The 69,286-nt window shown below is 33.6% G+C and overlaps 5 protein-coding genes and 1 pseudogene across 8 annotated transcripts in view; 3 read left to right on the plus strand and 3 right to left on the minus strand.

The window, feature by feature from the left end:
- Positions 1-3,410: 3,410 nt before the first annotated feature.
- On the plus strand, positions 3,411-4,900 carry LOC146883964 (uncharacterized). The gene is made up of 3 exons (XM_085666145.1): positions 3,411-3,627; positions 3,709-3,966; positions 4,048-4,900. Exons 1-3 carry the CDS (start codon positions 3,566-3,568, stop codon positions 4,793-4,795), a joined length of 1,068 nt encoding a protein of 355 aa, XP_085522271.1. The 5' UTR covers positions 3,411-3,565; the 3' UTR covers positions 4,796-4,900.
- A 1,574-nt stretch (positions 4,901-6,474) lies between these two features.
- LOC114163025 (uncharacterized) lies at positions 6,475-7,969 on the plus strand. Its single transcript, XM_028047069.2, has one exon. It carries the CDS (start codon positions 6,848-6,850, stop codon positions 7,601-7,603), a length of 756 nt encoding a protein of 251 aa, XP_027902870.1. The 5' UTR covers positions 6,475-6,847; the 3' UTR covers positions 7,604-7,969.
- Positions 7,970-11,509: 3,540 nt separating this feature from the next.
- On the minus strand, positions 11,510-13,134 carry LOC114163270 (Eukaryotic aspartyl protease family protein). Its single transcript, XM_028047485.2, has one exon. It carries the CDS (start codon positions 13,067-13,069, stop codon positions 11,759-11,761), a length of 1,311 nt encoding a protein of 436 aa, XP_027903286.1. The 5' UTR covers positions 13,070-13,134; the 3' UTR covers positions 11,510-11,758.
- Positions 13,135-28,762: 15,628 nt separating this feature from the next.
- Positions 28,763-36,993, plus strand: LOC114195851 (ubiquitin carboxyl-terminal hydrolase 16-like). Its single transcript, XM_028086267.2, has 11 exons — positions 28,763-29,400; positions 30,082-31,492; positions 31,574-31,662; positions 31,905-31,990; positions 32,105-32,267; positions 32,361-32,481; positions 32,796-32,953; positions 33,928-34,012; positions 34,098-34,310; positions 35,962-36,023; positions 36,172-36,993. Exons 1-11 carry the CDS (start codon positions 29,114-29,116, stop codon positions 36,890-36,892), a joined length of 3,396 nt encoding a protein of 1,131 aa, XP_027942068.1. The 5' UTR covers positions 28,763-29,113; the 3' UTR covers positions 36,893-36,993.
- Positions 36,994-57,603: 20,610 nt separating this feature from the next.
- Positions 57,604-58,847, minus strand: LOC114162296 (AT-hook motif nuclear-localized protein 17 pseudogene; annotated as a pseudogene). Its single transcript, XR_014984390.1, has one exon. The product of XR_014984390.1 is annotated as an AT-hook motif nuclear-localized protein 17 pseudogene (transcript).
- Positions 58,848-63,013: 4,166 nt separating this feature from the next.
- LOC114162233 (uncharacterized) overlaps positions 63,014-69,286 on the minus strand; it is a 6,770-nt gene continuing 497 nt past the window's right edge. For all 3 annotated transcript variants that reach the window (XM_028046051.2, XM_028046052.2, XM_028046053.2), the window contains exons 2-8: positions 69,231-69,286; positions 68,667-68,767; positions 68,406-68,448; positions 68,249-68,305; positions 68,052-68,106; positions 63,472-63,593; positions 63,014-63,390 (exon numbers count right to left, since the gene is read on the minus strand). The exon at positions 69,231-69,286 is cut by the window's right edge. In XM_028046051.2, the coding sequence (XP_027901852.1) occupies positions 63,262-63,390; positions 63,472-63,593; positions 68,052-68,106; positions 68,249-68,305; positions 68,406-68,448; positions 68,667-68,767; positions 69,231-69,286 (563 nt within the window). In that variant the 3' untranslated portion in view covers positions 63,014-63,261. The remainder of the gene's footprint in view (positions 63,391-63,471; positions 63,594-68,051; positions 68,107-68,248; positions 68,306-68,405; positions 68,449-68,666; positions 68,768-69,230) is intronic.

The following is a 69,286-nucleotide window of genomic DNA, read 5'->3' on the forward strand; positions in this document are numbered from 1 at the left end:
TTTTATTGTACTGTACTACGACTTTATAAATTAGATACTTCATTAATAAGTATCGGTAAAGTATCGGACACGATATGTGTTAGACACGGATACGTGACCCAAGTTTAAGTATCGGTGCATCATAGCTCTTCCGATTTCAAATATTAAACACGAAAAACAAGAATAGACTACCCTTCTTATTGTTACATCGATAAATATGTATTTCTCCTTTTTTGAAGTTCAGTAGTTTTGGTTTCAAAAAAAGTGTACCTATTTCTTTCTCTCTTCTCCTTTATATAAGATTTCTACCTACCTTATTTGTAGGAAGACGTGTTAGTGTAACAAAATATCAGCAAACGATTCCTATTTTTTCGTTGGATAATAAATCCCATCTTTTTAGGAACGAACTAACCATCTCGGCCCAAATCTTGCTTGACCCAAATCTTGCTCGGTCCAAATCCTGTTCGGCCCAATTCCTGCTTGACCCAAATTATGCTCGGCCAAAATCTTGCTCTGCCCAATTATTGTTTGGTCCAAATCCTACTCAGATTTCTTGTTCGTCACCTCAGCTCATGACTAAAACTCGTCGTTTTACGATAAATATTGATCGGATCAGACTTAAAATGATGTTAAAATCGGTTGTCTCCCAGACAGTACACTTACTTTAATCAATTCAAATTTAAGCAAATTCGAATACAAAAGCCAATAGGAACCGAGGTAAAAATGAATTATAATTAATTTTTCTCGTGAATAATTTAGGAATATGTTTCGTTGTGGACTGATTTTGTAATTATAAAACTCATTAACCTTTTTTTATTAAAATAAAAGAAAGCATGAAAGGGTAGAAGTAATTAAATTAAGGTTTAATTACTCGTAAGGTACCCAGTTTGGGTCAAGGGTGTCAATTTGGTACCCGACGAAAAAAAGGTTTCAATTTAGTACCCAAGTTATTTTAAGTGCATCAATCAAGTACATTTTCATTGACGCCGTTAGAGTCATTAACGTTGACGAGTGAACAGGGTCTGTTGACACAAATATTTGACACGTGGTATGGCTTTTATTTCTGACGTGGTATTTTCAAAAAAAGTAATAAATGAATTTACGTTTGAATTAAAAAAAGAAAAGCATTAATAAATGAATTTACGTTTTGAAAGACGAAAATGTGAGTGAGAAGTGAGAAGCAGTGGAGGAAGAAGCGATCAGGGTTTTTGCAAAATCGAAGGGCGAATTGATCGGAGAAGGTGAAATCTTCGGAGAAGCTGAAATCTTTCGGAGCAGGCGATCAAAGGTACGCTTTTTTGAGACCCCTGTTCTTCGTTCTCATGAGGGCATGGATTTAGGGTTTTTTATGCGATTGTGTTTGCTTTGAAATTGGTGTGTTGGTATGCTTTAGTATGTTGTTTTTATACGCTTTTGTCGGTTGAATGTGCTTTTTCAGTAATGCGGTTGGGTGTGTATTTGTTTATTCCATTTTGTGGTCCACCGTTTGTGTGAAAGTGACGGTGTTTGTCGGTGTTTCAGTAATGTGGTCCCCCATTTTAAATTTTATGTCGGTGTGTATGTGGTATTGAATGTAAATTTGGTATTATTGTTTGGGCAATTTTATAGATTACAAATGGACGATCACTTTGAAGTTGTCTTCCACCATGGGGGAAAGTTTATAAATGATGGGTCACTAAAATACGTGGGTGAGAGCAATACCCTGACATGTGACCCGGATAGGTGGAGTTACTTCGAAATAATGTCCATTCTGAAGGAAATGGGGTATGTGAACGTCAAAGAGATGTGGTATTCAGTGGGCGGAGGTTCGGTGTTGGATGGAAGGTTAGAGTTGCTAAGTGATGATAAAGGGGCATGCCATATGGTTAATATTGCCATACTCAATGGCCAAGTGCATCTTTTTGTTGTACACATGGTATCTGAACCTCAGATAGTTCATATGTTGGAGTATGATGGTAATGAGGTTGCAGCTGATGAAGGAGTTGTTGTGGAAGATGCTGTTGAGGTAGGAGAAGACTGTGGAATTGGAGGTGCTGCAGTGGTAGGAGATTGTGGAGTTGGAGTTGTTGCAGAGGTAGGAGAAGTTGTTGGAGTTGTACCTTCTGCAGAGGTAGATGGTGGTGTTGGGATTGGATCTGCTCCAGTAGAAGTTGGGTTGGATGGTGGTGCAGAGGTTGATGTTGAAGGTGAGGATAATTCTGCTGTAGAAGTTGGGTTGGATGGTGGTGCAGAGGTTGAGGTAGAAGGTGAGGATAATTCTGCTGTAGAAGTTGGGTTGGATGGTGGTGCAGAGGTTGAGGTAGAAGGTGAGGATAATTCTGCTGGAGAAGTTGGGTTGGATGGTGGTGCAGAGGTGTCTGAGGAGGAATCATCTGAGGGTAGTAGTGAGAGCGATGAAGATTTTGAAGTTCATAGTTGGAATGAATCTGAGGAGGAATTATCTGCTGCTGAGGGAGATGATGGTCTGTTTGATGTACCTGTTGGAGGAGATGATGCATCTGAAGATGAACTTTTTGAAGTTAGAATTAAAGAAGGTAATGTTGGTGGAGTGAGAGGGTCATCATCCCAAAAGCCCACCCCTAAACATGCGGACCAAAGAGGATTCTCTGATACAGAATGGGAATCTGAAACATTAGATAGTGATACAAGTGATGAAGATAGAGATAGATATGGGAGTTTTAGTATATTTTGTCAACCAAAAAATATGGAGGATTATAACTGGGAGGTTGGGACTTACTTCACTGAAAAGGAACACTTCACTGATGCAATTAGAACTTATGGGGTGCACAGTGGGAGGAAGCTGAAAATATTTAGAAATGACAAAAGAAGAATTTGTGTTAAGTGTTTAGGTGCGAAGGGTAAGTGCAAGTGGTATGCCTACTGTGCTTTCAAGGCTGCCCAAAGCACTTGGCAATTGAGGAAAATAATAAACAAGCACACTTGTAGTCGTGAATTCAATGTGAGGCTAATGACTTCTAAATGGTTGAGTGGACGGTTGGAGAAGACATTAAGAGAGAATCCAGGTGTTAAATTAACTGCCTTGAAAAATAAGATTGGAAGGAAATGGAATATAGGTGTTTCTAGGTCTATGACCTTCAGGGCAAGGACAATGGCATACACAAACATAGATGGCTGTTTTTTGAAGGGCAAATATGGTGGTGAGTTGTTGACAGCTGTAGGAAGAGATGGAAATGACCAGATGCTCCCTTTGGCATACGCAGTAGTTGAGGTTGAAAATAAGGAGACATGGAATTGGTTTTTGGATTTATTGATTGGAGACCTTGGTGGGCCTGAACTTTGCTGCACTTATACATTTATTTCAGATCAACAAAAAGTAAGTTTCTTAACCTTTTTTAGTCACTTTTCAGATTCTCATTCAACTGCTATTCTTTTAATAATGCATTACTTCACATTACTTTGACAGGGACTGCTCCCAGCATTGCAAGAATTGTTACCTGGTGTGGACCAAAGGTTTTGCGTGAGGCACATCTACTCTAATTTCAGGAAGAAATTTCCTGGGAAAAATCTGAAGTTGTTGTTATGGAAAGCAGCCTACTGCACACATCCTCAAGCATGGGAGGCAGTCATGAGGGAAATTAAAGAAGTTAATCTGGACGCATTCAAACACTTGTTAGCCATCCCCCCAAGGTATGTTCAAATAATTCCTGCACTGTATTGTATATAGTGTGAACTGCATGTGATAGGTTTTTTTTTTTTTTTGCAACCTAGGTTTTGGTCTAGGTCCAGATTTACAGCCACACCTGCATGTGATACACTGGTGAATAATATGTCTGAGGGGTTCAACAGTACAATTGTGGACGCAAGGAGCAAACCAATTATAAGTATGATGGAAGAAATTTGGATTTATCTCATGAAGAGATGGGCAAGCAATAGAAAGAGGATTAGTACATTTGAAGGTACAATCTGCCCACGAATTAAGAAGAGGATGGAAGAGGAGGCAAAAAAGACTAAATATTGGCTCCCAAGGTAATACTCATTCATTATTCTGATAAAGTTACAATTCATTTTCAAATGTCAATTCACTTTATCTTTTTGCATTCATAACAGCTGGTCAGGACAAAGATTATTTGAGGTCAGTCATAGGTCAATGATTGGAGAACAATTTGTGGTTGACATTGACAAACATGAATGCAGCTGTAGAAAGTGGACCATAACAGCAATCCCATGCTGCCATGCGCTGACTGCTATTAGATTTTTAAATCTGAATGCTGAAGACTTCCTTCCACATTGGTTTCTTGCATCTACGTATGAAGAGACTTATTTGTCACTCATATACCCTGTCAACGGGCCTCATCTGTGGGAGATCACTGCTGCAAATGATGTTTTGCCTCCAACAAAGAGGGTCCTTCCAGGAAGACCGAAAAAGAAAAGAAGATTGGAGGCTTGGGAATTGAGGAAAGATGACACTCAATTGAGACAAGGTGGTACCCGTAAAAAATGTGGGTTGTGTAGACAAATTGGCCACAAAAGAACAAGCTGCCCACATGCTCCTCCTGCACCAGCAGAAACTGGTCCATCTGGAACACAACAAAACACACCTGCAGACCCTACTCAACCAAGCCAGAGCACTCCACAAACTGACCATACTCAACCAAGTCAGCCTATTCCACCAACTCAGTGTACTCAACCAAGTCAGACTACAGAAGTCTCACAGCCACAGAATCATACTCTTCCAACACAAGCAAGTCAAACTCTACCAACACAAGCAAGTCAGACTACTGCAGTCCATCAGATGCAGTCTACTACAATAGCAGCCTACAGAGAAAAATTGTCCTTCAGGAGGGGCCCAATTTAAATTTTATTTGCTGTTGTGTTTTGGAACATGAAATTGGAAGAAACTTTTGTAATGTGGTGCTGTATTTTGGTTTCTATTTTGAAAAGCATTATGTATGTTGAACACAGTGGCTATGTATTTTGGTTTCTATTTTGGTTTCAATGAATGTGATATTGGGTTATTATGCACACAGTGGCTTATTACTAGATGGCAATGTTTTTGGCTTATTATGCACAGGTTGTGGCTTACTATTACAAGGCTATATATGATTGTTGGATGAATATGATGCTCCAGTTTGTGTGCTTTCACTCAATAATCAAATATAGTTCAAATAAAGTGACAGGATAATTTACTTCAAAGCTAATTTCATTCCATAATCATAATTCATTACAATAACATGACGTAAATACAAACATTCCAACCCATGAAACTACATCCACACCTACTATACTCCATCCAGGTTACAAAAAAATCAAAAAAATTGGCTTAATTTACAAACCAAAATTACGTTAACCAGCCCCAGAAAACATATCACCCATGTTAAAAACTTAATCCTTTTTTCGAACACCATAACTGATTTTTCAAGAGCATATATTTTTCTCCTTTGTCTTCCTATGGTTGCATCTCTTTCATCCCCATTGTCTTCGTTGAACCACTTGAAAAAATTGCATCCTTTAGATTCTTCATTGGCACCACTTCGCTGGTCACATGAAATCAAACCCAAAAAAATGCTTACCACCACTTCGCTGGTCACATTATGGAAAGCAAAAATTTAAACAATAATTCATACCTTGTAGTTAGGGCACCCAAGAAATTGTTTTCCAAAATTCTTAACTGTTTTAGCAACTCTCAACGTTGCAACCTCCCCACAGTAGCACATTTGGGTTCCACCCGCACTCCTATATGAAACAGTAGGGGAGGAGACACTATTTTTTTGTGATGCCCACGAACACGCACAACCCTCACTGCGAGACATTGAACAATTGATTGGAAGAAGAAGACACACAACACGAACCCACCTTTTTGTGATGCCCACGAACACACACAACCGAATGGAGAGGAAGAAGAAGATGAGAATTGACGAATTGATTGGAAGAAGAAGACACAAATCGAGAAGCCACCTTTTCAACTCTGAACCTGCAACCGAATGGAGAGGAAGAAGAAGATGATATGGTACATTTAAGAGTTAGGGCAAATTTAGACTTCACCTTTCATTAAACCACCACTGCACACTGTACAATTATTTTTTTTACACGTCTTCACCTCTCAATGACACGTATCCGTTATCCATTGTCACGTCACCAAGATTTTAACGCCGTTCCTGACAATCTAACGGGATGTACCTGATTGATGCACTTAAAATAACTTGGGTACTAAATTGAAACCTTTTTTCGCTGGGTACCAAATTGACACCCTTGACCCAAACTGGGTACCTTACGAGTAATTAAACCTTAAATTAAACAAAATAAAGAATACACACTATCTTGAACTAATTTTGAAGTGAAGTTGATTATATCAAACGAACTTAAACCTAAAACAACGTGGCAGGACCAAATCCATCGTGACGATGCACGTAACATAAGGGTACGCATGAAAAGCAGAATTTTTGGAACAGATAAACCTAAATAACGAACGGTGTAACTGGATCGTCGTAGTGGCAACCGTTTTGTTCCATGATATCCCCTCCCATATAATCCCTCCTAACATCTGCAATCAAATACCCACCCCACCAAAATCTAACTGTCATTCCTTTTCCCTCTCCCTGTCTTCCTTCTTCCTTTCATCGATATGTTTCTGCTACATAGATAGCACAATTGTTCTATCGTGATCCCAAAAACATCATCGATCTGGTTCAAATCAAGAAATGGAAGTGCAGCGGATGAGGGAATTATTGGCACTTTGGTCAAGCTTGAAAACTAACCGAATTGCCCTAGTCGGTGGAAACCACACTGCTGCCAGATTCTGCACTCGCTAATCACCTTTTTTCCCTCTCCCCCTCTCTTTCTCTCCCCCTTCTTTTTTCTTCATTTCCCTAAACACATAACGTTCTATACCTTCTCTTACCTAACCCCCATGAATTCCACACGTTACACATTGCCACTTCTGGCATTCTTCATACTCGCTTCCTTCGTATTCATAATGAGATCACCCTTGCTGGAAAAAATCTCCTGTGCCAAAACCGACGAGGTTCTGTCGCTCATACTCCACCAATTAACCCATCAGGGGCTCGTCAAGGAAGCACAACACAAAGCGGTTAACGAAGCGGCTCCGGTTGCGCCGAGAAAGATGTGTGGTTACGCGAGCGAGGCGAAGAAAGCGGCGCTGCAGAAACTGGAGGACGTGCTTCTTGAGCCGCCAAGAGCGGCTTCTATGAAGTCGAGGAAGTACTTGAAGCGCACGCGGTTCTTGCCGGATTTGATGGGCGATCCGTTGGTGAGCTACCCTCGGCGCGTTTTCATCGACGTTGAGTTGTCGGGGAAAGAGGGAGGAAGTGGGAGGAGGTGGTTCATGGAGAACTACCCGAGGAGGAACATGCCGTTCGAGGCGTACGATGTGAAGACGGTGGCGGAGGAGCTGCAGCAGAATGAGGAGATAGGGATGTCGGAGTGGCTGAGGAAGAATGTGAAAGAGGAAGAGTTTGTGGTGATGAAAGCTGAGGCTGAAGTTGTGGAGGACATGGTGAAGAGCAATTCCATTGGGTTAGTGGATGAGCTTTTCTTGGAATGCAAACCCAAGGTTGGGAGAAGCAGAAGAGCCTATTGGGAGTGTTTGGCTTTGTACGGACAGTTGAGGGATGAGGGTGTGGCAGTGCATCAATGGTGGGGTTAGGGCACAAACACAAAACGGTGCGTACAATGTGTTTGTGTGTGAATCGAGAGAAACAATTTAAATTTCTGATTAATATTTTATTTATGCGTATTAATTAGGGTGTTGTTTGAGAAAGTATGAAAATTTGGAAGGGTCGTTTGAAGTAAAGAGCATCGGATTCCGCAGTGGACGAATTTAGGTTTAAGTAACGGAGGATTTGCATATGTATGAGTAAATATGCACAAAAAGGTTTACTGGGCGACATCCTTCTTTCATGTTTCTTAGTTTTGTCACTGTTAAAAGATCAATTCAATTCATGTATAGCTGTAACTTTAAAAGGTCTATTATTAATTAATATACCATTCTTTATTATTTATATTAATTTTATTCTGGAATTGTTTCTTGTTTTTACATGGTGTTGTACAAAATATTAAAAGAAAAACTGCTACATGTGATTTTGTTGTTGGTTGAACCATGTGAAATTAGAAGTGTGCTTATCGTTGCCACATTTAATTATATATATATATATATATATATATATATATATATATATATAATGGCTAGGCGCATCCGAGTCCTACCCGATCTATGGGCCCAAGTGAATCGGCCTAATTAAAGATATCAAACGACCCATTTTCTGTACATTTCAGTAGTTAAACCATGACAGCATGACCCTGGGAAGCTCGGGAGAGTACCACCACGATAGGCAATCGCGGAACCAACTCGGACAGTGGGCATATTCTTTGGTACACGAAGACAAGACGGTATAAGGGGGGACGAAAGAAGGGAGAGGGATATACTCTTTTCTTGAGTAGCTCTTGCTATATTATTCTCGGTGTCATATCGGAATCCGTGCAGCAATATATATATATATATATATATATATATATATATATATATATATATATATATATATATATATATATATATATATATATATATATATATATATATATATATATATATATATATATATATATATATATATATATCAAATTGTTAACATAAGCTGAAGAATACAATTACGGGTTGCTAGTTTTCGGCCCTTTTTATATGGTTTTATTCTAACCATTCAGTGGCTGAATTAATCATTTAGGCACTTTTTTCTGTATTCAAACTTATGGTACTTCTTCTAACAATTTTTTAATATATTTTATTGGCTGATTTAAAAAAAAAATGACTATTGTAAAATCAATTTAAAAATTCCTCATTAGAGTTTTTATTATATAGTGTAATTCTTTTCTGTTATTCTACATTTATTGACAAGTGCTTACCAAATAAATTAGTGTTGAGAAGATAAAAAAAATAACAAATATGAGGATTTGAAGTTTTTCATGCTAGTTTTTTTTTTTTTTTCCTATAAATTTGTATAGAATATATTGATTTCTTTTTCTTTATGTTCTCGTGACTTATTTCTTTCTACTTTGAGGCACATATAATTTTTGTCTATCTATCTCTCTCTCCTGAAAACCTAATCCAAAGGGTTTCATAATATTAAGTAATGTAATGAGTTGTTAGTTCATAAAGACAAATATTTTTTTTTATTTAATTTAATGAAAGCTTAATAAATTGGTGACTCACTTGACAATTGTATTCTCACCAATTAATTTATCATGATCAACCAAATTAATTGACTTTCCCCAACAAATTTTTCTGAAGTTGAAATCTTTGTCATTATATTTAACTCTTTTTTATCGGTACGAATTTAGTTAATAATAATCTTTGTCCAAGTTACTTTCTCTCATTATTTTCATTAGTGAGCAAAAGGCTTTATATTACATAATGGATTGGTAGTCCATAAAAATATATGTATTTTTTAATTCAATGTAAGACCAATTGGTGACCAACGACAATTAGGGCATGAATTACGAAGATATAGAACTTTAGAGAATAAAAAAACTATTTATACTATAAACTTTCATTGCACTTTTATAAAGAGTATTTTCTGCCTCTTTAATTACGACGCTGATAATCTAAAATTATACTACTTTTAATTTATATATAAAAGAAGTTGGAAATTTTTATTTCTCAATAATAATAGCACTAGTGAATCGATATTCATCTCATACATTACCCCAAACAAAACAAGTGGTTATTCTCTGGTTTTTTGGTAAATATAATAGTGTATTTATTTGGCCTCTTGCCTGTGTCCAAAATACATACAAAAAACAAGGTGAACCAAATTCACGGACACTCACAATTCCCGTGCCGTGCCATATTATCACGGGTTCCCATTTATCACGGGTTGGAGGTTTTTTTTCCCTTCTAGGCAAACCACTCTCCATTATTACAGAAGTAGGCAGGTTTTTTAAAAATTACGGAAATGGGCAAAACGTTCTGGGGATGCACGTTTTCGTATGAAGAAATCGTGTAGCCCCCAAACGTTTTCATGGTCAAGCAGGTCAAAGGACGAAATCGTGTGGAGGGTGAACGTTTTTGGTTCAGTAATCGATTACCGTATGCTGTAATCGATTACTGCATGCTATAATCGTGCAGGGGGTAACGTCTTTGAAGGAGTAATCGATTACCATATGGTGTAATCGATTACTGCATGCGTTTTTGAAGCGTGAAGTTGAAAACGTCATGGGGGTGCACGTTTTTTTAAATTGAAAGTGGGGTTAAATATGTTTTTGGTCCCTCAAGTTTCAGCGAAATTTGGAATTAGTCCCTCATCAAAACTTTTGACCAATTTAGTCCTTCATCTTTCAAAATGCGTGAATTTAGTCCTTTTAACCAAATTTTGTTAAGTTTATCTGACGTTTCGAGCGCATTTCATGATAGTATTTAAGTTAACATTGAAGCAAAAATGTGTCAAACAGTATAAATAATTTAAATACTATCATGAAATGCGCTTGAAATGTCAAATAAACTTAACAAAATTTGGTTAAAAGGACTAAATTCACGCATTTTGGAAAATGAAGGACTAAATTGTTCAAAAGTTTTGATGAGGGACTAAACCCAAATTTTCCTTAAACTTGAGGGACCAAAAACATATTTAACCCTTGAAAGTGTATGGGGGGTATACGTTTTCTGAATAGAAAACGTGTGGGGGGTGCACATTTTCTATTAGAAAACGTGTGGGGAGTGCACGTTTTCTTCAAAAGAGATTTTTTTTCTTTTCGCACCCCCAACCCACTCCTTTCCCACTCCAACTCACTCCTTTCGATTCTGCAGACTAAAACGCTTATATATTCTAGCACACTACCATTTCGCCAATAATTTGTACATTTTTTATTTCAATTAATTTACTTTTCAATGTTTTTTTTTCTTTCTACAATATCAAAACTAAGACAATTTTTTATGAAGATTAATATTTCTTATGCCTTCATTAACTATAATTTGAAATACTTTATTCTTTGATGGACCAAAAAACTGTATAAAATCATTACAAATTATTATGCTTGTCTCTGTATCCAATTCTAATTTAATCACCTTTTTTTTAAAAAAAAAATTTGGACTGTAATCGATTACAATACCTTTGTAATCGATTACATTTCACTCGAACATAATGCATTAATCATGTAATCGATTACACTTCGTCTATAATCGATTACATTACACCCAGAAAATTGCAACGCATACAGTAATCGATTACAGCATACGGTAATCGATTGCTGAACGAAAAATGTAACCCCCTGCACGATTACATCATGCAGTAATCGATTACAACATGTTGTAATCGATTACTAAACCAAAAACGTTCACCCCCCACACGATTTCGCCCTTTGACCCGCTTGACCACGAAAACGTTTGGGGGCTACACGATTTCTTCATACGAAAACGTGCACCCCCATAACGTTTTGACCATTTCCGTAATTTTTAAAAAATCTGCCTACTTCCGTAATAATACATAGTGATTTGTCTAGAAGGGAAAAAAAACCCGGGTTGGAAGTAAATGGTCCCATATTACCAAAGTAAACAACATCCTTAATCACTAATCGATCTCGCATTATTAACTTCTTCAAACATCATTATTACAATCATCAATTGTCCCTTGTTAGGACAATGATCAATGTAAGACAATATATAGTACCCTATTTCACATTGAATAACTTCCAAAGCCACACAAGGCAAACTTATTCACCTTTTTCTAAGGAAAGATCCAAAACTAGCTGCCCAAACAAGAAAACCACTAGTACAATAAAACAGACAAAAAAAAAAAATGGAGCCAGCTAATTAGTTACAAACCTCACGGGCTATGCCAACCTTATTATTCACGGTATCAAACAAAATCCTAAGATTCTGTTGCTGAAAGTTCGCAATCACGTTCAACACCGAGTTCACGTTATCCGGCGCCGCCGCCATCGCAAGACAGGCCAGCGACCCGGCACTGCTGTGAATCAAGCTGTTTTCCAATGGCAGCTTCAGGTCCAATCCCTCGAAGTGAAGGGTAACTGGCGGTGCCAGATTTTCGTACGTCTTCACAAAACACGTGTCGAAAGCTCCAATGCTCGAGAACGTGCCTCCCACCTGCTTCCTGAACTCCTCCCTCACCGCGTTGTACACGGGCTCCACGAACCGGGTGATCACCGTGCCAGAATCAATTATGGTTCCGGATCCGGTATACGGGTTAAACTCGAGATACTCGCTGGGGAAAGACACCAGCACGCGCCCCACGCTGATTCCGGTGAAGTTCACGTAGTAAAGAGAGGGCCGGTGGGGGTTGCGCAGAAGCGGGGTGGTCCGGATGCTCTTGGGCTGGCCCACGGGCCCGAGTTTGAGCGACCCGGAGAAGTAGTACGATTTAAAGCTGGGAAGGCAGTAAGAGAATACACCGGAGTAGTTTGTCCCGGACTGGGAGAGAAGCGACAGTGGGCCGCGACCCAGACCCAAAAGCCCTTGGGCTGGAACTGAGGCCCCGGAGATGGCGTTGACGCAGCCGAAGGAGTAGTTAGGGATAACATCAGCGGCCAGTCTGAGAGAGTCTTGGACGAGCGTGGCGGAGAAAGAGGAGCCGGCGTAGGTTTGGTTGAAGGAGCAGGTGCCGGTTCCTGTGGCGGGGCAGGAGAGCCCGCGGACCTGACCGCACTGGGGTACGGAGCAGTCCAATGGGCCGTAGCTGGTGGAGGCTTTGGGGGAGAAGGTGGTGTCGGAGCAGCCGGTGCAGCCGGAGCATGGGACGAAGGCCTCGTCGGTGCTGGTGTCCAAAACCATGAACAAAAGTTGACCGGGGGTTCCGAGTTTTGCCCTGACGACGTAGTTACCGATGTTGAAGGCTTGGCCGGAAGCGATTGGGGCGGCGGAGACGGTCTTCTGGCCCAATAAGGTGGAGAGGTACCTGACCCGGAGCGGGTCTTTTGAGGCCATGTCGACGATCCTGGTGTCCCACGAGTCTACCTTGGGTGGCTTGAACGGTGAGCATTTGCTGTAGACCGGAATGACGTTGAGGTCCGACTCATCTGGTTGAGCCCCACATGGGTCAGTGGCATTGCCACTCATCACCCATACTACACACAAAAATACCCCAATGCCCAACTTAGCATCCATTGTTGCTAACTTTCTGGTAGCTATTACAGTGGTTGGTGTGCATGCATGGCGGGGAGTGACACCATTTATATAGACGCAGGAGCAAGTGGTGCTTGTAAATTTACGTAAACAACCTTCCCATTACATATTTAATAATTGGGGTCTTTTATTTTGTTCTTCTTTTTTTCTTACACTATTCTTAACTTTTGATGTTATCTTTCCATGTCCAAGAATGTTCAATCATAAATTAATTATCTTTATATTCTTTTTTTCTTTTCCATCATATCAATTATTTTATTTCCTTCTTTCACACTGTTCGTATATGGCCCAGGAAAGAACTTAAAGTGTCTTTTATCCTCACCCCTTTATTTTATATGTGAATTTCTCAAAAGCTATAGTATGAAAACGTTAAGAAATAAAACAGTGTATGTGTGAAACGAATATTAGATGCAGAAGTAGACTAAAAAAAGGAGTTGGATCATTGGTGTGGAGAAAGGTGTGGTTCAGGTATTTGGAATTCAGTGCATTGGTACTCTAAAGTGTTGCAGAACACTGTTTTTAGTATTGGTATGTAGCAGCAATAAACATGGTTGAAATTATTGGAGCTTTTAATTTGCTTTCATTACCGTTGTAATTGAATGATTAATGAGTGATTAAGCTAACTTTTTTTGGAAGCAGGAGTGGAAGGATAAGAAAGAAAGTGGTGGTGATCTGAATAAGTGTCGGGATTAGAAATTGACAGTGGATATTTTGTCCGTGCATGGATATTGCAGGAGATGCGGTCGGTCACGGGCACTCGAAGACTTTTTTGCTCAAATCTCATGCATTCATGGGCCCTCATTTCACTTCTGCATTAACTCAAATCTACTTCAAAATAACATCATTAAACACTAATAAACAACTAATCCTAGCTTATAGAATATAAACAAGTTGCTCAACTCAACACTTTATCTAATTCCTCTTCTGGCTTCTTCCCTCACTCACCTAGCTTTCTTTCTATAGTTCAACTCAACAAGGCCACTGTTGGGTATTGGGCTCCCTTCCTATGTGGAGAAAAGGCCCAAAATTTGAGAAGCCCATGTCTCACTTAAACCTAGTGGAGAGGAGGCTATAAAATAAAGAGAGAGGCAGAACAATAGAGTAAGAACACACTGAAAGCCCTAACACATAGAGGGAGAGGTAGAGGGAAAATTCTGTTCACGTTTTTCATAGAGCTGTCGCAGTAAATTCGGCGCTGCGGATTCGTTCACCGTTGGATCGGGCTGAAATTTTTACAGCAGGTTCGGAACTCATTGCTCTTCATTCTGACCGGTCGGATCTTTGATACGAGGTCTGAGTTGGGAGATATTAATTTCGCACTGCAGCAGTGATTTGTAGAGGTTTTCCTCTCTTGTTCTTCTCTATTTGAAAGCTTTGTTGCTTTGTTATTTGGTTGGGTGTTGGCACTAATTTGTGCTATTGATTAAGACTCTTTTGTACTCTTGTTGATCATAGTGAAGCTATTTCTTTGGTCTGGACGACTCGTGGTTTTTACCCTTGATTTGAGGGGTTTTCCACGTTAAAAATCTTGGTGCCTTTATTTGTGCTTTTGGTGGTTTATTATTGCTGCTCTTTGATTATTGCTCCTCATAGATTCTTGCAAGTTAGGGGAAATTATATCCGCTGCATTCTCTGGTATATTGTTTGTTATTGTTTTCCCCATCAGAGTGGCATCAGAGCTCTTGGTTGGGCTATATTTACTTGCTTGAATGATGGAGGCAAATGCAAAGATGGTTGCTTTGAATGGTACAAATTATCATTTGTGGAAGGGCAAGATGAAAGATTTATTATTTGTCAAGAAATTGCATCTTCCGGTCTTTGCTACACAGAAGCCAGATTCTATGTCTGAAGAAGAATGGGACTTTGAGCACCAACAGGTATGTGGTTTTATTCGGCAATATGTTGAAGATAATGTTTATAATCATATTGCTAATGAGACACATGCCAGAGCTTTGTGGGAGAAGATTGAGTCTTTGTATGCTTCTAAGTCGGGCAATAATAAATTGTATTTGTTAAATTGCTTGATGAATTTGAGGTACAGGGAGAATTCTTCTATTTCTGATCACTTAAATGAGTTTCAAGGGCTCCTAGATCAATTGTCAGGAATGGGCATAAAGTTTGATGACGAAGTTATGGGATTATGGTTGCTTAATACTCTACCAGAGTCTTGGGAGGTATTTCGGGTTTCAATTACGAACTCTGCCTCGAATGGTGTTGTTTCTTTTCAGATGGCAAAGAGCGGTGCTCTTAATGAAGAGATGAGAAGGAAGGCACATGGTTCTTCATCTCAGTCTGAGATGCTTGTTACAGAAGCTAGGGGGAGAAGTCAGAAAAAGGAACATAAAGGTGGTAGAGAGAAGAGTAGGAGCAAGTCCAAGTCAAGATACAAGAATTTAGAGTGCCATTTTTGTCATAAAACTGGACACATTCAGAAATACTGTTTTAAGTGGAAAAAGGAGAACAAAGACAAGAAGGGCAAACAGAGAGAGAATGATCATGATGATGATGATCGTGTCACTACTGCTACAGATGGTGATCTTGTTCTTCTTCGTGACTTTGAGTCCGTTAATCTTGTATCTGATGAGAGCATGTGGATTATTGATAGTGGTGCTACACTGCATGTTACACCTAGGAAGGAGTTCTTCACATCTTACACTTCTGGTGATTTTGGAGTGTTGAAGATGGGTAATGATGGTGAGTCTAAAGTGATTGGTGTTGGTGATGTTTGCCTGCAAACCAACATGGGAGTGCAGTTGTTGCTTAAAGGAGTCAAACATGCTCCGGATGTCCGTTTTAATTTAATCTCTGTGCAGTTGCTTGATGATTGTGGTTATGACAATCACTTTGGTTCTAGTAAATGGAAGCTCACTAAAGGTAACTTGGTTATGGCCAGAGGGGAGAGACAATCTAAATTGTATTGGACTAAAGCTTTGGTTGCTAAAGACAGTGTGAATGCTATGTATATGGAGGCATCTTTGTGGCACCGGAGGCTTGGTCATATAAGTGAGAAAGGGCTTAACTGCTTAGCTAAAAAGGATGTGCTTATGGGATTGAGAAATGCAGAATTGGAGAAATGTTCTCATTGCATGGCTGGTAAACAAACCAGAGTATCTTTTAAGAAGCATCCACCCTCAAGGAAGTCAGAATTACTTGAATTGGTGCATTCTGACGTTTGTGGCCCATTAAAGGTAAAGTCATTTAGTGGTGCACTTTACTTTGTTACTTTTATTGATGATTGTTCCAGGAAGCTATGGGTCTATGCTCTTCAGCGGAAAGGTCAAGTACTTGAAAAGTTCAAGGAATTTCATGCTATGGTTGAGAGGCAATCAGGTAAGAAGCTGAAATGCATCCGTAGTGATAATGGTGGTGAGTACCGTGGACCTTTTGATGTTTATTGCAGGCAGCATGGTATTAGACACGAGAAGACTCCTCCTAAAACTCCTCAGTTGAATGGTCTAGCGGAGAGGATGAACAGGACCTTGGCTGAAAGGGTTACATGTATGCTTTCAGAAGCAAAGTTGCCTAAGCACTTTTGGGGAGAGGCATTGCTTGCAGCTGTGCATGTTATTAATCTCAGTCCCGCAGTTGCTTTGAATACTGAGGTGCCAGACAAAATTTGGTTTGGTAAGAATGTTAGCTATGATCATTTGCGTGTCTTTGGTTGCAGGGCATTTGTTCATGTTCCTAAGGATGAAAGATCCAAGTTAGATAAAAAGACAAGGCAATGTATCTTTATTGGCTATGGTGAGGATGAATTTGGCTACAGGTTTTATGATCCTGTTGAGAAGAAGCTTGTTAGAAGTCGTGATGTACAATTCATGGAAGACCAGACCATTGAAGACATTGATAAGGTGGAGAAGACCACACCCGAGAAAGATAGTAATCTCACTGATGGTAATCCGATGAGGTTGCCCGCTCACAATTTGGAGAATGTTGAAACGGAAGCTCAAGACAATGAGCAACATGGTGATGTTGATGATCAACAGTTTGGAAGTGGAGTAGAGGTTCCAATTGATGATGCTCAAGAGGAACATGATGATGATGACGATCTTGGTGATATACCTGAATCACCTCAAGTCCAACTCAGGAGGTCTAATAGACAAAAACAACCTTCTACAAGGTATTCCTGTGATGAGTACATAACCTTGACTGACGGTGGAGAACCTGAGTGTTTTGAAGAGGCTTTGGATAGTGAAGAGAAGAAACAGTGGCTGGATGCAATGCAAGATGAGATGAAATCTTTGCATGATAATCACACTTACGACTTGGTGAAATTGCCTAAGGGCAAAAGGGCATTGGAAACTAGGTGGATTTTCAGGGTGAAACAAGATTCAAATTCTACACTTCCAAGGTACAAGGCCAGATTAGTGGTGAAAGGTTTCAGACAGAAAAAGGGTGTTGATTTCAATGAGATTTTCTCACCTGTGGTGAAAATGTCATCCATCAGAACTGTGCTAAGTTTAGCTGCTACTCTTGATTTGGAGGTTGAGCAGATGGATGTGAAGACAGCTTTCCTTCATGGTAATTTGGAGGAAGAGATATACATGAAGCAACCTGATGGTTTTCTTGTTAAAGGCAAGGAAGAATATGTGTGTAGACTAAGGAAGAGTCTATACGGTTTGAAGCAGGCTCCAAGGCAGTGGTATAAGAAGTTTGAGTCTTTTATGTGTGAGCAGGGTTACATGAAGACTACTTCTGATCATTGTGTCTTTGTTAAAAGTTTTTCTAATGATGACTTTATTATCCTGTTATTATATGTTGATGACATGCTTATTGTTGGAAAAGATATTTCCAAAATTGACAGGTTAAAGAAGACACTTGGCGAGTCTTTTGCCATGAAAGACTTGGGAGCTGCTAAAAGGATTCTTGGCATACATATCTCACGTGATAGGAGAGAAAAGAAGATTTATCTATCACAAGAGCAATACATTAGGAAGGTGTTGCAGAGATTCCAGATGGAAAATGCTAAAGCTGTGAGTACTCCTCTTGCTACTCATTTTAAACTGAGTGTTAAACAGAGTCCTTCAAATGAAGTTGAGAAGACCAATATGAGTAGAGTTCCTTATGCATCTGCGGTGGGCAGTTTGATGTATGCGATGGTGTGTACAAGACCAGATATTGCACATGCTGTTGGTACAGTTAGTCGATTTTTGTCAAACCCAGGTAGAGAGCATTGGAATGCTGTGAAATGGATTTTGAGGTATCTTCATGGTACAGTTGATATGAAGCTTTGTTTTGGAGGTGATCAACCTACTTTGATGGGTTACTCAGACTCAGATATGGCTGGGGATATTGATTCCAGAAAGTCCACTTCTGGCTATTTGATAAAGTTTGCAGGAGGAGCTGTGGCTTGGCAATCAAGACTACAAAGGTGTGTAGCGTTGTCTACTACAGAGGCAGAGTTCATTGCTATTACTGAAGCATGCAAGGAGGTGTTATGGTTGAAGAAATTCTTGCAGGAGCTTGGTTTTAGGCAAGATAACTATTCATTGTTTGTTGATAGCCAAAGTGCTATCCATCTTGGTAAGAATCCAACTTTTCATTCTAGATCCAAACATATTGATGTGAGGTATCATTGGATACGTGATGCTTTGGATGCTAAGTTGTTGGAGTTGAAAAAGGTTCATACAGATGATAATGGTGCTGATATGATGACTAAAGCATTGCCAAGAGGAAAGTTTGAAGTTTGTTGTGAGATCGCCGGTTTGGCGGTTATCTCCACATAGTTGTGAGGGGGAGATTTGTTGGGTATTGGGCTCCCTTCCTATGTGGAGAAAAGGCCCAAAATTTGAGAAGCCCATGTCTCACTTAAACCTAGTGGAGAGGAGGCTATAAAATAAAGAGAGAGGCAGAACAATAGAGTAAGAACACACTGAAAGCCCTAACACATAGAGGGAGAGGTAGAGGGAAAATTCTGTTCACGTTTTTCATAGAGCTGTCGCAGTAAATTCGGCGCTGCGGATTCGTTCACCGTTGGATCGGGCTGAAATTTTTACAGCAGGTTCGGAACTCATTGCTCTTCATTCTGACCGGTCGGATCTTTGATACGAGGTCTGAGTTGGGAGATATTAATTTCGCACTGCAGCAGTGATTTGTAGAGGTTTTCCTCTCTTGTTCTTCTCTATTTGAAAGCTTTGTTGCTTTGTTATTTGGTTGGGTGTTGGCACTAATTTGTGCTATTGATTAAGACTCTTTTGTACTCTTGTTGATCATAGTGAAGCTATTTCTTTGGTCTGGACGACTCGTGGTTTTTACCCTTGATTTGAGGGGTTTTCCACGTTAAAAATCTTGGTGCCTTTATTTGTGCTTTTGGTGGTTTATTATTGCTGCTCTTTGATTATTGCTCCTCATAGATTCTTGCAAGTTAGGGGAAATTATATCCGCTGCATTCTCTGGTATATTGTTTGTTATTGTTTTCCCCATCAGAGTGAAGTGTAAAAAAGATGTTACGAATGGTAAGTTGAATGCACATGACAAATGAAACAAATAATGATAAAGCAAATGAACAAAAACACAGGGAATAGAAGCAGATGCTGGTTGAGATTAGGTGATGAGTCCATTTGATGGCTGCAAGTAAAAACAAAAATGCAGAAACAGTGTAAAATATCACAGAAATCACATGTGAGAGAAATTTAAAATATATATAGCCAAACAAACACAGAACACCGTTGAATAATATAAAGTTAAAGGACACTGTCTTTCTTAATTTAATCTGTTTAACCTAATTTTATATTTATCATTTTATAAATCTCTATAAACCACTCCAGATTTCTATATTTCCTGATAGCACTATTCATGAACAGTAAATAAAGAAGGGAAGGGGAAAAGGGAAATTAAAATATGATAATCTACAATCTGTTTTTGTTGTAGATTAATAATATATATTGTGTGGATACATATTGTATTTTTAACCTCAAACATAAATTCTAATGTAATCCTACGTTACGTGTGATGACACAATGTGATTATGTGATACTGTCTTTCAATGATGTAATGAAATATATGATGAAAGACCAACTTCAATCGAATAATGAAAGACAGATATCAATCGAATTACAGAAGTATAACAAGAATCATTGTTAAGTCCCTTTGTTCAATTAACAAATTTGTCAACACACAATTGACAATTAATCAAATAATCAAGTTTCTTAATCAATACAAGTCAACAAAAACCAATAATATAAGCAATTACTAATTACAATTAAATTATGATTTAAATTTACCAAAGACTTATTATGGTTACTCTTAACCACAAGATTTACATCTGTTTTCAATTATACTGACCGTAATTTTTCACTAAAATTTACTTATATAATATTATAACCAAAGTCACTTCACTTTATTGTTATCACTACTAAAAAAATTGATATTTTCTGCTAATTTTGTTTTAAATTTTTTTTTATAGAAAATACTTACAAATTTTGTTATGAAAATAAAAAATTATAGGAAATTATTGCTAAGTTTTTTACAAAATATTTTGTATAAAACACTTTTTCCAATAAATTTTCTAAAAAATATTTACAAATTTTATAATTTTGGTAGGAAATAATTATCCACGAACAAGTTACCTATCACTTAAGATTCTTAAAAAAAATAGTAGAAAAAAAATATTTTCTTACAAATTTTTTTAATAAATTTATAAGAAAATTATGGTATGAGAATTTTTAGTAATAACTTTAAAGTGTTTGAATTCATGATTGTTCAATAACCAAGGAATACACTTGAGGGTAATTGAAGAAAATATCTCTATTGTACTGAAACAAGTAGACTGTTTTTCTTTTATTTTTATGATAAATGATGTATGAGTTTTCAAATGGACAGTGTAATTGTTTATTCTCACACGTAAACGTTTACTTTTCTTATATAGGTTTAAAGGTTGTTTATGAGAAGAATAATTTAAATTATAAAATCCATTATCAAGATATTCCTATTATGTAAGATAAAAACACAACAACAAAATTTCATATATATCTGTGGTTTTATTCATTTATTTATTTCTGTGATAAACCGTGTGCAAGAGATTTTTGTTGTTGTCTAAAAAAAATTGGTATTGAGAACTTCTGATTTATTATTAATCTTGGAGGAAGTGTCCCTATCCCTCTTCCACTTCTTCATAGAAAATTTATGAGAGCATAAACACTCAAATGAAAGTGGTATTTGACTATAAATAGACATTCAAATTATAAAAAATAAGAGTCGGGAGAAACTTCAAATTTTATAGAAAATTAAAGATTAATAAGATTTATGTCATGATAAATCATGGATTAGAACTATAAAAGGGTGCAAGTTCAGGAACAACTATCGCATTCTCGAAGTATTATCCGCTTTGGCAGTCGAGGGCAAGGGAAGTTGAAGGGGAGTTGTCAGTCCTAACGGTGGGCGCCAATGTTCCGATTTCGACCCAAGTTCGTCCGGCAGTCATCGTTTAGGAACAACCACCGCATTCCCGAGGTATTGTCCGCTTTAGAGCATTTTAGCTCCATCACGGTTTTGTCCTTAAAAGGCGCCTCGGAGGGTGGAAGGAGGTAGAAGTATTTAAACTTCGATTAACCTCGACTTCTAAGCAATGTGGGACTTATTGGGTGTACCGGAACAAGCCCCCCAGTCAAGGGCAAGGGAAGTTGAAGGGGAGTTGTCGGTCAGAATCGAAACAAAATATATAGTTACTTATCAGTTTGTATAAAATGAATATTGAAGAATTTCAAAGATGGTAAAAAGCCAAGAGCTACACTTGGCATTAAGAGTTGGTTAGAAATAAATTGTTCAAGTGTTAAAGAAGTGTTATTTTACATGCGAATGTTTTAAAGGTTCTAAAAGTGTTAAAGAAGTTGGGTTTGCTTTCTATTTTAAAATGTGGTTGTAACACCGGTTAATAAATCAAATGTCACTTTTTGATATCTTGTTTCAAGATTTTTCAAACTTCGTGATTAAAATGAGAGATTGATTTGTTGAACTAGTTTAAAGTATCAAAAGTAAGGTGTGAAATTTAGAGATAATATCTCTATTTTGTTGAAGGGTTAGAAAAAAAATCTAGACAAAAACTTGGTAAGGAATGATGTTCTTTATGTTTCAAATATGAATAATAATCTTTTAAGTTCGAGTCATTTGCTAGAAAAGGTTACTCGATGAGGTTGAACATGAAAATTTGATGTCATTTAATATCAGGGGAGGTTGATTTCGAAGAATTTTAAAGTTTTACATCCAAAATTTTGCCAATACAAGTGCTTGTCAAAAAAACTACAAAATATGATAAGTGACTTCAGAAGTTCAATTCAGAGTTGTTTATAATAAGCAAACTTGAATGTGTGTGCTAGTGAATATTAACACTTAGAGGAAACAAGCATTTTTGTTTTAGCGGATAAGTATATATAGTATAAAAATGCATGAATAATGAGTTGTTAAACGTGTTTATAAAGTTTAAGGTAATGATAGAGAAACAATGGGGAAAGCAAATAAAGATACCAAGTGTTCTTACCGGAAAGGTCAAGTGCAAGTGATGAGGTTTAGACAATAATCCGAGTGTCACTATGATTGGAATCCTGTTTGAGTGGAAGTTCTACTTGCAAAAGACTCTCCAATACTTAAGTTAGTAAGGGAATTTTGTATGTCTGCTCAAAAAGTAAGAGAAAATGTGATATTAAGGCTCGAGATATTATACCCACTTAGCAACTGCCTTATCGAGATATTAAGGCTTTAGTATCTCATGGATGTGCAAAGAGCAATTGAGATCGTACTGACGAGATTAGTGGATGTGTGGATGTTTTGCCCAATAGGGGTGCGTTGGGCCTCGTTGGGCTATGTCCCCTATTAAGCTGGGTAAGTACAGTAAGAATAGATGATAATACAAAATCAAAAGGTGAAGGTGTGCAAAATAATAAATATTTTTTATGGATTAAAATAAGCATCGTGAGCGTGACACACAAGGATTGATTCACTTTTGTATTAAAAATGAACTTGCAAAATAAACTAATGAGTGTGTTGTGTATATGAAAGGAGTAATGAGTACAATAACTTTCTTGGTATATATACATATGAATAATTTGTTAGCAATGAGAGAAAATAAGTAACTGGATGTAAATTTTTGTAGGCAAGTGAAAAAAATTTAGGATGAAAATAGTACTTTCTTGGTAAAAAAAAAAAAAAAAACTATGCATGTGATGTGTTGAATAGATTTAACGTGTATAACTACAATGCACTTAAGACTAGGAAAATTTGGAATTCATCTTGTGAAACATGTGACATAAGAGTATGTGAATCTTACACCCTAGAAACAAATTATAGGATGTTGCATCTCTTTACCAATAGACCAAATATCTACCAATGCAGGAAATGGTCATGGCACTAATTATGTTGGACATAATGCTTCAATTGTTGTTGAACACAAACATATTAAAGTGAGGTAAAAAATGGTGGTTTCTTTAACTCGATTATGAACCGAAGCATAAAGTTCAACATTATGCTTCAGTTCTGTAAGAACCAAAGCATGAAATGATAAATAAATAATAGAAAATGAAAAAAATAAAAGACATATTAAACCTCAATTATAAATATAACTGAAACCTAATACCCTTTCTGGTTTAAAATTTTATTTAATTTTAAGGGTATTAGGCATTAGTTATGATAATAACTAAAGCCTAATACCCTTTCTCATTAAAAATTAAATTAAATTTTAAGGGTAGGTAGGCTTTGGTTAGGACTTCAACCGATGCCGAATGTCCTTAAAATTAAATTAAAATTGTAAATCAGAAAGAGTATTAGGCTTCAATTTTTTCATATAATTGAAGCCTAAAAATATGTGCCCTGTGATAATTTTGAAAATTTAACAATCTTTTAGACTTCGGTTATCGATTATCTAACAACTTATACATATAACATCATTCAACTTCGGTTCTTTGGGAATGGAGGCCATTTTGCAGATAAAATAATTAAAAAAGGTGATAATTATGTAAATTTAACGAACTTATAGGCACTGGTTATTAGAGATAGCAAATAAACTCGTCTCTGTGGGTATTGTCCGAAACCGTCCCCGTTTTGACAGGGAATCCCCGCATTGACTGGGTATGGGTATGGGTATGGGGAATCCCTGACTTTTTCAATTGGGTATGGGGATGGTTATGGGTATGTACATATCCCCGCCATAATACCCGTCCCCGCCATATTTTTTGTCATCATTTAAATTATTAAAATATTCATAATTAATTAAGTAACCTATGTGTGTGTGTATATATATATATATATATATATATATATATATATATATATATATATATATTCAATTTTTTATTTCTTCTAATTATTTGGTTTGTCATAAAACTTATTCGCATCTCCAATATATTTTTCATCTTATCATAACATTTATGTAATTATGTTAAAATGATTTATGTCAATTACAATTTTTTTATGTCTCATATTTGAATATTTCTATTATTTTTAATATTTTTATTTATTGTATATTTTCCTTTCACATAAATATGTTTAATACTCTCAATTTAAGTGTTTAATAGCATAAACCTTTCATTTACTAGATAATATAAAAAAAAATTACTTATTTTTATTAATTTTTGTTTCATTTGAAGAACTCTTTTGTTTCGCTAAAACAATTATTTCTCAACCATTGAGTATGTATGTTGATATTTGAAAAGTGTTCTTATATGTCTAAGGTATTTTTCATCTTATCATACCCTTAGTTATACATTTGTTTTACTTTGTGTGATTTCTTTCAATAGTTTCTCAAATTGTTTCAAAGACATACATTTGTTAATTTTTTTATATTTTTATTTGTTGTTTATTTTCGTAATGTAAAATACTATTTCAGTATATTTTATCTAATTATTTTTATTTTCTAACTCATTATATCAATCATACTGTAATTTTTCACTATAATTGTATAAATAACTTTTATTTACTACAATATCAAAATTTAATGTAATTGCGATGAATTTTTTTTTATCACCATCCAACATATATTGGAGTTCAAAAGATACAATAATCATGTTAAATTTGTTTTATTATGTTTATTATTTATTATTTGCGTATTTTGATTAGGTGGTGTATTATCATTTTTATTAGTGTATAAAAAAAGAGATTAATTAGAATTTAAAAAATTGAAGGAAACAAACATTTAAAATATATTTTAATTTGAATATTTGTTTTCCTTTAAGTTTTTTTAAAAATATTTTTAAATTTTATCAACTAGGTTTCATTAATGTTTGTAGTTTACAAATTTAATAAATGTTTTAGTTCTCATGAAATTTTATTTGGTATTCCAATCTAAAATGTAAACAATTATAATTTATTTCAAAGTATTTGATATCAGAAACAACCATCCTCCTAATATTGAATATTTGATTATATTATTTTTCCTTTAAGGTAATTTTTTATTATTTTATAAAAATTAATCAAATTTTATATTGAAGTAGTAAGGAAACGGGTACGGGTATGGATACAAGATTATACCCGTTACCCAGTGAGGATGAGGATGAGATAAAACTTTAATACCCGTTGGGTTTTGGTATAGGGATAGGGATGCATTTTTTTACGGGGATGGGTATGAGATAGTGAAACCCGTCCCTGCCCCGCCCCTTTGCCATCCCTACTAGTTATAAGAGAATTGAAGAATAAAGAGCTTATGCTTTATGTTTTTAGGAATCGATAACTAAACCTTTGCACTCATATAAAAAAAATAAAAAAAAATGGGAATTTTGAAAAATTTGCGAGGTATTAGGCTCAATTCTTTACAAGCCAAAGCATAAAGGTCATTATGTTTCGGTTATTTGAACAATCAAAGCATAAAAGTTCGTGAAAATTGTAAAATTGCCACTGCATTTTTACATATTCTGCTATAATCAAAGTATATACGACAATTTTAAATGCCAAAACTGCACTAGTGATTTCATTTGTTACGGGCCTCGTCAATAAGTTTATGGAAAATTAATAAAACACAAATGTAAGTACAGGAAGCTCAGGACATGTGCAAATGTTTCTCAATTTTGATCTATTAGTCCTTGCTAACATCATCTAATTCATGGACAACATTGTTGGTTTTAGAATTTCAAATTGGTAGGGTGAGAAAGAGGACAAGAAAAGTATGAATGATTATGTTTTTAACTACGCAACACAACAATATCACGATGTTAAAAAGAATAAGTTGTAGCCTTTTCACCACATGAAACCAACTGTATCAACACGATCATGCTCATTAACCGTAAACTTTCAAACAATTCATTTGAAAATAGAAGAACCAGTCAAGCTTGTTGTTAACAAATATTTCAAAAATTAACCTAGTCAAATTTTGAGTAACACATGGATGGAGTGTTGTGAAAACAAAGTATTGCAAAAAAATACGCAATTGATTCATAACATGTCCCTCTTTTCTGACGGCTGACTCTACATATGTTGCTTTTGTTTTTGAAAGGGACAAATCCACAAACACAATGTTGTCCCTCTTTTTGGTATGATTGTTCAAATCCTTCTCCACTTCCTTACCCAATCAAGGGAATTTATGATTGTGTAGTTCAAGTATCCTCCACCTATAAATATGTATTTTTCCTCTCTTCAAATCACATTCTTCTTTTTTCCTTTGATAATTTATTTTTTAACAAAAAATAAATAAATATGTTGATGAAGAATAATATAATAAATTTATTTTTCTTCAAATGATAAAAGACAAGCTATGCGTGAGAATGAAAACAAGATAGATTCTACCTCTTTACATATTTTGAAACATATTATACTAATGATCCAATACAATGATTCAATTATTCAGTTATTTTGAAGCATAAATTATATTATTTGGTCCCTCAAAAATTGTTGGTCAAAATCTATCACTGATCATGGATACAAGGTACAAATGGAGAGTACTTAATTATAGTTAAGAGTTATGACATGACTGGTCATGCTACTGATATAAACATGAGTTATGTCAACTGGAACAAATCACAACTGATATTTTATTCATGTTTTAGTCAATATTTATTATGAGGAACATTTAATACGAAAACAAATAAAATTTCATTTTAAAGAAATCTAAATAATAAAGCATGAAATTATATATATATATATATATATATATATATATATTTAAAATATTTTAATTATTAAAATATTTAACAATATTTTAATAAAGTGTATGTTTTTTAATAAAAACTAGCATATTATTTAAAAGAATATTTACTTTCAAAAGGTGTCCAAATGTGATAGGAAAAAGAATGCATTATGTGTACGTGTTTGATATTGTTTATTATTGTTTATATGTAAATCAGAGAAACATAATGACTTGTGGTCCTGAAAAGAAAAGAAAAAGTCAAATATTTAAACCTTTGTTTATGCTTTTATCATTTTTTAACTATTTGACTGTACTAGGCCCTCAAATAGACTATTGATTGCACAACTGTGAACAAAATAATAATTTGTCTATTTCAATTCCAAATGGCAGAAAAATTAAATAAAAAGAAACTATAAAATATACTTTATAAATTTTGAATTCAAAATCTTATTTAAAGAATCTCAATTAAATACTAAAAGAAAATTACAATTTAGTGCCTAACGAAATCTATTTATTCCAGCATACAACACAACTTGTTAAGTAGAGCCAATAAATCTAACTTAATTTTTTACCTAACTCACTAATTAATTAGCATTGCCCTGATTGGTTCTCCCTTGTCAGGGAACCTAAAAGGTGGACAGGCATGCATGCTGACACTATATTAAATGCAACATATTTTCAAAACTAAAACCTTCCCTAACTAAGATGTTTGAAAACTTCTACAATTATTTGTTTTCATTGTAGTAAATAAAGCCTCAAAGATATTATTTACAAAATTAATAATTAAAATCTCAATTAAAATACACCAAAAATGCATGAAATCATACCAAAATGTTATCATAATAATAATAGTTTGAATAAATCTTTTACCGATAACTTCTCAATTGACATCTAATTACCATTTACCAATAATATTGGTTATTACTACGGGATTGGTCTTTACAATAACCCGTGCATCTTATTCAATCAATTTTCTCAATATCTGTGAGAATTAAATTCAAAGTTAGACAATTCAAACATGCAGAATAGACAATTCAAAGTCAAAAAAAGGCCATAAAAATTATTAATCATTTAAATTTATTGAAAATATTACGTTTTAAACAAAAATAGAAGAACCAGTTTTGAATAGTGTGTTGATGGTTCAAGGTTTTATAAATGGTAAAATTTTCTTCTGAATAAAGTCAAGTATCCTTTGCTTACAATGAAAAGGCATGTTTGGGCAGTAGCACCGACCCACACCTAAGCTGATAATTACTTGCGAATTGGTTAATTCCGTCGAATCTCTTCCACCAAAAGCAAGAATCAGAATGAAGCCATTTTTACGACCATCATCTGGGCCCACCCGCACCGTTTCTTGCTCCAATCTCAACCCACCACAATTAATCTGAGCCCCACATTCACGTGCCATATATACTATTCACTCAAACCCGACCCGTTTTGAGATTCGAGACCCGAACCAAGGAATAGTATTTGAGATGACGACGAATCCAACGAACCAACGAGAGGGAATTCACGCTTTCCAACAACCAAATTCCTTTCCCTCGACAAACCATCGATATCAATAATTTATTAATTAATTGAAATAAATTAAATTAAAGGAAATCCTCTTTATTTACATTTACCGCGTTTTCTTTCGTCTCTTTCTTCTTCCTTCCTACAAACTTTTTCTTCATCCCAACCTAACAAAACAACAAAACGACCACCCAAACTGAGTTTCGCTCCGTCGTTTTCAATTTCCAGTGCTAACCCCACTGTGTTTGCGACTACTACGATTTACATACATTTCCAACTCACGGACTCCACTTTCCTCGTGAATCACACCGTCACGGGTTGCCGCGTATTTTTCACGGTCAAGACGTTGGGGTTCGGTGGAGGTTTTCTCGGGGTTTTCCGCGCAGCTGTTGGGCCAATCTATGTGTGGTCCTCGTAGTAGCTGCTTAGGGTGTGTTGGTGGTGCTGGATGTGTGTGGGGTGCAGGATAAATGCATGTCACCGGGGATCTAGGGTTTTCGAGCCTGGTCCTTCTGGTGGTTTGTCTGGTGGTGCCGGTGATCGGCCTCGTAATTAGCCGTAGATGGCAGGTTTCGGAGGCTAAAAAGGAGGAGATCAGGAGACTTCTGGTTTTGGCAGCGGAGGAAACTGCCAGGGCTGAGAAAGAGGCATTCTATGGGTACGGCACGGCAGCTACTACTGCTCCGAGCAATCAATGTGCCGTGTGCTATTTCCCTGCCACCGCGCGCTGCGCTCAGTGCAAATCAGTTCGCTACTGGTGCGTTTTGAAATTGTGCTGAATAGTTTAAGTAGAAGTATTATTTTTAATGTGGCATGGGTTGTGGGGTTCATTTATTCAGAATCAGACAAGATTTGCCGTGCTTTTATTAATTATTGTTGGAACCGGGGATACCATTTCTTGATCTCGTTTTCTGGAGTTCTGTCTCTTGTGGTTTCTAAAACAAACTCTACATTATGTTAAATTTGTGTTTACTTCTTGTGATTACACGCCACCAAGATAAATACACAAAATATCTGGCTTTTAGTTAAGTACTATCCCAGAGGAGTTTTTGTACAAGTGTAGCTCATTCTTCTACACTTTTACATGGTTAACAGTTAGATTATGAGATCACTTTCCTGTTCCTCTTGTTGGTGGGTCAAGATAAAATCGCTCTGCAAGTTTTGCTAGGTGTTTAGATTGTCTTTTTACATTTTTATGTAGAAACCTTTAGGAAGAGAACATTTTTTTTTTTAGATTTTTTCTTTAGTTTGGAGAATATTACTAAAATAGTGCTGTTGTTTGCATGTTTCTTTCACGACCCCATTTATGCATTAAGTTGAATGATCTAGGTGACTGTGACATTATGTATTACTGTGGTTCCAATTCATTGTTTTGGGTCTGCATATTTCACCGTCCTCCAATCTATAATATTGCATGCTTGGTTTGTGGTGTTTCCAGTTCTTTTGAGTGTCAAACTGTTCATTGGCGGCAAGGTCACAAGTTAGAATGCAATCCTTCCAGCACAAGCCACCAGAGTTATGATGTAACAAGTGATCTTGGCAGCAAGGTGATAGAACAAGGCTACTCTGGAATATATGGTGAGAAGTCAGAAAGTGAAAGTACAGAATGTAAATCATCCTCTGAAAAGCCTTCGATTTCTGATATCTGCTTTTCTCCCAAAGTTTCATCTCAGAAGGATGAAAATATCAGATTTGAGTCCCTTACAGAGGGGAATATAACAGATTCTAATTCGGAATTGTCCAGTAATTCATTTTCTGGATTCTCAGCTTCCACAGGTTCCAGTGATTCTTCTGATGATTCCTCTGTCTGTGAGAGTGTCATTTCAAATGAGCATGACAGATCAGAGGGACATATTTTTGTTGATTCCACCCTTGACAATCCTGACAAAACTAATGACAATAGCGAGGGGGTAACCATGTCTTCTTCACCGAAGTTTGCTACTTTGGTTGATTCAATAGATGGTTTTTCTACAATGCATAAATTAAATCATATCGGACCTGGTTTTAGTAAAGAAGAGAGGAAGTTTGCATCAAATGGTAATTCAGGTTCAGATGTGTATAAGGAGAAAACACTTGATCCTTCTACAGTGTTTTCTGGGTTCTGGGATAAAGCACTAGATGGGATTAAAGATGATTCTAAGAATGACACTCATACATCTTATTCTGATGAATCAACGGGTAAAAGGACTGTTTCTGAATCTTCATTTCACTTTTCATTCAGTACCATTCCTCCTGCACATGTACGAGATATCAGGACAAAGGGTTCTGAATCTGATAATGCATTTCCAAATTGTATTGGGTCTGAGAATGACAACATGAACTCTTCAAAGGAGAGGAAATTCTTGTTCTCCAACAGCAAAGTTTCCAATGATCGGAATTATGTTACTCTAAGTGGTTCTGAATCTGATCATTTGGAATCGAAAGACAGCTCCAGACCACCTTTATCATCTTTCTCCCATCAATCCTCCAGTGCTGGCAAAGGTTCAGTTTGTGCAGATGCTTTGAGCATCCATAACTTTCAAGCGACTGGCACTAAGGTAACAAATCATGTTGTGGAAAACCGTCGCAGCACCTTCAAGTCCACTGCGATTAAGCATGACCGTGCTGATTCTAATATAGCTTCTGAAACTAAAGAAAATTCTCATACTGGTACAAAACACGGGAATAATGACGATGAATATGGCACTCAGGCTGTCACTTCCTCTCGTGTTCCTAGCTGTTCTGCAAATTCTAGAAGTGGTATAAAAACCTCTGTTTTGAAAGTTGTTGATCAGTTTAGAGGATCAAATATGTCAAAGCACTTTCCATTCTCTGTTGGGAGTGAGGTTGGTGAAAGACACCATGACAAGGTTCTTCTTCTTCTATACCATATTTTTTTGCATTCTTTTGTGCTTTAAAATATGGTCACCTTACATTTAAAGTTGTTGCAGGTTTTTTTTCCTTATGAATTATTTGTCAAGCTTTATAACTCGAACAAGGTGGAGTTATGCCCATTTGGCCTTATAAATTGTGGAAACAGGTAATTTCAAGTGATTTAAGATAAAACATTAAAAATATAAGTGGTTCCATCTTATATGTGGATTTTACATTTGCAATATCGCTTTGTGGTGTGTATTATTGTCTCCTTGCCTTGCTGATAAAGATCATATTTTACATTATTATTAAATGATTGATTTGAATAGTCAGGTTGTAATCAATTGGTCCTCCACTGTCTCCTTGCCTTGCTGATAAAGATTCACGGTTTTCTTTTCAACTTTGCAGTTGTTATGCTAATGCTATACTTCAGTGCTTAGCATTTACGCCGCCTCTGACTGCTTATTTGCTTCAAGGATTACATTCTAAATCATGTATGTATACTATCAGAGGTTTCATCATGGAATCACGTCTATGTTGTTTATTTAATGCTGTTTTGTTAGTTGTAACTATTTTTGTAGCTTAAATATCTCCTATGCAAATTTTAGGTGTAAATAAAAAATGGTGTTTCACCTGCGAATTTGAAAGATTGATTTTGAAGTCAAAGGACACAAAATCTTCGGTGTCTCCTATGTGCATAATCTCTCATTTACAGAATATTGGAAGTCAGCTTAGTAATGGGAGAGAAGAAGATGCACATGAATTTCTTAGGTATTTTTTACATCTTTGAATCCATGTAAAGTAATCTGAGTATTGTTTTGTATTTCGTTTTAAATGAACGGTGGCACACTTGACACTTGACAGGCATGTTATTGATACAATGCAATCTGTTTGCCTTATGGAAGCTGGGGTTAATGCATCGGGCTCCTTAGAAGAGGACACTACTTTAATGGGTCTAACATTTGGTGGTTACCTTCGATCAAAGGTAAATTTTATTTCTATCTGGAAAAGTAATTCACAATTATCTTCATGTTTTTCCTTTTCTCCTGTCATAAGTGTAATACAGTGTTGGCATGTTTATGTAATAGATAATTTTATCATTGTTGTCATCATAGCACATGCTTTTTGAAGGTAAAAAAAATAAAAATAAATGAACATTCTCCTCATTTGGCAGATAAAATGCATGAAATGTGGAGGGAAGTCTGAACATGTTTATGAAATAGATAATGATATTATTATTGTCATTGTAATCTGCTGATTGGAAGTAAAAGGGACAAATGAACATTCCTCGTTTGGCAGATAAAATGCATGAAATGTGGAGGGAAGTCTGAGCGTCAAGAAAGGATGATGGATCTGACTGTTGAGATAGAAGGGGATATAACAACCCTGGTGGAGGCTCTTCAACGGTTTACAAGCACTGAGACTCTGGATGGGGAAAACAAGTACCACTGTGTCAGGTTGGTTGATTCTTTGGTGCCTTTTGATCATTATCTTCACAGGGAGAGTTAAGTTACTACAGATTTTTTTACGTAGATTAAATACAAAATTTTAGAATTCAACTGCTGGCATAATAGGATTATGTAGATTTGTTGCTGTGACGTTCGGCTTGTTTTTATGATTTTTATCATAAACACTTCCAGGTGAAAAAATGAAATAAGTTACGCTATCTTAAAAGTAGCTTACGCATTTATCCAATCAGGCCCCTTAAATTGGATGATGGAAGTTAAGTCTGGGATGTCTCCTGTCAAGGGAAGAACAGCCCCAACCCAAAAAAACGCCTCTTAAATTTATCATCTTTTTATGGGCCATCATTATGAGTAAAGTTTTGTAAGTTAATTCTGTATCCTCTTAAGAATCACCTTGGTACTAAAACAGATGTTGCATAACTACGGAAAGTGTTTAGGCATGTGCCAAATGGCAAGTTTTAGAATGGCTTGCACATGGCCTACCTTCATTGAGCCTATATCATATGGATCCTAGGCCATTAGCAGTGGGCAAGTCCTTTTAGTGATCTTCAGTTAAATCAGAATTTGAAAATTAACGCTTATGATTTTTGGTTCAAATCTTTTCTCTGACGGATTCACTAATTAATGCATTATTTTTCTTTGATTTTGGCTTGGCTGTACTTAGAAGAAAGCATTGCACAATCCTAATGTCACAAGTTTACACAGCCTGTGCCATAATAATTGACATGCAAGATACTCTGTCAAATCAACCTTGTAAAACTTATTTTATTGTGGCCAAGTTATGACTCTAGCCTTTTACCAAATTATGATTTAAAGCATCCATAAAAATGTTATTGTCTCTCCTATTTGGTCTTTCGGTGTTGGGCAAATGGTTCCTTATTTTTGATTTTAGTTGTTGGAATTTTGTTTGGAGTACTTGTACTCAAATGCTTTTCCTTGTGTTCATAAACTATTTCCATTTGAAGATGTAAGTCTTATGAGAAGGCCAAGAAGAAGCTGACAGTTTCAGAGGCACCCAATGTTCTTACTGTTGCATTAAAGAGATTTCAGGTATTTCATGAATTCAGTTCCAAGACAATGTTATTTTAACTGCACTATATGCATAGTTTTCCTTAGTTGTTACATCGTATTGCAGTCTGGGAAATTTGGGAAGCTCAACAAGCCTATTCAATTTCCTGAAATACTTAACTTGGCACCTTTCATGAGTGGGACTAGTGATAAATCACCCATATACAGATTGTATGGGGTAGTTGTTCACTTAGATACCATGAATGCTGCCTTTTCGGGTCATTACGTGTGCTATGTGAAGAATATACAAAACAAGTGGTTCAAGGTTGATGACAGTGTGGTAAGCCCCCTACTTTTGCGTTTGTTTCCAATATTAAGAGCAACTTTTGGTTCCCAAATGTACTTTTCTATGTATGATTTTCTTAATAAGTAGTCCATGGTCCTTTCGATAAGCTGAATATATGATAAAACTGGGTTAGAATATGGGAGAAAGAAATGAAAGCATTTGATAGAAACATCTGCAACTTGACCTGGATTGTAGACTGGAGATATTAGCGCAGAGGTGAGATGTCAATAAAGACTCCTCCAGGTGTCGGAGAGATCTGGACTCTACCTTCCAACTACAGTTAAAAACTGAATATGATTTCCACTCTCCCTTTTCCTCCTAGTTACACCCTATTATCCTTTGAGTTCTTTAACCCACTAATTGACAGTCTAACGTTGGACTAACTACATTTTTCTAATACTCTAATCACAACATACTGTTATTTCTATTGCTAATTTATTCAAGTCCACTGAGCAGTGAACAATGTAGAACCAAAATTTATCAAAAATGCTTTTCAAATTACAAATATAGTTAAAAGTCAGAGAGTTAAGTAGGATGCTATAGCGCCACTACAGCTTCGGAGCATCCCCTAGCTACTACAGGGGCTGCTGTAGTAGGGAGGTTAAGAGTGTATTTGGGAAACATTGAATTTCCCCATTTCAGTGGTCTTCCTATATATTTCAGCTGTTTATTAAAAAATTCTTGTTTGGGCCAATCAACATTGAACTTTTAGTACACCTTCTCGCCCTGAAGACTGAACATCTTGAATGTGAAAATAAATATTTATGGATGGTTCAATAATGGGTGACACGATAGGCATAACAATCCTTGTTATGATTTGATGTCATTCTAGAATTTAACCTTGCAAAATTGGTTTGAAAAGTGAGATTTAGGTTTGTTTATATATTATTAATTTGGACATATTTATAGTTGAAATGGGATTTCAAACACAACTTAAAAGTCCAAAGTAGTCTTTTTCTTCCAAAAGGTAATATTTTGTTACATCTATGGAGTTCAATTGTTTGCTTAAATTAGGACGATCTATTTTACTTTTAAAAGTGTAATTCCCATAAAATAAAATAAAAAACTGATTCTGATTATAATCGAAATAATCGATTATCAAAATAATCCAATTCTCACAGCTGTCCCAAATTCATTAAGTGTAGCCAGCTGTTGCGGATGCCATAGTAGTGCTATGAGGCAGAGGCTATTCTAGAAAAACCCAATGAATTGAGATATCCCCTTGTTTCTCTTGTCTCTCTCAAACCTCCCTCTGCCTCTCTTATGTTGATGTTGCTGTTGGTGTTGCCTCTTCTCTGGCAACTGTGTGTGGTCTCTTTTGTCTTTTGGCAAGTGCCTATGGTGAGTGCCGCTCTTTTATTCTGTCGGTGAGCCACCTTATTGACACAATTAAACTGAAAGAATATCATGCGAAGGTAGACAAATGACAAAGGTGGTGCAAGAGGTTCAGAATTGAAAGCTCTGTAAGCCAATTTCGTTCCAAAATCGTTTTGTTCTGGGATGAAAGTAAAGTCAAGTTCAGTGGATGATTGTGTCCTCAAATCACTGCTGTATTACTAAATAGAAGGAAATTTACAGAACATTTGTTGCGGTTTTTACTTGTATTTTACTTTGTTTAACCATCTGCTGTATGTATGTCTTGCAGGTGACTGCTGTTGAATTGGAGAGAGTCTTGACAACAGGAGCATATATGCTTTTATATGCAAGGTAACTTGGGTTTTTTGCTCAAGTCTGACGAGGGGAGGGAGATTTGATTGAACCAGTCAGTGTTTAAGACATTGATGGGTGGCTTCAATGATCCTTCTAACTACATTTTCTCTTGTTGGCTTCTCTGATTATCTGAGTCGCGTTGTAGGTGCTCGCCTAGGGCTCCAAGATTAATCAGGAACAGAATACTATCCTCAGATTCAAAAAGTAAAGTCAGCGGAAAAACTCTTGCAACGAAAGCAAGATATACATCTACGAATTCTGGTGTTTCTGAACATGTCAACAGTTCCATCTCTCCGGATGGCTCACCTGCATTCGATTCTTTCTATTCAAAGTTTCACCACCTGAAAAAGATTTTAGAGGAAGACTCGTCCAGTGATAATTCATCCCTCATTAGCAGCAATTCCGATGAAGGTTCTTGCAGTACTGATAGCACCTGTGATTCAGCCAGTACAGATGACTTCACAGATTATCTTTTTGGTGATTCAGGAAATGGGTGGAGTAGTGTGTGGAGGAATTCTGATTCTGACACATCCTCGTCCTCCTCATCTTCCCCCTTAAACTCTCGACATTCCCCACTCTCTGATATGGACCGATACGATTCAGTTTCTCCTACTGCTATTCCCACAGGTTCAAGAGTGGAGAAAGACAGTCATGTATACAGAAATGGAGCGGTGAGTGTTGATCGGAGAGGGGTGGGTGTTTCTTGTTTGCATTCTAACACAAGTTCACAGCATAGAGGGTTAGGTAGTGGTAGGATTAGTAGCAAGATTAGTAGTAGGGAAACTCACTCTTTTGTGAAAGTAGGATCTAACCTTTGTAATGATACAGAATGTGGTGTATTATGTAGAAAGTATAGAACGGATTAAAATTTAGTAAAATAATGAGGGGATGCTCAATGTATAATGTAAGAACTTTGAGGCGGCGTTGTTTTCAGAAAGGAAAATTAGCCACATCACTTTGCCAATAACTTAACCAGCTGTAGATATTCATAGCTCCAACTTTGTTATAAAACTTCGGTGGAGTTTATTCTGTTATTTTAAATAGGGATACTTTAAATAAAGGAAAGTAACATTGTTTGTCTTATAAATACTTGCATTTTTTTTATAATTGTATTATACCTGTTTTATATTGCAAATCACCAAGTTTTATACTTTCTATTTTGGAAGATTATTATAGGGCAAAAATGAATGAAATTTTAAAGTTAAACCCATCCACCCTCTGCAACCAAACCAACCGCCATGAATTTGCTATTTCGCTGCGTAACGTCTCAGTTAACACAGCAATTCTAAACCCATAACTCTTCACACTTCTACTGGTTTTTTTTTTTCCTGAACCCCATATCTGTACCCTATAATTTCGAACATAACCATTTGTAAAGGTGACTTCTTGATTATTTGTTTTGGAAATCTTCTAAAATAGGTTTTACAAAAATTTTGGAGCATAATTTCTGGAACAAATTTTCTAGAGCATATAAGATGTCTCGACCAAGATTTTCAGGACATATGATACATTCTAAAATGAGCTTTTCAGAACGAACTTTCCAGAATTAGAATGAGTTTTCTTTTGTTTCCTTCTTCCTCTAGAGTGGAAAATGAAGATGCAGCGGAGATGGTACAATTACGGATGCAGAAGCAACAACGGTGGCATGTGCCATGGTGCAATCAGAAAAATTAGTTTAGTCTTTTCTTATTAGTACGGGATGCAGTTAATAATAGTTGGGGTGCAAAAAGAAAAGACCCTTATGAATTTCGTGATATTTCATGTATTTTTAATAAATTTACATAAATGAACTTATGTGTAATTTAATCTTAAAATACTTCTTCTAAATATAAAGAAGCTAACACGTGGCATAACTGTGACTTGATACGTGGATAATCTTTTTGAAATTAAAAAGATTTTAAAAAAATTTTAAAAAAATTAAAAAAAAAAAAAATTTAAAAATTAAAAAAATTAAAAAAAAATTAAAAAAAAATTAAAAAAACCAGGAGTTGGCATGTATTGTTCAAAAACGTTAACTATTTAAACACCGATAGTGAAAAGAACCAAATTGACCACAATTTATCGAAAATGAGAACCTAATTGAACATAAAACGAAAATAGGGACCAAATTGAATAAAATCAACAAAATTAGGAACCAAATGTATATTTAAGCTTTTTATATACCTTTTCTAAATATTTTATGAAAAAAATTGTCTGCATGTATTTAGTTAATTCACTTTTTTCTCCATGCGATATCATACTTACAAGTTACTAACAACTATATATAATTGTCTGAGAAACGTAATAGTTAGTTACACACATCCTCTTGTATTATTGTTATGCTCTACATTTCTAGATATTACAACCTTCCTATTATTTTCCTCTTAGGACTGTTTCAGTGTTTTTTTTTTTTTTGTTTATTACTAGTAAAAGTGCATACACTATACACAAAAAAATAAACACACACACACGAATGATCACCTTTTTTTTATAACAAGAAAAAATAATAAAATTATTATTATTGTAATTATAAAAATAAATGTAAATAATTTATACATTTTCATTGTAGATAATTTTTATTTATTTTTGTAGGTAATTTTGTTAATTATAAAAAATTATTTTAGTTTTAAAAAGGATTATTATCATTTTTAAATAATTTAGTAAATGTATTATTATCATTTTTATTTCAATTTAAGAAAGCTAGATTTTTATATTTTCGAAAATGGGAAATTTAACCAAAATCATTGTATAAAAACATATTTAAAGGAAATCTAGGTTTTTAAAAAATATAAACCAAACATGATAAACATAGCTTCCTAATTTTAGATTCAGGAAAAATAAAAACTTTTATCCTAGTAAGCAGTCTTCATAACTCATATGATCTTTAAAATCCTTGAAAGTTCAATTATCTCACTGACTAAATTTCCTTTTCGAGTGAGATTTTCAAAATAACATATGCACAATGAGATAAGTCAATATTCAATGTTTCTACAAATAATGTGTTTTGTTATTATCGTAAAGTTTAATTACCATAAATGGGTATTTCTACACATCATCGTTTTAAATGAATACTCTTCTATTTTCGTTTCATTAATATTCAATGTTTCTATTTTATACTTATATATTACTTTAATATCTCTCAACACATTTCATTATCTTCTAGTTTCTTCCCTAATAGTAGAAAGTATTGTGAGAAACTTGATAAGAAATGTTTGTTTGTTTTCCTTAATATTTTTCTTTTTCCCACGACAATTTTGATAAGAAATTTGCATGAAGATATCGAGAGCCTTCTAATTTATAATCGACGTGATACCGATGTGATATCTTAACAAATTATTGAATCCATTATGTGTCAATCATTTCCTATTTCTTAATGTCATTATTATTTGATAATTTAGTGCCTCTAATCCTTTATATCATGTTAATCCTCAATTATGTATGTATACAATTAATGAAATAAGAAAGGTTTTATAAGGAAACCAACTTAAATTCATAACTAGTTAATTTTTTTTTTCTGTACTAAGATGGTGAAACTAAGCATTTATACGAACATATTCGAAGTTATGCATTAAGTTATATAAATAAACCATGCAACTAGAGAGAAATCAAAACTTAAGATGTTCGCGTTTTCTACCGATTTAGAAAAAAAAAAAAAAAAACATTATTTAGTGTTTTGTGTTTTATCAGAATCAATCTCCTTCTCTTGCATTTATAATCTTCATTGAAATTTTACTTAAATTGACTTAACAATTATATATTTTTATACTTTACACTTTTTATTTAAATTATAATAAGCTTGTATGTTGAAAAATGCTAAATTTCCTTTTTCAAGTTTTAATATTCTAATTTACTTCACTAAATTATATTTTATGGTATCAAATACCTTTAATGTTAAAATTATACTCTAAGAAATGCCATTAATATAATTTAGGAGTGGTACATTATATTTCGTAGATCGAACATATTCTATATAAAAATAATCCTAAGCTATTTTCATCATTGGAATCGAACTGCATTACAAATTTAATTTTCTTTAAAGTTTAAATTACTTTGATGCATTTAAATCGAACATTTTTATATTTTTATATATGACTAATCTAGCATTCCATTTTAGTAATATAAAATTATTAAAATAAGACATTTTATATTATAATATAAATTAGAGCATGTTATTGATGTATATAAGAATCAATCTTCTACAGTTATCCAAAATATATTAAAACAATAGTATTATAGGTACAGAACAATGTCATAAGTAGAATTTAAACATGAAATAGTTGTCCAAAAGGATTATTCACAGAGCAAGGAATTACAAAATAAACCGTTCCAAAAGGTTATCAAAAGAGCGTTAACAAATATGCCTACACTAAATACCATTGTCTCTGCCATCCGCACGATCATTAGAAGTTTTCACATATGCTCACACTCAGATTAGTGATCATTACAAAAAGAAAACACCATAAGAAAACAGAGCACATCAAGGAGAAGGGTAAGCTAGTTACGAAAAAGAAATACACGTGTGTGTGTGTGTGTATATATATATATATATATATATATATATATATATATATATAACACTCAAAAGAATTGTAGAACAATGCACCAACTGCACCAAGCTAAGCAATATCAACTAACCCATCACACATGATGACACTCTAGACTCAATTATTCGGATTTAGACATAGATGTATGATTCTTGGTGGTTTTTGTACTTGTGGTGGTCTCTACTACTTACAGAGTCGATGTCAATGAGTTTTACCCTACCACACAAGGTTAGTCTCTTTAACTGTCATAAGAACCCTGAGGCTGTTCTTAAAGTCAGACCTCCTGCCCCTCTCACCTCATGACTTATTCGACTCTACATGAGTCTTGAATGAACATGAACATTAGAGTATTAGGATAAACCTCCAATATTGACTTCTTACATCAATGAACACATTACTAATTAAATCAAATAGGATTTCTACCATGGAATCTCCTATATTCTCACACAAGCATTTGAAAACACATATTAAAAACCACAAAACATGTCTCTCTTGAAAAATAACTAATTACTATAACTTTTATCCAATCCAACTTAACAACACATTATGCAAATAATTTGAGATTTTAGAAATAAAATTGTAGTGTAAAGCTAAAAAAATTTTGTATTTACATTCAAATTAAAGATATAGAAAGTTAATTGAATAGCATAGAGAAAATTATGCACAAAACAAGCAACAAAGGTCAATGTTGTCAACAACCAAAATTACAGGGAACTTGCGATAAAAACTTCTCTCACTACAGACCTTTGATTCAAGATTCGACCGGTCAAAGTCAAGAACTATGTGTTTTTAGGATCAGCTGTTAAAACTTCAGCTCGATTCAACAGTTAACAAAGTTGGAACCTTCATTTTACAAAAAGTGTGCAGTGTAGGAAAACGGGTAGCGCCACACCATATGATTCTTGGTTGTGAGATTTTGATTTGTTCCACTGTACAATTTGGTATCTTGCACTTTTATCTTCTCAAACTCATTTCAAAAGTGGTTTATAGATGATACCAAACTGAACAATTGCAACAATCAATATCTCTCATTCCAATTGCATTCTAAACTACCTAAATTCTACATTTACCAAGTCTATAAATGAGCAAAAGCAAAATCTTAGCTAAGTAATATCAAACCCTCAATTCAAACATGGTTACAACCCCAAAGTCTAACCTTGTACCATATTCTACATCATCTGCCAAAATAAAAGAGTTTCATCTCCATTCAACTCAAGAACCATATTTCTCAAGATCCATAACTTAATCTCACATGCATCCACTTTCAAGATGTCACTATAACCCACCAAATTCAATATATTTCTCATAAAATAATCAGACAAACACAAATTCTTTGAACAAAAACATCTCTTCCGTAACAATTACCATTTTGAAAACTAAGCTTTTCCTATCAATACATGGAATTAAACTACCAATTAACAAAAATTCCCAAATTTGCTAAAAATGAAATTTCCAAACTTGAAACAAGAACAAACCTATAATTCCATAATTCAATAAAAAAAACATACTAAGGCACAATCATTAGCTTCCCTTACCTTGAAAGATGTTAACCCAACAACATGCCTTAAAAGAAGAGCACCACGACATTACTACAGCTTACGGATCTGGAAAACAGAACCAAGGGAGCGACAATGAGACCAAGACAGAGAACAACATAGGACCAAAGCTTTGGAATAGAAAAAAGGAAGTGGAACAGAGGTTAGGGATTGGCTTGCATGGAGGAAGAGCATTCAGTAAACTCGAAGGAGGACGTAACTCAAGCCCTAACAAAGCTCCTGTTTCAAAAAAGGGAGAAAGACAATAAGTTGTTGCTAAGTGGAGAGACAAAATGAGGGAGTGAGTAGCTGGAAAGGAAGTCTTGAGGTAATAAGTAGGTTGATCATGGACCATTTAATAAAACCAGCTCAAAACCTTATTATATTAGAAAGGGAATCTCACAGATAACCTACTATAAAAAAAAAATCTAAATTTTGTTATTTACTTTTAATAAAAGTAACGTAAATTTGAATTATAAAAAAAGGTGATTGGATAATAAATCGTAGAATGTGTTGGTTTTGTGATGGTAGAGGATAATAAATGAGGTAGTTAATGATTGATAAAATAGAGGAAGAGAATAATGAAGGGTGAGAAATTTGTATTCTCTTGTAGACAATTTGATTTTGTCTTGCAATAAATCCAACATGGGTTTCTCACTTTGTACTTTGCAGATCAAACTTGACCAATACACATCATTTTCTGAGCCCCACCCACATCAACATCATCATGGCGCAAAATCCATTCTTTCAATTTAGATCTTTCTTATCAATTCACTTCTAAAAAAAATTATATATATTTTCTATCAAATATACCCACTTGTACTTTTCTCCCTCACTTCCTCTTCGTTCCCGCAAGTACAATTGCAAATTTCTCTACCCAACCACTCTTCCTCATAACACTTTCAAAGTCTATAACACTTTCAAAGTCTATGATTTAAGGGGTTATTAGTTACCGATCAAAGAATAATAAAATTTTGAACTATTTTTTTGAACTATTTTTCTTATCCATTTTTAATTTATTAGTCCAATTATTTTTAAATTATTTATTTTAATTTTTTAATAATGTGATGTGATAATATAAAAATAATTTAAATAATAAATAAAAAATAAAAAAAATGTTAAAATATTATTATCTTTAATGAAATCATTTATGACCACACATTAATATCGTTGTTCGATGTATAAAAATTCACAAACTGTTAGGTTTTTACAGAGGGGGTTTTACTGAAGAGAACACAACACCAATGAGATCTAAGCCCAAGCACATAAGACATTGACACCACTCTCAACCCAAAACTTTAAGGCAATGGGTTTATGGGTCTTTATTCTTATATAGTACTCTACTTTCTCATTTCTGGTCAATGTGGGACTTATACTCACACTTGGATTTCTAACAATCTCCCCCTCAAGGGTGAGTCCCTTCAACCACATTGGTACACTCCCCCTCCAGCGGAAGCTGCCCAACCACGAGTACTTCTTTTCTACCCTTTTCTGTACCACCGTTCTTCTTAACGGGACACGCTTACCTGACCCACACTGTTAGGAAGACTTTCGATACCAGGACCATACTGGTACTGCACTCGTCTGAGCCGGTATTAACCATCGGCTCTGATACCACTTGTTAGGTTTTTACAGAGGGGGTAGAGGGGGTTTCACTGGGGAGATACAACACCAATGAGACCTGAGTCCAACCACATAAACCCATTGCCTTAAGGTTTTGGGTTAAGAGTGGTGTCAATGCCTTATATGATTGGGCTCAGGCCTCATTGGTGTTGTATCTCCCCAGTGAAACCCCCTCTGTAAAAACCTAACACAAACAACACTTATCAAAATGCAAAATGTTATAATGTTTTAAAGACGTGTGTTGTTAATTAGTCGCTTAATAATTTTTACCACACTTATTAAATCGATGTAGAATCGAGAAATATTACATCAATTATAATAAAAACTTAAGCATATATACTCTATAAATCAATTAATTTTTTGTTTAAAAACAAATTAGATTGATTGTTCTTGTTAATCAATGTAATATGTTATTTTTATGGAATGAAAATTATGATTTGTGTGTATGTCAACCTGCAATTGCAAATATATAACAACTAACCATATTAAATTGTAAGAAATTAAAATTTGATATTGGTCTCGCCTAATAAATATTGAAATTATATCAAACATTAACATTTACATAACTACATTAAAATTGTTATAGAACAAATTATATATAAATTAACCATAATTATTAATGAAAACTAAATTAATTAGATAAAAATACATTGTATAAATAACACAATATTTCAAACATAATAAATTCTAAATTTTAATAATACAAAAACTAAAAATATATAAATATTCAAATATAAATAACTTGTTATTGTGCGATGATTTTACGATAGACAAAGATGACGGTTCACGATAGATAAAATAAATGACCTAACAAGAACTCACTTTCATGAGTAACGGCGGACCTTAGACATGATATAAGGGAGCCACATCTCCCCATTTTTTTATTCAATTTTTTATATTTACTTTAAAATTATTTTTATATATTATTATATCATTTATATTAATTTTTAATTTTTTATAATTTTCTTGAATATTTTTTCCTCTTTTTTTTCGTTTCTTTTTCATGTATTTCCACTTCTTTCTTCCCTTTCCCTTTTCATTTTACTTTTCACCCTCAATCTCGCATTATTTTCAAAATAAAATTGCATCATGGTGGAATAAAAAAGTTAAGAAATATTTTAGACCAATTCGTTTCTTCTTTTAAATAAATTTATTTTCTACTTTTTTTTAAAGTAATATGTTTTATTCTTGTATGTGATAAATTTGTCTATTGTGTATCACTTGGAGTTGATAAATTTATCTTTTACTAAATAGGTGAATAGTAATAAATTTATATTAAAAAAATTATAATAAAAAGTAAAAGAATTGATTCTTTCTTTTTTAATAGAAAGACTTGTGATGAAGATGAAAAATATGCATTTACGTCATTTAAAATTTATAAATTTGATGCTAATTCAATAATTAAGAACAATAAAAAATAAGTTTCTAAAGTTCTTATAGTTGAATATAATAAATTTCAAAAGATCTAATTTGGCAACCATGTTGATGAGTGTGGTGGTGTCGTTGGAACGTTCTTGTGGTGTAGAGTGCGGTGACGCTTGTAGACAAGTGGCTTAATGGAAGAGTAGAGAAGTCGCAATGATTCGCTTGGTGGTGGATTGTTGGAAGAGAGAGAAGCTTTGGATTGGATGAAATTGGAAGTGCATGTAGAGTGAAGACGCAAAAATTGCAGGCTTTTTGGAAATAAAAAAAACAAAGACGCATATTTGTATATAGGTTTTAAAAGGATATTACAAGGTTGTTATAAACAATTAATGTAGGTTATTAGAAACGACTGATGTTTGTGAAATTTTTTGTTTTTTTTTTAATTTAAAAAAAACTGTCGTGTGATATGTTATTGTTGTATCATGTGTTAGATTAACCGTGATTGTTTTCAATTTAATCCCTTTATTTACAATATTTTTTTGAATTTAGTCTTTATATTTTTTAGAATGATTCAATTTTTTCTCTCCAATTTGAGACTAAATTAGTAATTAAGCTTAATTACAAATTAATATTCTTGTTAAAATAACTTTTTATCATTTATACATCAAATCACTCCCTCAATACTAATGTTATTTTTTTTCTTACATTTGTTCACTTGTAATTTTTTACATATGTAAAAAACAAAATAATTTGAATATTTAGGTGGAGTAATTTGATGTATAAATGATAAAAAAATTATTTTAGCATGAATATAAAGTTGTAATTAAGCTTAATTACTAATTCAGTCTCAAATGAGAAAAAGACAAAATTGAATCATTTTAAAAAATAGGAAGACTAAATTGAATCAAAATTGTAAATAGAGAGATTAAATTGAAAACCACCATTGTTAGTTTGACAGATGCGATGTGGTAGTTTTTTTTTTAATTTTAAATATTTTAAGAAAATAAAATAAAAATTGAAAATTTTACAAAATGACGTGTGACATATACGGACACGATGTTAACTAAGAAAAATGACTAAATTGGACATTTTTAAAGAATTAGATGATCAAATTAAACAAAAAAGAAAGACTAAAATAAACCAAATTAGCAAATTAGAGAACTAAACCACTAATTAAGATATATATATATATATATATATATATATATATATATATATATATATATATTGGTGACTAATTTTTGCATTACTTATGTATAGCAATTAGCATAAATAATTTTAATGTAGAATGTGATCACACAAATAAATAAATTTTAAATCAACGGTATTAATTTTCACTTCCAAAATTTTTTATTCAAATTTTAAACTAACTCTATTTCTAAATTAAAAATATTTTATAAAAATGATGTTACATGTCTCATGACATGATGTTGATTTGACATGTGACACTAATTTATTTAAAATTAACAAAATCAATTGAAGAAAAATTAAAAAAATCATGAACTTACATGTGATTTATATCGTTCACTGTTTGTTAAGTTTTTAAACAACATTAACAAAAAGAACTAAATTAAATACAATTGTGACCTTACTAAACAAAAGAAAAAGTATTAGGATTGAATAGACAAAATCGAATGAAAATAGGAACTAAATTATTATTTTAACCTTAAAAAAAGTAAAAAATAAAAAAACAACATATCAACCCATGGCATGCCATTAATTTTGTCAGTAAATTTTTTTAAAGAACTTAATTGAGACACTTTTTTAAAAATTAGGACGCAATTGACACAAAATGTTAAGCGTAGAACAATTTGAAAACTTTTTAACCAAAGAAGATATCAAACAAGTAATTAAGCCTAATGTTTTAAAAAAATGACAAAAAAATAAGTTTTTGTGCCAAATTTTTTTGGATGACTAATTTTGGCATTATTTATCTATTATCAATTAGCATAAATAAATTCATCATAGAACGTGATCACACAAATAAAAATGATAATAAATAAAGTTGTTACATCAGACGATAGAAGGTAAAAGAAAATGGAGAAAGCGTAAAAAGTAATCAGACACAAAAATTAATGTGGTTCAATTGAAATGTAAAAACTTCAACATACTTCCACAAGATATAATTGACTAGATCAAAGAAATTAAAACTTTAGCAGTTTGTCTATTAACAGATTCTTACTCAAACATTAGTTTCTACTAAAGATACAAAATCCTATTTATAAAGAAAATACATTAGAACCGACACATGTAAATCACTCCTAGACAACAAAAAAAAAAAAAAAAACACGTGAACATTATTCCATATTACAGAACATTATAGTCACCAGACGATTCCACCGTACAATCTCTTTCGTTTTGTGAACGCTACAAGACCAAACGGTGTACCATCATTTATCAATTATGATAGAAACTACATAACACACTTATGGTTCAACATATCAGGTTTAACACTATCAAACAATTTAGGATCTTTGAAGACAAAAGTAAAATAGAAACCTCATAAATGAGAAGGAATTAATGTTATGGGTGATATATGATGAAAGAGGTTCATTTTATGTGTGGTAGAATGATTTATTATTGTTATGGTCATTCAATTTAAGCGTTGTTCTGTTTTACTACTTGCCACCTAATTTGGCAATAAAGATAGAAGAAACTTGAAAGGGAAGTGTGTTGAAACTTGAAAGTGGCACCAAGAAGGAGACAGGAAATGAAGCGTGTCCCTGTTCATTTCCTTTTCCTGTTTTAGGTTTCAGAAATTCATCCATTCACATTATTGCATGTTCATTTGTTTGGTACAAAGAAAACTCAATAATGGTGGCTGAGATAAAGGCAAATAAATGTCCCAGTAATTTCATGCTTGCATGTAGTTTTTTTCTGTCTCTGTTTTCTTAGGCGTGCATTACTTTTGTTTTTCTTCTTGCCGCAAAAGAAAAAAGACACAAAAACAGCCCTACTTATTATTGTCAAAAAAAATCACAACCTACATAACAACATACCAAAAAGACATGCATGCGATCAATATCTTGAGCACGAGTGCAGAAAGTGGAAAAAAAAAATGGAAACTTTTTACATTCGCGACTTGATATATATTATATTAACATTTGAAATATATCATTTATGTGAATTACTATGTCAACAAAATGCGAAAGTTTATTTTGTAGTGTGTGATATAAAAACATATTTTTTTTCCCTTTCTTAATTATGCGTATATGTTGTGTACGTTATTACTTCCGGCACCTAATTTTCTTTATTTAAGATTGTTATGTCGAATAAAGCAGCAACAGAGGTGACTGGTTGAAATAATAAAACCTTAAAATTAACTACACTTAATTATGCCATAGTTCACACTTTACCTTTTCGGCTCAAACATGTTTTTGTTTTGTTTTGCTGCGGCTAAGGGAGTTCACATTACAATTCCGGCTTGCGTTGGATAAATTAATTTATTTGTTGAGTGCAAATGGTTTTTAATTTTGTTTTTAACTCTGTGCCCTGAAAAACATACTTTAAGATATCAAGATAAAGTAACAACGTTTGTGAGATCGTCACCGGTACAATCATATTCAAATTTTATATGCTTCTTTACTTAAATTTCCACTCGAAAATAAAACTAATTTATAAATATATAAATGGATATAAATTTTACTTTATAAGTTAGTTTATTGGGTTTATCATTTAATTTATTACGGATCGTTTATAATGTTTAAGTCTTATATATAGATGTATATTTCTTAACGTGAGAGATACGTTAGAGGTCTCACATCCTCTAAAGATAAAGTTAATTTAGAATTATATTTTTGATTCCTATTTTGTAGGAAATATCAATTTGGTTCATTTTTTCTATTTGTCTCTATTTGATTCTTATTTTGAAAATTTGATGTAATAAGGTCTTTTTTGTTAGTAGTGTACTAACACATTAAAGAGGTGTATCACGCGTTAGTTCATGTTTTTTTTATTTTCAATTTTAATTAAAAATAAATAAAAATTTGTCATGTCTCATTTTTACGTCGTGTCATGTGGCGGTGACAGTGTGACAAGTCAGTGACAGTGCCACATGTCACTCACACTGTCACACCAAGTGTCATTTCCTCATTCTTACTTTGGTTCATGTATTTTTATTGTTTCAATTTAGTCCAATTTTTTTAAAAATTGAACAATTTCATCCATCTCAAAACTGAAACAAAAATTATTTTTTATTTAAATTGATAATTTTATTATATATTTTTAACAAAATTAAGTTTTAAATTTATATTTCACATTCATTTTTTTTAAATTATTTTCAAAGTTAATTTTTTTTAATTATTTAAAATTATTTTAATATTTTACATTTGAATTTATATCTTATTATTTTAAAATTGATTCAAACATTTATATATAAATTATTAAATTTTATACATTTTAAAAATATACAACAATATACAATGTAACATATAGATGAAATATACAATATGTTACATGATTTGAGAAATTGGTCTATATTGATAAATTTTAAATGTTTAATGATTGTTGAATTATGACCTGTACAATATTGTTTGGATGCATGTTATGTCTTTATAGTTTTATGTAAATATTAATTAAATAAGATACATTAGTTTAATCAAATTGGTCTTTTAAATTCATTTTGAACTAAGTTTATTATTTTTGACATAAGAATGGAGTATTCAGTTAAAAACGATTTTTTAAAATTAAGTCAACCTATTTAATAAAAACTTTTCAATAAATTTTAACTTATCTGACAAATAAATTGTCCTTATTTGGTCTCCAACTAGATTTTGTTTTAAGTCTAACATAGTTCCGTTCTTATAAAATTGGTATATATATATATATATATATATATATATATATATATATATATATATATATATATATATATATATATAATATAAAGATTTTTTTTTTATATTTTAAAATATCAATTTTACTTTTTAAAATATAATTATCTTTTAAGTTTTTTATTAAATCATTTATGATATATTTTACTTTTTTTAATAAATATAATTTTATTTTATATATTAACTTAATAACATTATATTATTATTTGATTTATATATATATATATATATATATATATCTATAACTATATATAAAGGGGATTCCCTCTTTTGTGTCCACATTTCATAATTCCAATTTTACCCTTTACAATTTAATTATTTATTAAATTTTTAAAAATTAACGGTTACTTTTACAAGTTTTTATAAAATTATTTATTTATCTCCTTTTTCTTTTTTCTCATACTATTCATCAACAGTTATTTTTTTCATATTTTCTCCATACATTTCACTTTAATTTTTATAAATATACTTTTATTTTGTTCATTAACTTAATAACATTACAATATCATTAATTGTAAATATAATTCGAAAAATGCGTACACGCAGGCGCGATAGCGCCTGTGTTTACACTAGTATATATAATATGAATTCTTTTTCTGATCCTTCTTATGTAAATAATAAAGAAAATTTACGATATTTATGCTTTTACTTGATAGAATTTTAATTTTACATTTTTTCCCATCAAATCTCATTGTTTAAATCATAATTGTGAAAACCAATCTCATCATTGATTTTATTGAGACATTCGGTCAACATGGAGCCGTTGGATTGCTAATTTGTTTGTTGACGATATCTATGCTAAAAAACAATGTATTTTAATATAATTAAAAAAAATCCCAATATAAAATCGTTATCATAATAAAATAACAATACATGAAACTAAGAATAAAATTCATGAAAGGGTAGTTCCTTAGTTCAAATTTAAAAACACCATTAGAATAAATAACTAATATCCAAAATAAAACTCTTAACAGGACCATATAAATCCATAAACTATTTCAAAGACAATATATGCATGAAGCATATCAAGTGATGTGAGGATTATGAAAAGGAGAGGGAATAATTATTACATCCTCGCATCCTAATTTGAACATAACTATAACTTAAATATATTGTTATTATAATTATTTAAATTATATTTTACTCGTTAAATTAATTTTTTACTTTATAATATCAAGATTTGATGAGATTAATTTTATCTATTAATTGATAATAGTAATAGACATTTTGAAAGGATTCCGTGAGAAGATTTAATACTAATAAGATCTACACTTTAAGATAAATATTTTTTTATATTACTTAACTTTTTCAATTTTATTTTAAATTCATATATTTCCAATAAATAATATTTTATTTATTTAAATTCAACCTTCCTTTGACTTGTCTAAGTTGTCCATTTGTAAAAAAATGTTTTTTTTATTTATTTAGGAAAAAAGAAAAGACAAAGAAAAACTAGTGGCACGTATTGTCTAGTCATGGGAAGATAAGGTGTGGCTGAGCAGTGCAGTCACCGCGATCAGTGTCCCCATAATATTTATTTATTCCACAGGTCAATCAACTCGATTCAATGAACCTCAAACTTAGTCAATTTTTCACAACTTCAAACTCAATTTTCAAAATCTATTATTTCCTCTCCAATACAAAATTTCTTCAAATTTTAACCATTATTCCGTTTTCTTTAAATTAAGGACTTTCTTAATTCTTTAATAAAAAAATCTTTTTTTATTAAATCTATTAATATCATCGTACAAGCTAGTTATAAACATGTTATGAATAGACATTAAGTAGTAAATTGTATGTTTAGTGAGGGGAGACACACAAACTACAATAAAGCGCCCAAGGCAATAAAATGAAACGGTGCGCAACTATTCATTATACAATTCTATTCTTCATCAAACCCATCAATTCAATTTCTTGAATTAAGATATAGGGTAATGATATTTTAACATATTTTTTTTATCTATTTTAATTCATTCTTTTCATATTTTTAAATAATTTATTTTATTTTTTTTAGTGAATGATATAATGATTTAAGAATGATTGAAATGATGAGTTAAAAGTGGATAAAAAAAGTGAGTTAAAATATTATTGTTCTTGAGTTATACTATATATGTCATAGATGAGAATATTTTTTATGAAAAATATGAGTTTAAAATTTTTACTGATTTTTCTTTGTTATTCTTTTGCTATGTCTTCAAAAATACACTAATTCATCCATATTTCATTTTTTCCTTACAATTGGAAAAAGAAAAATCACAATTAAGGAAAAGAGAAAAAAAACTTATTGATATGGCTTGAAATTATTGCAGAAATATTTGTTTGTCTTTTAGATATATATATATCCCAAATGTGGATGTATATTGAGGGTTTTTGAGCACCCACTTATCCATGCATTGTTTAGTTTTTGTATGTGAATGTGCAGCATGGAGATGGAGATGGAGGATTACATTACATGCATGCATGGGTGACAAAAACAAAGAGTGGTCATTATTAGAAGACAAAGAAATGATACTCTCACAAAATAAATAAGGTCGGCAAAGTGCAAAGCCAAAGATGGAGGCCATAATAATCGATAAGATTATGCATGTGCAAAAATTATGGGACAATTTGGATTTTTGGTGCCTATAATTAAAAAAAATTGTATAATATATTTTGGCTTCCACATTGGATAATATTCATATCGCTATCACCCACCCACGATCAAAAAAAAAAAAAGGAGCTTTTCTTCCTCCTTTTAATTCTTCTTTTTCTTGCCCTTTCTCAATCTTTGTAAAGTATATAACCCTCTCCCAGTATTGGACCATCACCATACTACATACTCAAAAAAAAACCTTCACAATCTACACAAATTGGATGTTTTCTACTCATTAATCAATAATGTTCACAATCTAAACCATCTTCAGAAACTACACAAACGATTCAATCCTTTGAATGGCACCACAATACAATGAAACTAGTGTGGGTTGGAAAATGAGGAGATCCTTTAACTACGTGTGGACACGTCCACCAAATGCAAAAGATGAGCGATCTTGTTTCAGAAATTCTTTGAATAATGATTAACCGACATAGAAGCAGCATAGTCAACACAAAACATGAACATGAATGATTAGGTGTAGTGGAATTAATATTATTCCTCCCGAAAGGTTTCCAACTGTTTGATTTGGTACCGTGGTGGCGACGATTTGGGAGGATCCCATACTTTTTAAGATCATCATTAGAGCATGCAGTTATGATTTTATCTCTATAATTTATAGTTCATAACCATTTTGTGTTGGTTGAGATACTAAGATTCAATCTACAAACAAATCCAAAACTTTATTTTATTTATTTCACAAAAACTATTTAGTTTTTAGTTTCTTTTATCAGAAACACTCAAGTTTTGGTACCGATATAAATTTCACAAAATAAATCCAATCCGGAAAGATGGAAGAAAAAACAATAAATATTTAAACTTCAAACTTAAACTTCTAAACGATTTAAGACAACTGGGCGAGGTAGAAACAAATATTTTTCACTTACTTTATATTACACTACACGTATTTAAATTATTATTATGATTCAATTCAAATAAGACACGAATAAGTTTATATGAAATATCAAATATATCACAATCAACACAAAATCTTAAGTAGAAGAGTTTATAGATTTTGTACTTATGTATTATTTATTTTATTCATTTTTATTTAATGTGTAACTTTGAACTCATCCTAAATTCTTAATATTATCGTTTTTTTTTTCATAATTATGAAATATATGCTTAATTTTATTAGTTTAATTGTTTTTCAGTAAAAAAAAAAATATCATTGTAATTTTTAAAATACATTTAGTTTATGAATGGGAAAGTACAAAATTATTTTGCAGAGTCAATGTATGATTTACTTTTCTTATTTTATATGCTATGGACAGATATTCAGCTGAGAGAATTTGACTTGAGGAGGATTAGAATTGTAATGAGAGAAAGAAGAGTTGAAAATGGTCAAGAAAAGAAGCGCAAATGGGTATGAAGGTAAGTGTGAGAATTTTGTAGTTGATTAATTTATAGCAGTCAAAACTCAATTGTCAAACTTAGAATATTTGTCTTCAGACTATACATTTGGAACATACTTTGTGTTTCTTTTCTCGATTGGTCTTCCTTATAATATATTAATTCCCAAAAAAATACTTCAATAAAAAATAAAATAGTATACATGATTTTTAAATATTAAGTTTTAGGTATCATACTCCCTTTTTCTTATTTTTATGTTTTATTTATTTTAAAGCATTTTAACTTAAACTAATGAGTCTAAATGTCTCCTGAGTATTATAGAGTAAATTTTATAGCACTAATGAAAAGACATGAGGACAATAGACAAGAAAAATACAAAAGAAAATTTCACTGTATTAGTTAATAATAAAAAGATTCAATTTAAACACATTAATGATTTTTAAAACGGCACTTATTAAATTAATCATTTCCAGTGATATTACATAACTTTACACAACTTTTTAAAGCAAAAGATCAAAATATAAGAAATTAAAAAAAAAATACTAGAGATCAATTATAATATTTAGCTCTATAAAAGCCGTCCCTTCCAAATTCATATTTTAAATAAAATTACCACCGACATTGATGTATATATTATTTAAAGCTTTTACGAATTTAGTATCCACTCGTTGATTATTTTTTTAGTTCATATTTTAAGTTTGGCACTTCGAGAGCACAAAAACACTGAAAGTAAATATAAAGATATTACCACCGACATCATGTATTAATTCAAATTAAAGTCTTCAAACTTTAGTATATATCTAATCATATTGCTTATACGTTTTATTTCAGTTTGTTTGGCACTTCGAAAACACCAAAAATACCAAATCATTGCTCTGTGAAGGTAGCATAAATAAATTATAATTTTGCTTAGTATGATATATCCCCTCCAAATAAACAATTGACTATATTAAGTATAATAAAGAAAACCCCATAAAAAAGAATCAAAAGAATTGTCCCAGTCTTGTTTTAAATTTCTTTAAAACTATATATAAGAATTGTTGTTTTATCCGTTCTTTGTCTTTTCATGATTATTTCATTATTATGAACTTTTTTTTTTTTAAATTGGATGCAACATTTAAAGTAAGTAAAAAATATAACTAATAGTAAAAGTAAAATTATGCAGCAGTACGATATAATAATTTGTATTTTTATCGTATTTTTTCATGTTTTCTTTTTTTTTTTCATTATGTTTGTTTCACCAGTTAACTTTCTACTTCTGAATGAAATGCCACGGACCAGAAGGCAGCGTGTATACACTTATTGTGTATACAAAATAACATGAAATTTTGGAAACACATGTTCATTAATCACTTTTATGTCCTGTTTTGAAAGAAATTCGTTATAAGGTATTCTTTTAATAGAAGATGTGAAATGATTTATGATAAAAAGATACTGTTTGATAAAAAAACTAAAAGAATTGAAATTATAAAAATGTATGAAAATAATTTAATTGTTTGATAAAATTATCAAAATTTTAAATTCAATTAAAAATTAAGAATTTAAAATTTTCATACTCTTTTTTCTTTAAATTTATGTTTTTTTTTTCATGTTTAATGATTCAAAATGAAATTAATTCAAATTTAATATATATTTTTTTTAAATTATGAAACTCTCTATTATTTTTTATTTTTTGATTGATTACTTAGCTGAATTGAAAATTTAGGATTTATGTAATGGAGTTTAAATTTGTGGGTGTGTTTCGATAAGTGAGATGTATGTGCATGATCAGCAGTAGACTAATTCATCTTTCCCCTTAAGAACCTTCGTTTAAAAGAGAATAACATGACTTTGATGTTAAAAAAATGAAGAAAGAAATCACTGTGTGCGAGTGTGTGCTTCTATTATATGGTGTAGGAATGATGATATTCTCACGTCAAATCTAGACTAAACTGTATAGTATGAAAAATAAATAAATAAATAATTTATTGATTCCCACGTCACATTCCAAAGTCTGAGTTTACATTATACAAAGTGTACTAATAGTACTTTCTTAGAAAAAGTAATTTAAACTTGTTTGAGTAAAGTCTTTATTTAAAGTTTGTGAATAAAAACAATGACCACAAGAAAAGAAAGTTGTTCTTCCTCTTCTGAGCCTCTCTGTAAAAGTTCTCAACCCTAGTTTAAGGTTCGGGTTGATTTCAACCTAAATTAACGTGATCCTTCAAAATCAAGAGATTTGGACTAAATAACATGCTCAACCCTACCACCTAGTATTGAAATACTTAATCATAAAATTATATAACTATGAGTGGGACAGTTAATACCAAATTCAGAAACATTTTACCATCCTTAAAAGCATTTATATTTTCCTCAGCGGTGACCGGTTTTGCATGTGGAGATATTATATTTGGTAATATACGTTACGTGACATGATAACGGTGATAGGAAGGGAAAAAAAAACAGTAAGACATACGCAGATAAACATGACAGAAATGATATAACTCAATCTATCGATAAAACTTTCTCAACTCACGCAGCGTGGCGGTTGGATTAAATCTATGACATTATATATACTGTGTTTTTAACCTGAAATATACCCTAAATTTGGCCGTGAAAGTTTTTCTCTTCGGGTGATGCAGGGAACTGGTTCGATCCAGAGGATAAAGAGAAAAGGAGTGGAATGACATTGGAAGAGAGATACATAAACTGGATGATGGTAAGGAAAAGCGTGATGGAATGGATTTAGGGTGTGGCAATAACCGGCGTGGGTGATGCAATAAAGTGTTGGGCACAGTAGAGTTGTGGCAATTGGGGGGTCTTTTACTTTATGAGGTTTTCTCTTTCTCTTTAATTGCAAATCAGAGGGGCCGATGAGAAAGAGACAAAAGAAAGTACAGATAGATCAGATATAAAGTAATGAGAAGGAGAGAGATAAAGTGGAGAAGAGGGTGTGGGAGCTTGTTCTGAACTCATATCAACAACTTATTCGATAAAGCAAGCAAAGAAAGAAAGAAAAAAAAAAAACTGGTGCTGCTGCAGCAGATGAACGCTTCTGTCACCCACAACCCTAGCCACGTTCTCCTCTGCCATCAAACTCACTTTATCCAAAATTGAACAAAAGTCCCATCTTCACCACATCACACCCATCAACCCATCCAATAACCATTCACACACACACACAGTACACTACATTACTCAGCATCATCAGATATTCTCAGACTCCCAAACTTCAAAGCAACACCCCATCCCACCCCAACCCCACACGCACCACACCACCCCAACCAAACCAAACCAAACCAAAAACCCACTTTGGAAAATCTACTCCAACCAAACATTATTCTGACCAGATGTGAACACCACACTCTATAAAAAGCCAGATAATGCTCTACTTCCTACGTTGACAGAGAAAGCCTAACCAGCACAACCCATTTCTCACTTTCCTTTTCTTACAAGCAAAACGTTGCAGCTTTTTACCATACACTGTCGTCAAAACATTTTCAAAAAACGAAACTAAATCATACATACATACAAACAAACAACATATGATCGATAAACAGAAACCCTTCAAGGAGCTGGACATCGATCCATCCATATAGTTAGCGCCGCAAATAAACCACCCTATAGCTACATGAATCCAAATAGTAGCAACTAATTAATACTGCTGTTGGTGTTTCCATTTGTAATCAACTTAATCTAATTATGTAATAATGAAAATTAAACTAATACTCAGGATTTCATTCTACTAAACCAGCTAAATTAAATCCAATTAAACAGAGTAACATATAGAATTGATTACAGTAACCACGAAGTTGAAGTTAATTCATCCCAAAGAAGAACAAAAGAGAAACAGAACGTAAATTGATCAGTAAGGTGGCGGTGGCGGTGGAGGTCTAGCTGTCGGAGCCCAAATCACATCGGAAGGCAAGTGACAGCTGTACATGGACATTCCACATGATTCTGCCTGCCCATGCCCGCTTTCTCCGCCGCCAGATATTGGAGGCGAATGTCCATCGCCTGCAGATGCGCCGCCCTCATCCTCCGGCGGCAGCCTATGATACGCCGGGTTGTTGAACGAAGCGGCGATCACGAACACTGTTCCCGCAGCCATCAACCCGCCGGCGACCATTCCCCCGACGATCTGCCCCTGCGGGCCAGAGAGCGAGATGGCGAAGCCGTTGGGCACCGCGGGAGACGCGCCGGATTGCTGCGGAAGGAAGGTGGCGGAGACGGAGAGGATATCGAAACGGCCCTGAAAAGTAACAGTGGCGCCGGGGGTAGTGGAGGGTTGACGGAGCGTGACGCTGGCAACAGTCCCGGAACCGGTGAGGACACAGATGCCCATATTCTTGCGGCGACTGAACTGCGCGATGGCCTCGACGACGTCGCTGCCTCCGGACACTTCTAAAATGTAGGGGCTCATAGCAGGTTCGGGGTCTCGGGTTATGATTACCGGTGGCTTGGGCTTGTTCTTGGAGCCGGGGGGACGGCCCCTGGGACGGCGAACGACCTCGATGGTGGCCCCATCACCCCCGGAGGAGTTGGGCTTGTGTGCAGTAGTGGGTGTGACGGCGAGGGTGCGGTTGTCTTCGTCGGCGGCGGAGAGTTGGAAGGGGTTGTGCGGGAAAGGATGGTGTTGATGATGAGGTTGAAGCTTTGAGAAGATAGGAGGTGGTGTTTCATTCTTAGGATGTTGTTGTTGGTCTACGTATTCTCCTTTCATTGCTTTTGTTTATCTGTGTTGGGATAAGCAATCCCGAGCGAGTGTATGATTGGGTTATTGTATTAAAATAATAGCAGAAGGTGGGGAGAAAGAAGTGAGGTTTGGGAAGAGAATGGAGAAAGAAAGAGAGGTGCTTGGAATTGTTTATTAGGGTATATATGGAGAAGGAAGTGAGAAGAAGAAGAAGAGAGAGAAAAAGAAAGAGAGAGAGAGAGAGGTGGGTGAGCTTTGAAACTAAGTAAAGACTAATGGCGCCGCTGGTTGGAATTGGAAGAAGGTGGGTCCAGAGACGACACATGAGACAGATAGAGATAGATATATGTCGAATGCAAATTGAGCATTATTGGGTGCCTCAATCTGCCACCGCCTTTCCTTTTCTTTCTTCATACCATCTTCGCCATTGCTTCTTCCTATCACCATCTTTACGTTACTTTGCATTCTCATTTACCTCTAATACTCCATTCTTCTATCATTCATTCATTCTCTCACACTCATAAATTACTTCTTCTTCTTAACTCTTAACTCATTCCCGGAGACTATTTTTGACTTCTTCAATTACGTTTCCACCCTTCCAATCCAATAGTCAATGCAAACAACACTGTTCCTTTTACCAATTTCTCATTCAACACTTTGCTCCTTCTGTTTCTACAAATTCTCCTAATCAAAACTATTGATTTCTGTTCTTTTATGTTGTTAAGTGGTTGCCTTTATCTCTCATAGTGTGCATAAACTGTGTTAGTGTTTTGAGGTGCGTGTTAGAAGTATAAGTTTGAGATTGTAATGTTTGACGAGATCTTTATGATCTATTTAATATTGTTTTTAGGTCCTCCTGGGAAATGATATCACCCATCAAGAAAACATTTGGTGAGATATAAATGAATATGTTATCAAATCTATTATACTTAATAATCTATGTATGTATTCAAATTCTTCAAAATTATAATATATATATTATACTAAAAAGAAATTGATATGAAGCATTATACGTACACTTTAAAAATGAGAAAACGTTCCTCGAATAAACGTTGTCTCCAGAGGATAGACTGTTAATTTGATTTGTGAATAATGAATGAACTATTCTCCGACCAATACAAGTAAAAGAAACTTCGTTCTTTATATTCAATTTTGTACCAATTTCAATCAATTGACGTGGTCGCATTCGTTTTATTCAATATTTCCATCCGAAGTTTGCTAAATACCAAATTCAAAAACACTTTATTTTTATTTTTATTTTTTCAATCCCGATGGAGCTGTTGATATATAAATACCAAATTCACACACACACAGAGCAAATATCATATTTTTCATATTTTGTTAAGTAACATTTTATTATTAATTCCTAAAGCCAACTTCATTAAATGTATGACTTATATAATGTTCATTATCTATCCCTTTTGCTTTTTCTTTTTAATATGTTTTAATGCCATTTCGAAATTTTCAATATTACATTCTATTATGTACAATAATTGTTGTTTTATGTTTCAGCAATTTTTTTTTTTACATTTTTAATTTTACTATTAAAAATAGTATCATTATCAATTTTTTTTATAAGTAATTCTCACATTTTTTTTGTCATATATTACTCTTATCTAGACCATCTTTAGTTATTTTAATATTTAAATCATTAGAAAATTATATTTGACTATTTTCAAATTTTTTAAGACTATGAAATTGTCCAACTTTTTAACACATTTGTTATTATTTTTATACCATTCTTTATTTTTAAAATGTTATAATGTTGTTTTTTAAAACTTTTATATTATGTTAACATTTATTTTACTGTCTTTAAATTAAAATATATAAATTATTATTATTACTATTATTATTATTATTAAATGTATATTGTTTTATTTTATGTCATGAATATTTCTCAAGTTTTTTAATTAAATGTTATATTGCAATTTTCTATTATACATTATTTTAAAATTAATACTTTTTTAATTCTTAGACTAATATCTTTTACCTATTATGGTAATGTGTTATATTATAAATTAAAAGATGTGACAGTTTTTTTGTGAAAAAAAAAATACACAGACCTACAAAATTTCTTAAATAAGAGATCAGAGGAGGACCATTATTTTCATTATTTTGAAATACTTTTTCCTTATAAATAATTTTTTAGAATATTTTATTCCATATTACATTAAATAGTATAATTTTAAAACTATAGTTTCTCCCTATCCTTGACTTTTCTTTTCTTTTTCAAAAGATATCTAATATCTTAATTTATTTGAGAACTATTCAATTTTACTCACCTCTTGAATGATATTTTCCAGTTCTTTTCTTTTATCATTTTAAAAAATATGTAAGTTTTATATTTTTAACTTTTTAATATTTTAAAAATTGTGATAACATATAACATTAGTTTTTATAACACATTAAATTATTTGTATGCCTTTCAAAGCTATTTTTTGGTTTAAAAACTTAACACTTTGTTATTATTTTTAATCCAATTTATGTATCAATTTTTTTCTCTTCTAATACCATTTTTCTTGGGGTCTTCTCCCTGCACCCCTAACCTTTCTCCCAATAATTACGTTTTTCTCCCTCATAAATTTACCTGTTATTGGTAGTTTCATCAAAATTTATTGCACAACCAGTAACCTTCTTTTTATATGTGCTTCAGGCTGCACCCCCGACATTTTGCTCCCACGTTCTGTTTTCTTCATTCACTCTCTTTAGGCAAAGTTCTCCCGGATCTACCAGAACCTCCGCAACAACCTCCAGCACCCCAACGAGTACATCTGCGGTGTCACCCTCCGTTTCCTCTGCCGCCTCAATGAGTCTGAGATCATCGAGCCTCTCATCCCGTCCATCCTCTCCAACCTCGAGCATCGTCACCCCTTCGTCCGCTGCAATGTCGTTCCCTCTGCAAAGCCCTTCCTTCATCGCAAGGCAACCAGCAACGCACCTGCAGCGTTCAACATTGCACACCACCGTGAGCCACCATCGCATCGGAAGACAACCATCGTTTGCAGAACAGAGCCACCACCGCAATGCATTCATGAGCAGCACCCTGCAAACCACCACGGAGTTGTAGCAGCGAAACCTGCATCTATGACGCGACGTTCAACGTTCAACCAGCGCCATAACCTTCATCAACCACGCACCTGTTCATCTACACCGCAGCCACGCCGGAAAGGAGACCGCCCCACCACCACCGTCAGTTCGCACACCTGCAACGAAACCTTCAGCACACCTTCATCAAGCCACCATGAACCAACCATTGATGAAGCTGAAGCAGCCATGGAAGAGCACCGAGAAAACGCTAATCAAACTAAAAAAAATGGATGTATGAAACGGATCACGAATTCCATTTGTGAAAAAAAATTTAAAATTTTTGAAACAGAATTCGTGATCCGTTTCAGAAAAGTATAAAACGGATCCCGAAATCCGTTTCATAAAAAAACATGAAAATTTATGAAACGGAATTTGGAATTCCGTTTCTGGAAAAAAAAAATTAAACAATACCAAATGGTTTTTGAAATCCATTTTGCTTTTTGTTGAAACGAATCCACTCAAAAATGAAAGGGACCACTCAGAAAGCACAAAAGACCGCTTTGGAGAAGAAACATAGAGAAAGAAGTTGTCGAAATAATTGGGAGTACAGCTCAGAAACCAAAATACGTTGCGACAGTAAATATCATTTACTGCTCTTCCACCCGTTTTCATCCACTACCAATTACAAATTAATTAGGAGTAAAATGCTAAATTTGGATGGTAGTGAAGAAGACTTGGAGGTGCAGGAGAAGGCGCCTTTTTCTTAAACACTTAACACTTTGGATATTTGTTATATGGAGGTGCAGGCTGCCCATTAGAAGTTGGGCTTCAGGTCACGAATAATAATGAATCATAAGCCCATTATATAATTTGTTAGAGATGTATATTTACGGAAACAAGGAAACACAAAACACATTTTTCTTTTTCTTATCAAAGGATTATAATTATATACTCAGTGACAAATCTGACTATTTTCATTGTCCTAAAGTATACAATGTGTAATTTCTACATCATAATATCTTACAAGGTATAAAGTAGTAAAGATAAATTGATGAAACAAATGGGATATAAATTCTAAATTATGAATAACTTTGTCTTCCTTTGTTAAGAAAACCCTCTTACGCAAACAGAAAAGAAAGAAGAGTAGACTCCAATGATAGGAAAAAAGAAAAATAAAATCCACAATTATCAAAACATCGTATTATAGGTCTCAATTAATCCAAATTTTTCTTAACAAAAAAATCACCTCTAAATACACTTATATATTTTAAAAACGAATGTTTTGTTTTTAAATAGATTCTAAAATATTTATCAGGCAAAAGAAGCAGCTTTTTATAGTTATAGTCAACAAATATTTTTTACTTAAATGAAATATCTTAGTTATAATCACACATATTTCTAGAATTACAAAAATTACAATGGTTAAAACAAAACACACATAGATTTCTCCATAGTTGGACAAAAAAAAGTTGAAAGTAATGCAAGAACCATTTCCTACATTCTTTCACCACAAAGAATCACCACCCAACACAACTTTTGCCTAAAGTTTGGATGCATGATAATGTCCCACTTTTGACTAAGATTATCCTAAACTAATTAAACAAACATGTGATGTTAGAAGAGGATGTTTATGCATGCTGTTCTCTACACCAACTTCTTCATATCCATATTCACGAGGCTTGGTTATCTTTATGAGCACTTTTTTGAAATGGTGACCCAGCTGGAGCAATAAGGCCAAGGTTTTCCATCACTCTAATTCTCCTGGAACTCTCTGGGGTCTTTCCTAAGGAGCTTGTTTCCTGAGTATATAAATGTTAAATTATTAAACCGGAAGAACAAATGGAATAAACAACATATAAAATAATTCATTAAGTACGTACATGACTTTGGCCAGCGTTATCATCGTTTGACATATCTTTTTGCTTTTTGTGCTTAATTTTATTCTGCTCCTTATCTTGTCTATTGGATTTTTTCTTGCCTGCAGAATCTTTGCTCGATGATCCTGTTGGAAGAGAACAAAGAGAAATTGTGTTGGGCTATTCATACGTTTTGGACTTTACATATTGATTTGCAATCACGAAGAGTAATTTCTTCTGACTTAATAATATTCAGTAAATGATTTGTATAACAAATATGGTAATATTTTAACAACCCTGGACCATCTGATGATGCTGGAGCTACAATGTTCTCCACTTTCATTCAAATACATCCAACCAAACGGCACCAGACGTGGTCAAACTAATGGAACACATCCAAAATATAGCAACTATGTATGAAGAGTGGTAAGCAACGCCAATGTACATTTAATGGTTGAATTATAACCAGAGATTCGTTTAAGTTAATAACCATATCCTAAAATCAATAACTAATTTTTCTAATACGATCAACATAAATGCTGGTATTCTAACATATATATGTTAGTATTATAACAGTTTTATAAAGCTCGATTTATTGCTTTCCCCTCAGTTTGAGTCATTCACTTTAATGCACGGCTCTTCAGCACCATCACATATTCCCCAAATCCGCTCTCAAATACTTTCTTCATCTAGTTCATCACCATCTTCAACCTCAATTGGACTTCTTGTCATTAGAAGCTTATATTCTCATATTTATTGTATCTAATCTGTAAATATATTTACTTCCAACAAAGAATTAAAGCAAAGGAAATAGGTTTTCCAGCCTGAGTGTTCTACCTAGGAAAAGAAAGCAAATTATGCTGAATTAGATAAAGATGATGAGATCTTGTTGATGGCTCATGGGGAGCCACAACAAGCAAGTGTATTAGAAAGGTGGTATTTTGACTTAGGTTGTAGCAACCACATGACAAGAAATAAGGCATGGTTTTTGAAGTTGGAAGAAGAACATTGCAGAACAGTGAAACTTGGGAATGACACACACAACAGTGGCAGCAAAAGGCCGTGTCAGGATACAAATTAATGGTATAACTCAGGTACTGTCGGATGTTTACTATATTCTTGAACTGAATAATTTGCTAAGAATAGGACAACTGCAAGAGAAAGGTTAAGCCTTTCAGATTTCGGATGGCACTTACAAAGTATTCCATCCCCAAAGAGGATTAATTATGAAAACAGATGAGTGGGAATAGAATGTTCTATGTGACAACTTATATGAATCCAAAACACTCTTTGTGTTTACAAGCAGAAACAGTCTAAGCAAAGGAAGCTTACACATGGCACTGCCGATTTGGACATCTGAATTACAAGGCACTAAACACACTGGTTTGCAAGGATTGGAGCATCCACAAAAAACATGCCTTACATGTTTAATTGGGAAGCAATCCAAAAGGACTTTTCCAAGCAAAAGTTCAAGGAGACCATCTATACAACATCAACTAGTACATTAAGATATATGTGGTCCTATCCCGTGAGTTTCAAACAATAATAAGAGGTATTTTTTAAGTTTCATTGATGACTTTACTTGTAAAACTTGGGTGTATTTTTTTACATGAAAAATCATAAGTGCTTGCGGTGTTTAAGAAGTTCAAAGCCCATGATCAGAAAGAGATAGGAACATCCATCACTTGTCTCCGGACAGATAAAGGAGAGTCTCTCGAGAATTGGAGGAATTATGTCAAACACAGGTCATAAGTAGGCAGCTGATCACCTCTTACACTCCTCAGTAAAACGGCATGGTTGAAAGAGGGAATAGAACAATTATGAGTGTTGTTCGCTCTATGCTAAGTGAGAAGCAAGTTCCCAACATTTTTTGATCAGTGAGATGGTGCGTGCACATTCAGGATCGGTGTCAAACAGTAGCAGTAGAGAACAAGACTCAGAAGCAGCCTGGAGTGGTACGAAACCCGTAATGCAGTATTTCAGAATTTTTGGATGTTTAGCACATGTGCATATAGCTGATCAAAAGAAGATGAAACTGATGATAAGAGCAGAAAGTGTCTTTCTCTAGGAGTCAGTGATGAATCTAAGGCATAGAGATTATATTATCCAATCTCAAAACCTATTATTATCAACAAAGCATTGGTGTTTGAAGAAGAAAAAAGTTGGGACTGGAGCAAAAATGTGATGGAAATCAAGCTAGACGAACTAAATTGTGAAGGTGAAGGAGAGCACAATCAAGAAGCTGCAAAAATGAAGAAGACTGGCGAAACCAATCTGGATAGAATTTCATCTGCCTCATCTCAAGGGACGGATGAATGAACAAGAAGACACCAAGATGGATGGCAAATTATGAAACTGGGGAAGGTTAGTTTGAGGAAGAGAATCAAAATGTAATGATGATGATGACTGAAAATGGTCCAGTGTCATTTGAAGAAGTTGTGATGATAAACACTGGAGAAAAGCTATGTCAAAGAAATTGAAGCTATAGAAAGAAATCACACCTAAGAACTCTCTATGCTATTGAAGGGAGTCAAATGGATGTTTGATGTAGATGGACAAGTGGAAAAATACAAAGCAAAGCTCATGGCCAAAGGGTATGCACAAAGGCATGGAATTGATTACACTAAAGTTTTTACTCTAGTGGCAAGACTTGATACCATACGAGTGATGTTGGCTACAACTGCTCATTTCAGCTAGGAAGTGTTTCAACTTGATGAGAAGAGTGTTTTTCTTCATGGGGAACTCAAAGAAAATGTATTTGCACTGCAAGCTAAGGCATTTATAAAAAAAGAAGAGAAAGTTTATTGACTGAAAAAAGCACTATACGGCCCCAAACAGGCACCACAAGCCTGGTACAATAAAATTGAAGCTATTTTGCACAAGAATTTGGAAAGTGTTCTAGTGAGCACACATTATTCACAAAAATCATAGGAAGGTAAAATATTAATAGTCAACCTATATGTTGAAGATTTAATCTTTACTGGAAATGATAAAATTATGTGTGATAAATTTAAAAACTCATTGATGTTGCATTTTGATATGTCTAATTCGTGAAAGATGTGTCATTTTCTCAAACTTGAAGCTAAGTAGTTTTTGAAAGGAATATTTATCTATCAAAGATGGTACGCACAGGAGGTGTTATCAAGATTTGGAATGCAAGATAGTAATGCTGTGAAGAATCCAACGGTGCCAAGAACAAGGCTATCTAAAGATAAAGGAGGAATGACAGTGCATGAAATGTTATTTAAATAGGCCTGATTTAAATAGGCCTGATGTATCTAATTGTTACTAGGCCTGATCTAATGTACACAATGAGCTTAATGTGCATATCCCGTCAATACAAAGATTCTCCATCAAAATTAGAACAAGTTCGGATAATACCCGTGGGGACAAGTTCATTAGCTATCCCTATATACAACCACTGCATATCATTGGCATAATTATCAATCTTTCTCCAAAACATCATAACATGTCTTTTATGGGCACAAATGTGTACCCATAGCTTGAGATCAATGATAATGAACGAGTTGTCATTCTTCTCTCTCAAAAAGAGTAATATCCTCCACGTTCATAGTGGATTGCTCGAAAGGACCATAATTGAGAAACCAAGCCTCAATAGTAGTATACAAATCTAAGAAACATCTACCATTGAATTTTCCTACAGTGGGAGACCCGGTAAAAACAAACAAAACCAAACATTTTTTTTTCACCTTTATAATTAGTCTCGGGAATCAATCAATTTTTCAGCTATTCATACAAGTCATTCAAAAAACAGCCAAATCATAATAACAGACCCCAACAGGGATAAGGCAGGAAAGACAAAAATGCAGCGCCCAAATAAGCAAAGAGCAGGAAACCAAGCCTCAATAGTAGTATACAAATCTAAGAAATATCTAGCATTGAATTTTTCTACAGTGGGAGACCCGATAAAAACAAACAAAACCAAACATTTTTTTTCACCTTTATAATTAGTCTTACGGGAATAAACCAATTTTTCAGCTATTCAAACAAGTCATTCAAAAAACAGCCAAATCTTAATAACCGACCCCAACAGGTATAAGGCAGGAAAGACAAAAATGCAGCGCCGAATAAGCAAAGTGCAGGAAACAATTAGGCTAGCAATAACAAGAGGTCCTCAATAAAAGAGAGACCCACAGACCAGTCATGGCCAAAAACAAACAGGGAGAGTCAGCCTGGACAACGGTTGACAAAGACCAAGAACAAACCAGTGGAGCTTTGATACCAACTTGAATTTTAAACAGAATGCTTTATTGATTTCTTGCAGAAGAGACCCTCAGCTAGGACAGAATATATGGTATTAACCTAAAACAGTTAGAGATATCTAAGGTATCCAATATAACATAAAAAATATAAGAATATTGCATTTGATAATTATACAAAATCAACTACAGCCAAGCCAACAAAAAACATTAAATGGAAAAGGGATACCACCAATAGATGGTACAAATCATTGCTTTGATTACACTCATCTCTTTTTCTACTTTTTTCTTTTTCTTTTCTCTGGGAAGAGAAAATTCAAAATAGCTATGATATTTGTATTTTGGTAAAGTAAAACCATTAGAGTCAGAAGAATATTGGCTAACCTTTAGGCTTTAAAGAAGACCCCTTTGACCTACTGGATTTCGTGCTAGGAAGATCCTTCGCCCATAAAGAAAATGACAGCAAAGGAATTATGGTTAATTCAAAGTGTTGAAGACAACTTGCTGCCTAAGCAAAAAACTGTTGAAGATCACACTCCTAACTTCATCATTAGGAATCCAAACAAGGAAGGTATGAATACCTTTTCAAGAGTTTGCAAAAGTATTTTCCTGAGAGAACCATCGTTATGCTCAAGTATCTGAAAGCACAGACAAAATCATGCCAATACCATGATAATTACAGAGACAAAAATGTAACTAAGTAAATACGTATCAAATGGTTACCAAATATCATCTTACCGTCTTAAACTCAGTGCGGCATTTAATAGGATCTACATACGAGCTGCAGAAGCAAAGAAAGACTGTCACAAGGAATTAAATGCGCAAACAGGTCCCTGGTTAGCCATTGCACCCGTTTTAAAAATATGTTCTAAATAAAAGATACATGAAGCCTTCTCATCCTAAAGTGCATTCAGCACCTAAAAGTACATGCATAACGGATACATAAGTATCCATTTTACTGTATTCGTAAAGAACATGAATATAGGTAAAAGTACTAACTATATGTAACTTCCATAATGCCTAACAAGGATGTCCCCGGGCGATCGCTTGTTCCGTTTGCTTGGCTTAACACTCTTGCTAACACTATTTTCATCAACTACCTACAACAAAGTCAATTATATTAGAAAAAGCTTAAATTTACTTTTGGTCATTGTAAAAATCTAATTATACATTTAGTCTTTCAATTTTCCAAAATCAAGCAATTCTGGTTCACTGTTAATATCGACATGTTTGTTAATACCAAATTCTAACAACAAGTAATAACAACGTTTAACAATAAGTTCTAAAACCTGCTATTGCGGAAGAATGTATTAGCATTTTCTATTAGCAATCTGATGATATACTATGTTGCATTAAAATTTTTAACTTGGAAAAATTGAAAGACCAAAGGAGCTATTAAACTTTTTGCAGGGACCAAAAATGCATTAGAGTAAAACTATAACAACCAAAAGTAGGTTTCATCCATAAGAATAATGTAATTTAAACTTCAATCAATTAACCATAAAGATGGAATCTTGAATTTCATCGAGTCATAGAAACCAGCAAGCATAAAAATTCATCTACCTGCGCAGGCCACCATGAACTACCGCGAAGCTTGATAAATATCACATCTCCGAAAG

Source organism: Vigna unguiculata, chromosome 9 (assembly GCF_037176805.1).
Source record: "Vigna unguiculata cultivar grain cowpea cultivar isolate G323 ecotype 2 chromosome 9, ASM3717680v1, whole genome shotgun sequence".
Classification (NCBI taxonomy): domain Eukaryota; kingdom Viridiplantae; phylum Streptophyta; class Magnoliopsida; order Fabales; family Fabaceae; genus Vigna; species Vigna unguiculata.

Excerpts from the sequence above, each read along its gene's own strand:
- LOC146883964 (XM_085666145.1), top strand. The coding sequence starts at position 3,566 with ATGAGGGAAATTAAAGAAGTTAATCTGGACGCATTCAAACACTTGTTA. Across the intron at positions 3,628-3,708 it reads TTGTTAGCCATCCCCCCAAG|GTTTTGGTCTAGGTCCAGAT; the intron begins GTATGTTCAAAT and ends TTTGCAACCTAG. Across the intron at positions 3,967-4,047 it reads ACTAAATATTGGCTCCCAAG|CTGGTCAGGACAAAGATTAT; the intron begins GTAATACTCATT and ends CATTCATAACAG.
- LOC114163025 (XM_028047069.2), top strand. The coding sequence starts at position 6,848 with ATGAATTCCACACGTTACACATTGCCACTTCTGGCATTCTTCATACTC.
- LOC114163270 (XM_028047485.2), bottom strand. The coding sequence starts at position 13,069 with ATGGATGCTAAGTTGGGCATTGGGGTATTTTTGTGTGTAGTATGGGTG.
- LOC114195851 (XM_028086267.2), top strand. The coding sequence starts at position 29,114 with ATGCATGTCACCGGGGATCTAGGGTTTTCGAGCCTGGTCCTTCTGGTG. Across the intron at positions 31,663-31,904 it reads CTTATAAATTGTGGAAACAG|TTGTTATGCTAATGCTATAC; the intron begins GTAATTTCAAGT and ends TCAACTTTGCAG. Across the intron at positions 32,954-33,927 it reads AACAAGTACCACTGTGTCAG|ATGTAAGTCTTATGAGAAGG; the intron begins GTTGGTTGATTC and ends TTCCATTTGAAG.